The 57872-nt window shown below is 40.9% G+C and overlaps 1 protein-coding gene and 1 pseudogene across 8 annotated transcripts; both read right to left on the bottom strand.

The window, feature by feature from the left end:
- Positions 1–23104: 23104 nt before the first annotated feature.
- Positions 23105–32230, bottom strand: LOC308087991 (uncharacterized protein). 7 transcript variants are annotated; one of them, XM_080432276.1, is made up of 8 exons: positions 31599–32230; positions 29342–30065; positions 28689–29191; positions 28467–28543; positions 27888–28065; positions 27613–27689; positions 27465–27512; positions 26715–26839 (listed from the first exon to the last, which is right to left on the bottom strand). In XM_080432276.1, exons 1-7 carry the CDS (start codon positions 32223–32225, stop codon positions 27476–27478), a joined length of 2223 nt encoding a protein of 740 aa, XP_080288402.1. In that variant the 5' UTR covers positions 32226–32230; the 3' UTR covers positions 26715–26839; positions 27465–27475. The 7 variants fall into 7 exon arrangements, with proteins under 7 accessions (XP_080288406.1, XP_080288405.1, XP_080288407.1 ...); XM_080432275.1 differs by having other exon boundaries at positions 26717–26839; positions 27386–27512; XM_080432280.1 differs by lacking the exons at positions 27888–28065; positions 28467–28543; positions 28689–29191; positions 29342–30065; positions 31599–32230 and adding exons at positions 23105–24262; positions 24586–25087; positions 25206–26337 and having other exon boundaries at positions 27613–27641.
- Positions 32231–38067: 5837 nt separating this feature from the next.
- LOC308088247 (UDP-glucuronosyltransferase 2C1-like) lies at positions 38068–54951 on the bottom strand (annotated as a pseudogene). The gene is made up of 4 exons: positions 54876–54951; positions 49658–49791; positions 46515–47800; positions 38068–38130 (listed from the first exon to the last, which is right to left on the bottom strand). The product of its transcript is annotated as a UDP-glucuronosyltransferase 2C1-like (transcript).
- Positions 54952–57872: the final 2921 nt, after the last annotated feature.

Raw genomic sequence — 57872 nt, 5'->3', positions numbered from 1 at the left:
CAGATTAATTGAATGGCATATTACCTGACTTGACTTTGTTTTTAGATTTTGGAAATCTACAAGCTCACAGCACGCCGCGATCGCGGCGCGCTGTGAGCTTGTAGATCGGCCATTTCCTCCATTTTATGAACATGTTTGAAAATGCATGAAAATGTTTTCAACATGAAAACGAATTGCGACTACCTCAAACAAATTTGCGATTTTGTAACCAGAAGAGTGGGCACCCGGGAAAAGTGGGCTCTTCAATGTGTAATTGGCTATTTCTATTCCTCAAAGTAAGTAATTAAGTAACTTAAAGGGATATTTCACTTTCAAAAACAATTTTGGTCATTTTATCGTCTATTCAGGCTTTAGTGACCCCCCCAGACAGTGTTTAAGTTGCTTGATTCAGTATTTAGATATTTGATATTCATTTTATCCTTCCTTTACCTTCCTATACTAACCCATTATAACTTCAAACTAAATTTTTATCAAGTTAGATTCATTAAAAACACCCGTCCTTGGTTCTGGTGACTCACCCTGCCCTCCTAATGCGCGAGGGGCCGTGTTTTTTTGATACTTTTTTTCTTTCTTTTTTTTTGTATTACATTTCTTATTTTCCAAAATAATATAAAAAATACATGTCATTTTTTTCTCTAAAAAACACGGCCCCCTCAGGCCCTCACGTATTAGGAGGGCAGGGTGAGTCACCAGAACCAAGGATTTCTTATTAATCTAACATGTTAAAAATTGAATTTGAAGTTATAATGGGTTTGTATAGGAAAATGAAATGAATATCAAATGTCTAATTACTGAATCAAGCAACTTAAAAACGGTCTGGGGGCAGGGCTCACAAATGCCAGAGTAGACGATAAAATGACCCAAAGTTTTTTAAAAGTGAAATATCCCTTTAAGTACATGATTTGAAGATTTATGAAAATTTGACAATTGAGGCCTAATATTTCTACAGTTGCTACAAAACCTGTCTCCTACAGCCACTGTGGGCATAAAACAGTAAGTTGACGGTACGTTTAGGTCTGATAATGATGTACCGTACATGTTCACATCATGTATACTTTACATTACTTAAAGGGATAGTTCACCCAAAAACGTACTTTTTTTCTATCCATTAGTCACCCCATGGAGACTTGATTTAGGGACCGGTAGGCAGCGGTTCCGGTAGGAGACACAAAGGAGACTCTTTGTGTCTCCTACCGGAACCGCTGCCGGTCATCAAATTATTGGTTTAGGAATGAGACAAAAACATATCCATGAATTCAAGTCTCCATGGGGTGACTAATCCATAGGAAAAATAAGTCATTTGGGGGTGAACTATCCATTTAACACCATTTTGTAAATTCTTCATTTGTTTTACATTTTAGGAGAAAAATAACCAATTTAGCAAAGAGGTGCCGTCTAGTCCTGTATCAAACACCATGTTCAAGTAAAGTCTACAATGCTTATCATTTCATCAAGTTCCAGAAACAACTAAAGACAGTGGCTCTCAAAGGTTTTCATATCAAGGACCCCCAAATGAATATTCATTTGGCCAAGGATTGGGCCTCTTCTTTACTGAATTCCTTCACATGTGTTACCAATGATACTGATGAAGGCTCTGTTCCATTTAGTGTAGCACAGTGGTTCTCAAAGGACCCCCATACCTCAGTGTACAGATGGAACCAAATGGACTGTAATTTGTTTCCATTTATACACTCAGTTACACACCCGGAAGGGTCCATTTGGAACAGAGCCTTCATTAGCATCATTGGTAACACCTGTGAAGGGAAGTGAGGAAGAGTCCCAATTTATTTCCAATATGGCCGCCGATTTCCAAAACTCAGTTTGTGCCTCCCTCCTACAATGGTGCCGGTGGTGTTACAGTGAAATTGGTGACCTTCAGAAAACATGTGACCATCTCGTAGACTTCACAGAAACATCGATGTGACAGAGCAACTCTGTTCATAAACTAACAGCAGTGATTTACTTTGGATGTTTGACATGATGTGAAGTCCACAAGATGGACACATCTTTTGTCAGGTCACCAATTTCTCCAGAACACTGGAGTAGGCAGAATGTTGAGGGTTGGAATTTGAAAAACTCTAGGGGTTACTAGACCTGTCACAATGACATACATAATAATGCTCGCAATGTTTTGCACAATCGTCATAATCGTTACCATGTTCAAAATGTTCATACATTTTCAAACTTTTTTTTTTTTAATTGTGGGAATAGCAGATCTACCAGCTCCAAAACGTGTCACGTTGCGCTTGTAGATCGTCCATTTCCACTCCGCTAATTCCACTATTAATGTGTTTTTTTAAAGTATAAAAGAAACTAAATTATGTATATTATTATTTGTCATATCTGCCTTGTGCAACTTGTGTTTACGAAGCCTAAAAGCGGGGGAAAGAATTATTGCATTCACATGTTCCAATGTTCAACACCAAACACAATTAAATCATTAACCCTTTAAGACCGGGAACGCATCTGTCATTTTTAGATTTCTTTAGGCTATTCAAAAATTGCAGATCTACAAGCTCATAGCGCGGCACTCTGTGCCGCGCTATGAGCTTGTAGATCTGCATTTTTTTTCGAAAGAAATCGTGAAAATTTGTGCAAATCTTTCAATATATATATTTTTTAAAGCGAACATTTGTAACTCAAATCTTTGCTTCTGGGGGTATTCTACAAATGCAGAAATCCTCAGACCGCCGCGGACCCCGCATCTCAAAATATTTTGTTCCAGAAGCAAAGATTTTAGTTAAGAATGCTAGTTAAAAATATATATAAATTCAATGATTTGCACACATTTTCAAGATTTTTCCAAAAGATAGCAGATCTACAAGCTCATGAGCTTGTATATCTGCCATTTTTGAATAGCCAAAGAAATCTTAAAAAATGACACAGATGCGTTCCCGGTCTTAATGGTTAATCGCAATCATTTGTGTGACAATTAATAGTCAACGTACATTTTATAATGGTGACACAGCCCTATAGTTTATACTGTTCAGGTGTGATCCAGGGACATACCGTGTGGGGTCTCCCGCCGCGTGGTTGAAGATAGCTGGTATTAATAGAGCCGCGTAGGTTGTATAGCACCACGTCCCGAGCACCGTACGCCTTGTATCTCGGACGGAGAGCGTTCGTTGGCACCGTTATACGTTTCAGCTCTCAGGGCTCGTTGCTGCGTCGACTCCATCGAGGTTCCATCTTCAAGCCCCTTTTCCTGAGTTACAGACACTCTATTACCAGCTATCTCCTGATGACTCCATCCATCCAGGACCTTCACTGTAGAACTCATACAGCGAGTCAAACGCTGAGTCATAGCTAGAAGCCATGACTCAGCGTTTTTAACTCACTGTATGAAGTAGATTTAGTCCACTCTGCTGAAGGTCACCTCATGATTAACCTGCAAGACACAGATATACACCAACATTACATTTAATATATTGTATAATAATCTTCTAGTATGTCACACTAAAGTAGCAAAAATAGCTGATCTACAAGCTCAGAGCTTATAGATCTGCTATTTTTGCTATTTTGGAATTGGAATCCTGAATCATTTTTTTTTATTTTTTTATTGGAATCCTGAAAAGTATATATTTTTTTTATTTAATTTCAAATATATTTAGTTATACTTAAGTTAACTTTATGAACTTAAATACAAATACATTGGACATAGTCATTAAACTAATAATATGGACTGAAGTAATTAAAGCGGGTCATGATTGCATGTTTGGAATTGGAACAGCTGAAATCAATAATATATCAGTATTAACCTGCGGCCGCACTAAGTGAAGGTGAGGGCCGCATGTGGCCCCCGGGCCGCCAGTTGCCCATGTATTCCAAAGTGTTAACCCTTTAAGACCGGGAACGCATCAGTGTAACCACTTTAAACATTATCTTACACTTTGGCTATTTTTTGAAAAATCGTGAAAATGTGCACATTTATTTTACTAAAATTTTTGCTTCTGGGGGGTCCCTGGAACAACATATTTTGAGATGGGGGTCCAGGGCCAAATACATATCATTTTGGGTGGTCCTTGTCATGAAAAAGTTTGATTATAGCAACATAAGTTCTTTTCAAAAAACTGTTATGATTTAGAAGACATTTGTAGAATCCCCCCAGAAGCAATTAGAGTTAAAAATGTTCGCTTTAAAACATATTTAGAAAAATGTGCACACATTTTCATGATCTTTCAAAAAAATAGCATCCGCGCTATGAGCTTGTAGATCTGCTATTTTTTGAATAGCCCAAAGCATAAGATAATGGTTAAAGTGGTTCAACCTCTCATCCTACTTGATCAAACTACAGCGTCGCATAAAAGCATCAACAGTAGCAGATCTACAAGCTTGAAACGCACAAAGCAACACGTTTTGAGCTTGTAGATCTGCGACTTTTGCCATTTTTGAATCGTGAAAAGTAATAGTTTTGGACATAATTCTGAGGTTTCCTCCCGGATGTGCTTCCTGAGTGCTTATGTTACAATTTATAGCTCTGTTATCTATCCTATCCTTAGGCTTTTACATTTGTTTTGTTCTAGATATTTTATGAAAAGTATGAAATGTGAAAAGTGCTGTACAAATAAAATGTCATTATTATTATTAGGCTATTATGATCTCATCTATGACAATCTTGAACACTCTCCAAAAATAGTGTTTGTAGTTTTAGTTCCATGTTAAAGTCTCAAACATCTTGATACATGTATACAGTCTAAATATAAAGTTTATCCCAAAGCCACAGATGTTATCCCACCATACGGACTCTTTGTGTTCAGTATTATTCAATGAATAAATGTTTCAATCTGGTCTGTCTAAACATCACTGTATATGAATCATTCAATGGGTGTAAGTGGCGCTGTTACAGCAGGTGAACGCCGGTATTACACCCCATGTAATCCAGGAAATACAATGACGTTCATCCACAGACGGGATTAAAACACTTTTTATTAAACTATACTGAATATTAACTGAACACTAACACCCCGTATGTACGGATAACATCTGTGGCGTTAAGATAATCACTTTATATTTACAATGTATACATAAATGTAGACGCACGAGCCTTAAACACAGAACAAAATATTTGGTAAAGTAGTGCTGTTGCAGCAGGTGGACGCAGGTATTACACTCCATGTAAATGTGGAAATAGAAGGCGTTCAGACACACGGGATTAAAACGCGTCTTTATTCAATTTTACGTAATATTACGGAACACGACAGACCCGTATGAACGGGTAACATCCGTGGCTTTGGGTTTAAATGCTTTATGTGTTGGATTGGGTTCATTTATGGGGATTTATGAGCCGTTTAAAACTACTAACAAACACCAGACTCGATCACCATCAATAAAATCCCTGACCGTCTTGATCCAAAGCTTAAATAGATTATAAACGCACATTAATGTATATATGGCGGGGTTAGATCTAAAATAAAATAAAAACTCAGTGAGTAGTTTAAGGTGTAAACTTTAGGTGACAATTTAGTTTAGTGATCATTTGGAACAAATATGTTTGTTTGATGCTATAGCCTTGAATCAAGACTATCATAGATGAATTTAATCGATTTATACATTTGCATATTATATCTATGAAGTAAAAGTCAAGACTCGATAAAAATGACTAGTTTGATGCACCTCGGTTATAAAACAATATTTCACATATTTGTCCATGTTTGGTGTCATAATAATTCACAGTCCTACAACACCTCGAATGCTTAAATAATAATAGTGTTAAATATTAGTGGATAAAAACGTGTCATGTTGATATAAATCAAACATTAGGTTTACCTTCTACAGAGCAGCGTGGCACGTCGCAAACCAAACTTTTCAAATCAGGCAGCCGTGGTGCGCCTGCGTCCATTTAAAACCCGTATTCACATCCGGTCCAAAGCCCCGCCTACTGGATCCGGTATGTTGAACACGTTCACCTAACACGGACGCACCATTTCCGTTTCCGTTTCTGTGACCGGATCTTCAACCTGCAGAGTGAATTGATCCCCAGACTGCTTTCAGTCATCAACACTAATATAAACCATCTACAGCTGTGTGGAGTCAGACAGCTGCACATCTTATACTTTGGCTTTTCAAACATATCAGATATATAAGCTCACAGCGCGTCACTTTGTGTCGCGCTGTGAGCTTGTAGATCTGATATTTTTGAAATGTTTTGAAAAATCTCGAAAATGTTTGGAAAAGTTTGAATAATGTTGAATTTCTTTAACATATCTTCTCTTCTTGGGGTCCCTGGCACTAAACATCTTCAGATGGGGGTCCGTGGCCAAATGCATACATTCATTTGGGGGTCCTTGACATGAAACATTTTGAGAACAACTGATTTGGGACCCCAACGGAAACAAGTCCGCAAGGACTTTTTTGGTCGGACCTTTTAGACAAAAGTATTATAAATGTAACTGTGTTGTTTTACATTCTTTTGCCAAATGCAATTTTCAATCAATCAATCAATCATTTATAGATCCATAACCTCCAGACACATGTAGTGTCTGCTGATGGCCACTAGATGGCAAACAGCAGTTTTCCAAGTCTGTCCATGACAAGTCACTGTTTTTTGTTACTAAGTAAGTAACTAAGAACATTTACTCAAGTACTGTACTTAAGTACAATTTTGAGGTATTTTTACTTTGCTGGAGTATTCCAATTGTCTATGCTTTTACTTCTACTCCACTACATCTCAGAGGCAAATATTGTACTTTTACTCCACTACATACATACTCACTCCATACATACTCCACATACATTTTAGTAAGTCTATGAAGAGATCTATGAAATCTATGACAAAGATATTCTATACAATATGTAGTGGGGGGTCCAACATAGCAAGCACCATAACGTTAACCATGTAAAAAGGTCATAGTATAGATCCACAAGTTTCTGAGGGCGTTGTGGGCATCACTTCCTGTCGATTTGATTGGATTTGATTGGATCAAATCGACAGGAAGTGATGCCCACAACGCCCTAGGAAACTTGTGGATAGTAAAACTTCTAAAAACTGAAGTTTGGAAACATTATTTAGGTCAATTATTTCTCCCCTTCATTAATACCAATTGGAATTGCATTTTATATCATTGGAAATCCTGATTTACAATATACCTTTACAATATAGACACCTATATCATCATCATCATAGCCTTTATTTCAGCTTGGAGTACAGTTGAGGGGCAGGCCGTCATGTTCAATGTAGCCGAGATACAGAACACAGTAATCAACAGGAATGGACATTCATTTCACATAAAGCAACATAAAAAATATGAATAATTAATCAGAATACAGAAGCACTCAAAAAACTAAAAGAAAGAAAACTAGAACAGATATACCAAAATTAAATAATTGAATAAAGCAGTTACAATCCTGAACAAAAACATTGGAAATCATTTCCCTGAAACTACCTAAAGATGGAAGTGATTTGATTTCCAAGGACCTCTGGAGCTCCTTCCAGGCAGATGACAGAAAATGCTGTTTTGCCTAACCCTGTCTGCGCAAAAGGAACCTTGAGTGTCAGGAGGTCACTCGAGCGGGTCTGATATGTAATAGGGTTCTGAACCAACATAGAACAAATATAAGGGGGGAGCATTCCTGAGATGGCTTTAAAAATAAATATATACTAATATAAACATCACAAAACCCTGTTATTTTTTTTAAAGTCAACTTCCTGCTGATTTTGATTGATTGATTGATGTACTTTATTTAGTAGGACATGAGAACCACAGTACATGGAAGTACAAATTCACAATACAAGGTCTACTAAACTGGAAGACTCATTAAGCACTGAGCTTGTTTAAGATGAGATCCCCATGCACACAAATCATGATGACATATAAGAGACAGACAGATATACACACTGCTATACGGAATGTCATACAATCAGTTTACAGGTTACTGGTATGAAGAGTGAAAAATATGTACAAGAGAAGAAAAAGAAAGGGGGAGGTACTATTTGAAGATCTGGATCCGCTTATGTGCTAAGCTGTGCTCGTTTACGTGCTAAAAGAGTGACTTTGAGAGCTGTTTACAGTACAATGTAAGTCAATGGAGAGCATATTTTCAATTATCAATTTCTAATCACTGGAACAATTATTTTACATTTCTTGTCCATCTTTGGTGTTACATCATGGCAAGGTAACTACACAACCCAAACCTCTAACACAGTGGTCTTGCCCTTTAAGGGTTGTTCTTAATCGATGCATGGCCGTGTGTGTGGTCCTGAAAGATCTTTGCGCGGACGGACGCCTTGGTTTGATTGATTTATTGAATACTTTGTTTATCAGTTTGCAAAAAAAGCACAGAAAGTACAGTTAAATACAAATTCAATGCTAAAAGGATTGAACCCAAGTTAAAGCACTATGACTTGTTTCCATTGTGGTCCTGTGTATTCAATTCATAAAAACATTTAGTGACAGACAGATATATGATGCAAAATCATCATATAAACGAGTAATAATAAAAAAAATATATGTACAGTAAACAGTTGGGGCGTGGGGGGGCATTTGTGGTGATAAGCTTCGACTTTTTACAGGGCCAGTTACCTGTAAGTGCTCTTTTAGAGGGTTTTGAAGGAGAGTAAGGATTCACACTTCTTTGGTAGAGCATTCCACATTCTGGTGGCATATAGTAGAACAAATGTAACCAGTTGTTTTGCAGTGGTGTAAAAAGTACTGAAATGTTTTACTTAAGTAAAATTATCAATACTGCAATAAGCCAGGGGTTCCCAAAGGGACACTGACGGTGGGGTCGCGAAATTATTTTGGGTAAAAATAAACATGATGTATTTCAATCTATTTTTTTTTTACAAATAGTACATTTTACCCATCTCATTAGGTACTGTAAATGTGATTGATTGAATATAATATATTAACAAGATTATTAACAGCACAAGTAGTAGGCCTACAGTCAAAAGTCATACTAAAATACATTACAAATGCGCACCGAACGTGCAAGTTTATGTGCATAAATTACCTCCACGATTAGGTGGGGTTGCGAGTCAATGGCCACATTATTTTGGGGTCGCGGACTGAAAAGTTTGGGAACCCATGCAATAAGCGACCAGATAAACACACAGAGGGTCTCCAGTATAGTTTGGGATCCTATAGGATTTTAACGATTCCGCTTCCTTAACGGTTCCCATTAAACATTCCCATAGGCCCTAGGGCATTGGTTCTCTCAAAGTGGGGTCCGTGGGGGGGGGTCCAGGGGGTCCCTAGCCAATGGAGTCAACACAGCATCACAATCATTTTAACCACTTTATCCATTTATGTTGGCTATTCAAAAATAGAAGATCTACAAGCTCATAGCTTGGACATCTGCTATTTTTGAAAATATTTGACAAAAGTTGAAAATGTTTGAAAAAAATGAATAATTTAGGTTTTTTTTTTAAACACAAATCTTATCTTCTGGGGGTCCCTGCATTCAATATATATCAATTTGGGGGTCCTTGACACAAACACGTATGACAACTACTGCTATAGGGGGTTCTTAATGGACCCTTACAGGTCTGTAACTGTGAGAGTGTACAAATGGAACCAAATGGACCCTTACAGGTCTGTAATTCTGAGTGTACACCTGGAACCAAATGGACCCTTACAGGTCTGTAACTCTGAGAGTGTACTAATGGAACCAAATGGACCCTTACAGGTCTGTAACTCTGAGAGTGTACAAATGGAACCAAATGGACCCGTACGGTTCCATATGGTTTAATTTTACACTCTTACAGTTATGGTGGTCCATTAAATTAAAAGGTTATAGAACCACTGGTATTGTAATTCTATAGCGGACATGAAGAGTCCACATACCAGCTCTGACAGTGTGACAATATGGTCAGGGCCACTGGCCATGACAATATTCCCTCCAAATTTCTAAAAGACATGGGCAGATTTCCAAACACTTGGTATAGTCCCGGATGCTAGTGACAAATTAAAAATATGTGTTAAAGATTGGGCAATCAATGGAGCTGCAAGTTTTAACAGGCTAGGTAGGCCTACCATATTATCTTTGCCAGTGGATTTGTTTACATCAATGTGACTTAGCTCAAATAGGACCTCCGGCTATTGTCTTGAAGGACTCAGAGTCCTTCAAGACACTGAGTCGTTGAATACTGATTATTTTATTGGTATAGACTGAAAAGTGTCTTTCTCTAAAGGGTTTGTGGACTTTTATACAGAATCTTCTGTGTGAAACATGTCCTTCAGGGTTAGCCTTGAGTTCCAGATCATAAACACATCCTAACAGATCAGGAAACATCTCCATCAGGTCAACACCAGCTGCCTCTTCAGCACTGTGAACACAAAACAGTGATCACTGGAGTCACAACATCTGATGGTGAAACAGAAACACACACACACGCACGCACGCACACGCACACGCACACACACACACACACACACACACACACACACACACACACACACACACACACACACACACACACACACACACACAGACAGACACACACACACTACAGTGATACCACAGCAGTAAAACACAAAAGAAATATTGAATAATAATAATAATAATTAAAGACAAGATTCAACAATACTGATAAACAGAACAGACTTGGACCAACACTCAGGGAATTATTTTACACCTTGAGAAGTGCTCCATACATTTTGAGGTGATAACATACAGTAGTTTGTTTTAATGTTATTTTTAAATGGACAGGATTGACTTCTGTTTGTGTTGTTTTTAAATGTAATTAAACTTACTAGTGCTCATGGAGATGGTGAATGAAGCGCAGCAGTCCAAAAGAGTTCTCAGGGTACGACTTCATTTCATCCATCTTCAACTCAAGTGATAACTGGAAAACAATATAAAACTTAGAGATCAAATGAAAGGGACTTGATCTGAACGAACACACACACACACATACATACACACACACACACACACACACACACACACACACACACACACACACACACACACACACACACACACACACACACACACACACACACACACACTAGGGGTGGGACGATATATCGATATATCGATATATCGCGATACTTTCTCCCGCGATTTTTTTTTAAGTTTGTGATACGTAGTTTTTCCTACTCTGTATTTGTGTAATGATGATTTTGAACTGTTTGGTGCTATTTTATGTGTTTATGAATTGAATACAAGGACTATCGTGATATATCGTTGGTGAATTTTCATGCAATATATCGTGATATCGCAATATATCGATATTTTCAGATATCGTGATATATCGTTGGTGAAATTTCATGCAATATATCGTGATATCGCAATATATCGGCATTTTCAGATATCGTGATATATATTGTTATCGTGGGCCTAATATCGTGATACATATCGTATCGTGAGGTACCCATATCGTCCCACCCCTAACACACACACACACACACACACACACACACACACACACACACACACACACACACACACACACACACACACACACACACACACACACACACACACACACACACAGCTGTCATCACAGGGTGTTAATTGATGATACTGTTTAGAGTCTAAACAGTATAATATCAAACAAATTATACTGTTTAGACTGATTATAGGATCTTGCTTTACCTATGATCCTAGATTACTATTTCTATGCATTTGATGTATTACCTTGTGTTTTTCTTGCTTATTGTAAATCTCTCTGGATTAAGAGCGTCTGATAAATGCCTACATTGTAAATTGTAACTGTAAGTGTCAGTGTTTGGCCACTAGATGGCACTAGAGTACTGTAGATTCTACAATAGTCTACAGTTTTCTACAACATAGAATGCATTTATAAGGTAATTTAAACATATTAAATAATTCACAGTTACACAGTACACTGTTACATAAATAACAATAAACCAATACATTTTTCATGAAAATAGCTAAAATGAACAAGAGTAGAAACAAACAAAACAAAACACATAATCCTGTAAAATATTGTGAATAAAAACATACAAAACAAACCAGTAAAGACAATAATTAAAATATAAAATCAGGTGGTGAAATTAAATAGCCTAGATATATAGATCTAGGCTTTCTGAGTGTTTTCACTTACACATATAATGATCTACCTAAAGAGACACCAGGATTAATGTTTTTAAATTAACTTTAAAAAGAACCATGCAGGCTAAAACACACCTCTATACACTTCATTTCACCACCTGATTTTATATTTTAATTATTGTCTTTACTAGTTTGTTTTGTATGTTTTTAATCACTTTATTAATATTTTACAGGATTATGTGTATTGATTTGTTTGATTCATTTACGATGTACGATGGTGACACATGTTGTGAGATTGTAGATCTGCTATTTCCACTGTGTGACAGCCTGTTAGGATACAGTATAAATCAAGAGGATCTGAAAAGTTTCTCAGCAGATAAAGAAATATGTAATAATTATTATATGATCAATATTAACACCATTAATCATCTCTGAATAGAATCATGTGATTTCATGTTATAGTTTATGAGGTGATGAGTGTTGAGTGCTGCTCTGAGATCTGCTCACCTCTCTTGTTCAGAACAGAGGAGTAGGCGATCTCAGTGTTGGGTTTGCAGAATGCCTTGCGTTGTGCTCTCATATAAGCCAGTGCTCCAGGATCTTTATTGAAGCGCTCTGCGTTCTTCACACCATACTCAGTGTATCCAACATGCTGATCTACTCTACTGTCCCACCTGAGCAACTCGTCACCATCGAAATTCCATGTGTATATGTAATGTCACATCATAGGTTAAAGGTGTAAAGAAGTGGGTGAAATTATTTTTAGTGCAGCTCCATCGTTTTAGTTATTTTCAGAAAAAAGAAAGAAGGCGGGGGAGGGGCAAGGAGAGAATAAAAGATAAATTAAACAAAGATATTTACATACAGTATGTACATGAGGTTAGACATGAGGTGCATAAGGTACAGTATGTACATGAGGAGACATAAGGTGCATCAGCAGCAGCTATACTGTTCATGATATGTGCAATAATCCAGACTGTCCTCTTTCCAGAAACAGATGATGTAACATCATATCTTTAATCTGATTGGCTGATCCTTCTGAACTAAAGAACGAGTCCTCCTTCATTCTCTTTCAGACTCCAGAACTTCTCTTTCAGTAAACATCTGTTTATTCTGATCTGTTTATTCTCATCTGTTTATTCTGATCTCTATATTCTCATCTGTTTATTCCCATCTTTTAAATTCAGTTCAGTTTTGATCAGTGAAGATAAAGATTACAGCCACCCTCCTCATCCTCTCCTCTGTACTTCATGTCAAAGCGATCCCAGGAAGTAAGTACATTATATTTGTGTTATTATATAATTTATACATGTATATCTAATGTTATTATATAAAACCAAATATGAACGATGCACAATACAAACAAATGACAAGGAGAGAATAAAAGGATAATTAAACAAAGATATTTACATACAGTATGTACATGAGGTTAGACATAAGGTGCATAAGGTACAGTATGTACATGAGGTTAGACACAAGGTACAGTATGTACATGAGGAGACATAAGGTGCATAAGATACAGTAAGTACATGAGGTTAGACATAAGGTGCATAAGGTACAGTATGTACATGAGGTTAGACACAAGGTACAGTATGTACATGAGGAGACATAAGGTGCATAAGCAGCAGCTATATACTGTTCATGATATGTGCAATAATCCAGACTGTCGTCTTCTTGGAAACAGATGATGTAACAACATATCTTTAATCTGATTGGCTGATTCTTCTAAACTACAGAACATCCTCCTTCATTCTCTTTCAGACTCCAGAACTTCTCTTTCAGTAAACATCTTTTTATTCTGATCTGTTTATTCTGATCTATTAAATTCAGTTCAGTTTTGATCAGTGATGATAAAGATTACAGCCACCCTCCTCATCCTCTCCTCTGTACTTCATGTCAAAGCGATCCCAGGAAGTAAGTACATTATATTTATGTTATTATATATTATGAACAATGCACAATACAAACAAATGACACACACACACACACACACACACACACACACACACACACACACACACACACACACACACACACACACACACACACACACACACACACACACACACACACACACACACACACACACACACACACACGCACACACACACACACACACACACACGCACCTTTTACTACCTGTATGTACAGTATTGGATCTTGAATGTTGGTCCAAATACATAAACATTAAAACAGATGTTAGGAACTGTTGTGACATCATGAAATAAATCATTCCGTATGAATTACTTTCATAATAAAATACAAAAAAACAACAACATTTGAATCTGTTTCAGTGTGAATAAAACGTTTGACAGGAAGTTACTTTTAATATCCAAACTTTCACTTCATATAAGAACCAAACATGCAGTGGTGTAAAGTAACTAATTACATTTACTCAAGTACTGTACTCAAGTACAATTTTGAGGTACTTATACTTACTGGAGTATTTCCAATTTCCATTACTATTACTTCTACTTCTACTTTTACTCCACAGAAATTATTTGAAAACTTTAGTTACTAGTTACTTTGCAGATATAGATTTTAACATTATAAAAAATACATTAACCACTTTAGCCCTATTTTATACATAGGCTGTTTGAAAATAGCCGATCTACAAGCTCACAACGCATCGCATCGCGACGCGTTGTGAGCTTGTAGATCTGCGATTTTCAAACATTTTAGCACTTTTACTTTTGGTACTTAAAATATTTTTTTATAGCAATACTTTTGTACTTTTACTCATGTAAATTTTGAATTCCGGACTTTTACTTGTAACATAGTAGGCTACTTCTAAATTGCAGTCTTGATACTTTTACTTAAGTAATATATTTGAGTAATTTTTCCACCACTGCAAACATGATTGTTTAATATGATGATTATGTGTTATTGTCACTGTGAAGAAGTTTGTTGTTGAATTTAATGTCATCTTTGTTTTATTTCCAGTGTTCCATGAGCAGATTTTAGTCGTTGGCTGTTCAGACACAGTTAAAGACTCATATAAAGAGTACATGTATGCACTGGATGGTGAAGTGGTGGTGTACGCAGACTTCAACAAAAGGAAGGTGGTGGAGCCTCAGCCTCCGTTTGTAGATCATATAACCTGGCCTGCAGACACTTATGTATTTGCTTTGGGTCAGCATGCGCTCTGCAAAGCCAACCTGGACAACATTCTCACTGCCTTGAAGAAACCACCAGTGAAAGGTAAAGGTACATGAATACTATGAACACAATAGTTATTAACTAAAACGGTTGAATGTATTTAACATTAATGAAAATGTTTAAACATGTATATTAAGCATTTATGGTGAAATATTTTCTAAATAATATGTATTTCTAGTAAACATGAATATGTGCTCAAGGTGCTTTATTGCAGCCTGAGCTGTAGGTGAGGTGTAGATGGTACAACTATGTAGATGCAGTGGTGTGTTCTACCGTGTTACGCTATATACGTAGTATAGGCCTACTGTGCAGATTTTCTTTTTTTAAAAGCGTATACCATCCAAAAACTGTCTGAGGAAGCGTATCCAGTGTTGATTTGGTGAATCTATCTCTGGTGGGACACTATTTTAAAGAGGTCATGCGCACGTGGCTTAACACCTACACTACAGGTCACACAATGGACAATTGATATGCATCTAGGCTCATTCCTATGTTAATTCACCTGGTGTGACACCCGGCAGTCGGCAGCCTTTGTTGAGGTGTGAACTTAAGGGTTGTTTTAATGGATGCATGTGCGTGTGCGTGCTCCTGCTCAAAAGACTGGTGGGACGGCGTGTTACCACGGCCCATGACCAATGCACAACTGAGCGTATCTGATACACTTTCATTTCTTTATTTGGATTTTCAATTAGAAGACAAATGAATCATGTCCAAATCCAAGATAATACGATTATACAACAGTTACCATCAAAATGTTCCTGTGATTCATGAATTAAATTACAGAAGTGAATAACTAAGTACATGTACTCAAATACTGTACTTCAGTACAATTTTGAGGCATTTGTAATTTACTCGAGTATATCCAATTTCCAATACTTTTACTTCTACTCCACTACATCTCAGAGGCAAATATTGTACTTTGTAGATTTTGATTATTATTACAAAACATACAGTAACCACTTCAGCCCTATAGGCCATTTGAAAATAGCCGATCTACAAGCTCACAATGAATCACTAATCACGATTTGATGCATTGTGAGTTTGTAGATCTGCTATTTTCAAAAGATTTGTCTACATTTCAAAACTTGAAATGGGACATTTTGTATAATGAGTACTTTTACTTTTGGTACTTTAAGTACATTTTAATGCAAATACTTTTGTACTTTTACTCAGGTACATTTTGAATTCCGAACTTTTAATTGTAACAGAGAATTTCTGCAGTATTTCTGCATAGCGCGGCACCTTGGGGGGTTGGTTTGAAGCTGTGGGTGTGGCCTATCACCTGGGGGGGTGATAATTCCATTTCAACTGGATGGGACCCCCCAAAATAATCCTGTTTGAACTCGAGACCCCCCAAAATAATCCTATTTGAACTGGGGACCTCCATCAACGATGATTTATTTGATACATTTGGGGGTTATATAAAATATAGCAATTTAATTTTAAAAGCAACAGTTTAGTGTTTTCATTTAGGTTTGCAATGCAGGCTTTAATTACAGTATAAATAATGACCTTTATTTAATATAACTCAGCTGATTGTTATAATGATTGACCTGGTATCCTATAGTTTCTTTGAGGCTCTACATTGTTCTCTCTACTCTCTACTTATGTGACTATTTATCTTGTTTGCTGACTGTCAGTGGTGGGAAAAGTACTCAAATGTTTTACTTAAGTAAAAGTATCAATGCTGCAATATATAAGTACTCTGTTAAGTAAAAGTCCGGAATTCAAAATGTACTTGAATAAAAGTACAAAAGTATTGGCATCAAAATGTACTTAAAGTACCAAAAGTAAAAGTACCAAAATGTTTGAAAATAGCAGATCTACAAGCTCGTAGCGTGACACTCGGTGCCGCGCTACGGGCTTGTAGATCTGCTATTTTCAAATAGCCTATAAAATAAAGGGGTTATCCTGGAAATACATGATGGGGTCTGACTGACAGACAGACAGACAGACAGACAGACAGACAGACAGACAGACAGACAGACAGACAGACAGACAGACAGACAGACAGACAGACAGACAGACAGACAGAGTCCTTGTTTACTCAGCCACGCTAGACAACTGGACACATAGAGAGAAAAACTTAACTGGTAGCTCAATCTCATTGTATTTAGATATTCAATATACATTCAAAACATTTTAATGCCAGATTTCACATCCTGAACCTATTTTAGACTTTATGTAGTGACATATTTGGCCGATGGGGGGCAGTTAGCCTAGTGTTGATATTATACAGATGATAATAAAACTGAACATTAATGACATTTTTATTGTCTATTTCCAGATGGATATGTGTTCTATATTGCTTCCCACTGTGTGTTTAACTCCAGTGAGGTGAAGGACATACAGTACATACAGTCATTGAATTTCGATGGTGATGAGCTGCTCAGGTGGGACAGTAGAGTAGATCAGTATGTTGGACACACTGAGCTTGGTGTGAAGAACGCAGAGCGCTTCAATAAAGATCCTACACTACTGGCTGGGTTCAGAGCAAACCGAGAGATATTCTGCAAACCCAACATTGAGATCGACTACTCCAATGTTCTGAACAAGAGAGGTGAGCTGATCTCAGAGCAGCACTCAACACTCATCACCTCATAAACTATAACATGAAATCACATGATTCTATTCAGAGATGATTAATGGTGTTAATATTGATCTGATAATGATTATAAAACATTACTTAATCTGCTGACAAACATTTCAGATCCTCTTAAAACACTTAAGCCTGATTTATACTGTATCCTGCTGTCACACAGTGGAAATAGCAGATCTACAAGCTCACAACATGTGGTGTCACCAATCGTACACTGAGTATAAATGAAACAGATCTATTTCTGAGTGTTTTCACCCTCATATAATGACCTGCCTAAAACAGAGACACCAGGATTAATGTTTTTTTTTTATTCACTTTAAAAACACACCTCTATAGAGCACCGAAGTCCTGACGTCACTGCCAGTAGAGGGCGCTTCTCGCAGGTTCGTGGCTTTACTTTTTGTATTGATATCCTCATTGGGGAATCTTAGATGGCTTCATATAAGAACTGTGTTCCAAAAATAAACACATCACCCTGGCGTTCTTACTCATATGAATATGAAGCATCGACTGAAGGTGTAAATGTACACATTTACCCAAAGAGTAACTCAATATAAACACTAGAAACGAGTCAAACAACCCAAAGACTACATTTCCCATGAAATGCTGTAGGGACAGTGATTTCAGACCCGGAAGTAGTAGTTCTTAAGACTTTTAAGGCAGAATTAATTCCATTTTCGCCAGAAACAAATATGAATGAATATCATAAACGATGCAGAGCCACCCCCCTGACAAAAACGCCAGGGTGGTGTGCTTATGATTGGAACACAGTTCTTATATGAGTGTGACGTGATCTAAGATTCCCAAATGGGGATTTCAACACAAAAAATAAAGCCACAAACCCGTGAAAAAGCGCCCTCTAGTGGCAGTGACGTCAGACTTCGGTGCTCTATACACTTCATTTCACCACCTGATTTTATATTTTAATTATTGTCTATTATTTTGTTTTTTATGTTTTTAATCGCTTTAGTAATGTTTTACTAACCTGACTCTGCCAGATGGGGGCGGTATTGAGTAACTAGTTTCTCAAGACAGCATACATCTGAGATCGCTCAAGGGGTTGCGCTAACGTCGAACCGCTCCCGTTGCGAACCAATCAGCGTGAGCTAAGGGCGGGATATGTGCGAAAACGGATGTGACGCCATATAAAGGCGGCTGTTGTGTTGTAGTTTTTTCACTCGTCAACATGGCCGCTACCATAAGCAACACCGATATGACGATTGATGCTGCAATAACAACAGTTATTTCTCAACTGGACAATATTTCTTCGTTGAAAGAAGAGCAAACAATAGCATTGAAGGCTTTTCTGCGTGGAAAAGATGTATTTGCTCTCCTCCCGACTGGCTTCGGCAAGAGTTTAATTTACCAACTAGCTCCACTGGTAGTGAAAGTACTGGGGACGAAGCCGAAGCCTATATTGATAGTGGTTTCTCCTTTGAGTGCACTCGTAGCAGATCAAATCAAAGAGGCTACGAATCTGGGACTCTATGCTGGGCAACTCGTAGATAATGCAGCTCACGCCGCCATCCTCGACGGCCGATGTCAGCTGGTCTTTGGTGGCCCGGAATTGTGGTTACTGGAGGATAAATGGCGTGATATGCTTTCCTCAAAAGTGTATCGTGAAAACCTACTGGGCATTGTCGTCGATGAAGTTCACGTCGCATACAAATGGTAAGCTAAACGCCGTTAAATGGCTGTATAGTGTAATTGTTACACTACACATTACACTGTAATGTTAAACTGTAAAACAGAGCAGCGTGTTTATAAATACGGTTACAGTAGTTCCAAGACGAAGTGTTGTAACATTTGTTTTATTTAGGTCAAACATTCTATTATAAACAATAAGCTAACACACACAAACAGACCAAATGTTAAACACAGATCTTACTGTAACTGTATTGCTGTAATGCAACTATGCACGTTACTGTTGCTGCTACCTAGACTCAATGTAGGATTTCTTTTTCTTTCAACCAGGGGACTGGGAGCAAACGGGAAGCCTGCCTTCAGAGAAGCCTTTTCCAGGCTGAATGAACTAAGATCCCTAGTCAAAGAAGGTGAGTTTTGAAACACAGTAATGCTACATGATTAAATACATGATTAATTAATATCAATCCAGAAAAGGGGCATTGATTGTGTTTGGAAGGGGGGCTGCATTGTGCTGCTACCTGAGGGGGGGGGGTGATGTTGGGGGGGCTGTTTCTTTTGTGTGTGCATTGGGCTGGCAACCTGGTTGGGTTAATCCCCCTATTTTTAATGTTAGGGGGAGGGGTGTGTTGTGCTGGCAACTTGGGGAGGCGAACTCCACTCTTTAGCCAGGTTAAGTATCATTCATAGTCGGACGTAAGGATACGTAACCAGCGCCAGCGCTCCTTGCGTTGTCGTTTTTGTCTCCCCCTCCGTCACTTACGGCTCCAGGATTTCCGTCCGTGCGATCAACATTCACCGTCAGGCCGACGTACGTTCGTTTGTACGTTGCCTGTAGTACCAGTGGAAACCGTTGGCAGTATATCAGGGAAAATAAGTTTTCCTTGGGCACTCTTTCTCCACAAAAAGACCCACGTTGGTGGTGGAAGTACTTGAGTAAATGTACTTAATTACTGTGACAAAATGAACCCAGCCAGCCATTCCCTAAACACACACAAATAATATAGCACAGTGCAGTATGGGTCGAAACTCACGTTTTGTAGACAACCATTGTTTTTGTCTAGTTTGTGTCTTTTATTGCGTTGTTTTGGCGTCCATTTTAGCGCTGTTGCCAGGTTTTGTGAGAGAAATAAGCAACCAGGTCTATGAAAACAAGCCCAAAATAATCGACTAGGCCACATCACATGAAAATAGCAGATCTACAATATCTATTTGAGAATCACTGGTTTAAATAATAATTGGCCCAAATAAGCAACTACACTTTAGAAACAAGCCCAAATAAAACCGCAACCACCAATGTTTGTTTACAAGCAACTTTACAGAAAAATAAGCCCAAAGTCGCTTATAATAAGCGGACATGGCAACACTTTTCACAACATTTAAAACCTCGCAGCTGCCATCTAGTGGATTAATAGGTGTACGACGCCCAACGTTATAATTCCTACGGATTTAACGTCAGCGACTATGCATGCGTCTGTAAAGAACGGACGGAATCCCTCACCCCCTGACGCACGTTTTAGACCCATCTAGGGACTATGAACGGGCCTTTAGGGGGAGGGGTGTATACACTACAGAAGCAGGTCATAGAAGTTGGTGCTGTCCAAGTGTAGTTATTTGTCATGTAAAGAAAATGCAGTATGATATCTGGAAATGTCAGTCTTTACCTGAAGCTACCCGATAACATAAATAACCTAATTATTTTGCCTTTATAACGCTCTAGAAAGTGTAGCCTACATGAATTCTTCATTAATGCTTGTTTGCTGATACATGTGCACTTATTGTCTTTCAGGTTTACCTGTGTTAGCGTTGACAGCATCTGCTGATAACAAGAACAGAGGCCGTGTGACCAGGATGCTGAATATGGAGGAGGCAACTCTCGTGACTGTAAGCCCAAACCGGAGAAACATCAGGCTGGGACTGAGTCGGGTTCCTGCCGATAACTTGAACTGTATGGACTGGGTAGTAAAGGAGGTCAAAGATAAGGGTCTATCAATGTCTCCCATCATAATCTATTGCAGAACACTGAAGTCAGTTGGCAGAGTGTTCACCTATCTTAAAGCAGAATTGGGAGAAGATGCTTGGGTTAACAGAGACCGGGATCAGAAGTCTGAGAACCACCTTTTAGGAATCTTCCACAGAAACACACTGTCAAAGTACAAAGACAGAGTTTTGGCCTCCTTTAGTGGAGAGGGAGAGGGGAGCTGCAGAGTGGTTGTTGCAACAATAGCTCTTGGAATGGGCTTGAATTTCCCTATTTCTCATGTTGTAATGTATGGTTTGCCAGAGGATGTTGAAGACATTGTCCAACAAGCTGGAAGGGCTGGCAGAAATGGGTTACAGTCACATGCAATTTTGCTTGCTATAAAAAAAACTGAAAGGGCTGCTCCAGAAGTGAAAGAACTGATACACACTGGCACTAAGAGCTGCTTTAGAAAAGCACTGTACAGTCATTTTGAAAACCAGCCCACAAGTGTAGAGCCAGGGCATGTCTGCTGCAGCTATTGCCACTCTGTATGTTCATGTGCAGGTGAAAATTGTGACGAGCCTATCCCCAAACATGAGGTAATAGAACAAGATGTTGGCATGCAAGGGAAATGTAGAGTGGTAACACAAGAGGACAAATCTCTTATCCGGGAAATGTTAGAGGAGTATATGAGTTGTTTAGAAAAAGACACAGCACATGTCTACACTAGCAAGTCAGCATGTACTGGTTTCAGTGCTGAGCTCATAGATGCAGTAGTAGAACGCTGCACACACATATTTGACTTGTCTTACATTCTTAGAAACCTTCCAGTATTCAGAAAAAAACATGCAAGAGAAATTCTGCTAATCATCAATGAAGTCTTTGGTGACATTGAGGATGTAGAGCCTTCTTCTCAAGAGGATAGCTTCACTGAGCCAGACATCGATTATACAGGGTATTTTGATGAAGATGATGAGGACTTTGAGATGGGAACACAGCACAGCAGCTCAGAGTCGTCTGACGAATAAGCAGTTGACCATTAAAGGCCCTTATAAGACTCAGATTGGTTGTCAACTAAAGCTGTGGAATATTTAGTTGACTGAATGCTCATGATTAAAATTGTTCTGTATGTAATTTGAACATATTAAAAGTTTGTCGCTGCAAAAAAACTGTTGTTTATTTTCCAGGTATGCAAATATATCACTTTTAGATTGATAATAACCTTTTTATCACAAGACTGGTACTGTATGTCCCTGCTTTCCCCCCATGTTCAAATTGATTGTTTCAAATCATTAGGCTAGAGGCATTGATCAGTTTGCCATTTTACACATGGGATTCAACTTTGATACTGTAGAAACATGTTATGACGTAGTTTTAGAAAGTAAACATGAACAAGTGAGGCAAATGAAAATGTTTATTTATAAAAAACTAAATTCCATAGTTGCGCATATTCAGGTAGGGGAAAATCCCAACAATATATATATAACAGGATTATAAAAACACCATGCGTAGCCTATATTCAATAGGATCCCAACTACTCATATCCTTTTCAAGTACCCTTCGTTAAAAAGTGCAAATTCGATATACATATTTTCTTACATCCTGCAATGTGTGTGAAAGTAATGAGAAAAATAAAGATGCTGTGGCTGCTGGGTTGAAGGACAGCTAGAACTCTAGGCCAAGAGCATTCGGTGGCATCTGTACTGATGTGCCGTGGCAGACCTGTCACTCTTGGTTCAATAAAACCCTAAAGTCTAGTTTATAGAAGACATACACAGAAATTACCGTTCACATGCGCAAGGCATCTTTATTGACAAACAAGGGAGATTCCCTCTATACTATGTGAATAAAAGAACAGCAAATTAATATTAAAACAATACGACCTGATATATCACGATTCGCTCCACATCTAAGTCTGCATGCAAACAAGCGTTCGGTTGAGCGCCTGGAGAATTCTCAAGTTCTTATCTATTACATTCAGTATATCAACGCTGTGGCTATCAAGGCCTGTCTTCTGACTGCACTCTATAAAGTAAAGGTTGACGGCCCAAGGTTCCACAATGGACCATCAACCCCTCCTTGGGTACGAATTTAGTACCCACAACAACACAAGATTAAAATCTAAACAGTACTTTATAGCAATTATCATCTAGCATAACATATTGCATGTTTAAAAAAAAATCAGGTCCCATTTTTCCTATTTGAGTCATGTGAGCCGAGGAAAACCCTTTTCTTTGAAGGGGAAACTCTGAACTAGGCTGGGGCAGTCCCAAACCTACCATCTGGACATGAGCTCTTAATGGGGACAATCACACAACATTTGTCATTTGATTCCAATAAGTGTATTACTAAACTTAGGGTCCCTCAGTGGGGCACTCCCACTGAGTTTTCCTTTAGAAGCAAGTATTCTAACATGTGTATTATTATTTTCTCTTGTAAAATGTATGCATTTTTGTTTCTTCTTCTCCAATTCCTCTGGTTGAGGTGGTCACTTTTCCGAGCCCGGAGGAGGAGGTTCCGACAGAGCCCAAGACTAGGCCCCCCCCCTCCCCCAACCCATCCAGTGCCATTAACAAATGTACTTGGCACTGAATGAGCTAAGAGACGGAGGTCCCACTCCTGAGCCCCCGGGTCCGTACCCTCCTGGGGCCTGAGACCGGAGCCCCCCGTATTATGCACAGGGGCCCCAAGCGCCAGTCAGATCCGTACCCTCCTTGAGGTCAAAAGTCGGGGCGTAGATATCGTGCAGGGGTGTTCTTCGTCAAGTTCAGCATGGGGGCCCAGGTGGCAATAATGTTTCTGTGGTGTTGATGGGATTCCTCTGTATCTGCTCTCTTATCACTTGTCATGTGCGAAGGGCAACACAGCCTATATTTAATGTGCCTAAAGCTGCCAGGGAGGTCGCTACGATCAGATTACGTCCCCCAACAGTACTGCGGCTGCAGAGGGAGAGAAAAGGGGGGGGGGGGGAGACACAAGGGTGCAGGTGTGAGGGAAAAAGAGAAAAACCAATAAAATGGTCATGTTTGTCAATGGAAGACAAAGGCTTTATTCAAGCTGAATATGTTATTAGATGAGGGTAAGTCTATCCACTGAGGTAGTACGGGATTAGTGAATAAAGTGTAAACACGTTTTACTGTTAAGATTACATGGATGTTGACATCAAAACTGAACCTTTGATGCAAATATTGTTCAGACGGCATAGTGAAAACAAGGCAACACACGGGGCAGTATGAATAGTGTTGAAATATGAATTGCATACCCCATAGCTGAGTGGTTACTGAGCCCGCCTGGGAAGCCAGAGCCCTTGGTTGACCCAGCCGTAGAGCCGTTACTGCTGTGAAGCTGCAGAGTTGTGCTGGATTGGAGCAGACACTCTTGGGGGAACCATTATGGACGTCGCTACTGCGTATGATTCCAGGCCAGGCAATGTGTCGATGTGTGTTTCCTTGAGCAAGACTCTTAACCCCTAATTGCTCCTAGTTGTTCTAGGATGTGTAAAAAGCAGAGGATGAATTTCACCTTTGTGCATATATATACATATAATAATGTGACAAAAATAACACCCCAATGGAGTGGGGACTATACCAGTATTCAATTTTATCTATGCGTGCAAGAGGTGAAACGTTATTTTCGGGATGTTGAAGGAGACTTAGCTCTTGTGTGTTCTTGCCTTGGTAGGACAGGAGAATCATTTTTGCACAGGGCTCAGCGCAGGCCAGCTCTGGACCAGGGGGTGACGACATCGAGGTGCAGCGTGGGTCCTGTGAAGTGTCGGTTTTGAAAAGGTGGAGCAAAACATTTGGAAAATAGTTAACAAGGCTGTTTGATTCAGAATATGTACAGTATATATAAAAAGAGAACACTTTCATTTTTTTTTACCCCAACTTGTTCATGTTGGAAAACTGTTCCATGATCTCTCTGGTAGAAAGTTAGTTTTGAAAAGGTGGAGCGGGAGGGAGAGAAAATGAATTCTCCGTTCGCGGTGGTGTCTGCGTCACACACTTTATGTAATCTTAAGTAAGTCTCTGAGTCTGTGAACCTTATGCTGTCATTGTTCAAATAGGGACACCCTTCCACTCCTTCAACTTCGACCTCATCCAACCCCACACCTCGCTGTGCTTCACTTTTGAAAGCAGGTTTCTGTTGAACTTGGGGAAGGCTGTGAACTGTCTGCCTGGTTGGTTTTTGAACAGCTCGGCCTCTCTGAGAACCTCAACAAGTGCTATAATGTCGTCAGTCTGGTCACGGGCATGATGGATGCCGCTGGACTTTGAAACGTCCAGCTCAGTGTCTGTGATGTCCATCATGTCCTTCAGAACCCCAATGGACTTGCTGATCCTGTCTGCTCCTTTCTCTGTCATGTTTGGGCCTGTGCGCTTCAGGAACGATTTCAAGAAATTGTTAAGGTGTTCCAGATGCAAATCAAGAGAAATATTCTTGCCCATCCCTCCGCTCCCATTCCAGAACCTGTTCCAGGTCAGACTGTGTGCTAGGCGAGGGGAGAGAGTGGCGTTGACCTGCACGGTCAGCAGGAGTGTACTGTAGGAGTATTGGGTATGGCCATAGGCCTTGTAGAATAGCAATGCTACAGAGTACATCCTCAGTAACCTCTCTCCATCTCCCTCCTTCACTGCATCCTGCATGTTGGACAGCATGAAGCCAAAGCTGAGTCTTGCTTCTGTGTGCTGTCGTTTGTGGTCCACGGAACTAGGCATGACTGGATCTGGCACACCCACTGTAGGTACAGTTAAGCCGTGAATTTTATGCTCGTGGTTCTCCCTGGCCTTGCTGTACTTGTAGGTTTTGGGACAACTTGGCATGCGGCATTGGAGCTCCTTCCCCGGTGGAGGACGATCACTGGCACATTGTCTGATACCTTTCACAGTGTCTGAGATGTCATTAAACATGACAAACCGGTCCACAATTTGGGTCACGGCTTTATGCAACCAGGTCCTTTTCACATCTGGTGACCCAGACCTGATGTCCTTGGGGATGAAGTCCTCTGGCACATCTGTTGAGACATATTTAAAAGAACAAGAATTACTATAACGTAGTCGTGGAAGCAATAGAAAAGACAAAAGAGCCATGACATTTAAACTACAATTCCAAAAAGAAATTGAGATGCCCAGGAAATTTGCATCAGCCAAGTGCTGGTGAAATGGGTAAGTTGACGATAGATTTCAAACACAAAAATGATAAAATCTACTATTATAAAATCTACTACAGAGTGTCTGGCGAATAGGAGTTCTATCTGACATGAAAAAGACAAAAAAAGAATAGATATCCTAGGCAAACATTTTCACATTCATAATTGAAATGTTTTGAAAGAATATATAAAAATGTGGACAACTACTATGTGACCATAATTAGTGACAATCAATTGTGTACCTGTGACATTGTTCAGTCCAAAGTGCTCCATTGTGGCAGCCAGGAAAAGAGCAGCAGTGTCCTTTTGCACCATCTCTTTATATGCGTTGAACGCAGCATGTGGACCTTTTTTTGCATTGCTGCAACTGCAAAAATATGAGAAGTAAAAAAAGAGGAAGGAGGCAAAGAATAATAACTGCTGATGATGATGATGACATGTAGGGGACCACCAGACAAAATCGTGGTGGCAGGAGTTACTTAACAGGACACACATATATTAGTAAAGTATTACATAATAATACAAGAATTAGTTAATTACTTGTATACCGCTTTGCAAGAATTCAAAGCCGCTACACAGTACAAAATAAGGAGACAATGTTAGTCAAACAGTCGACAAAACATGAGACGGACAGACAGACATCAGTGGATGGGAGAGGAGTTAGACTTGGGGGTATAGAAAAGGCAAGTTTAGGTGGATCTGGGGGACTGGGAGGGTAAGATGGGTTAAAAGTTGTCAGTGAGGTAGGTGAGGGGCTTTATAGTCGATTGAAAGGTTGAAATCACATGAACACAAACACACATAAACATATACAGACAATACAAACACAAACCCGGGTCATCGCTCATCAAGTCAGAAATCATCAGTCGTCAGTTGTTAGTAGTCAGCCCCCCCCACCTCCCCCCAGCAGTACCAAGCCTGAATTCATGTTGGCTGGACTGGATTTCCCCTGGCGGTAGAACAGAGCACAGTAAGTCGTAATGATGAAGTACCAAGCCGGAATTCATGGTGGCTGGAGTTCATCAGTGACAAGAACATCGCTGCAAAAGATTTGGAAAATAGTTAACAAGGCTCTTAGAATCAGAATATGTATACGGTATATAAAAACAGAACAGAAGACTTTGAACATTTCTTTTTTACCTCAACCTGTTCATATTTGAAAACAGTGTCCCATGATCTCTGGCTGAATCCTCCTTGTAAAAGACCAGATGATAGATCTAAAATCCAAATCATTTTGTAGTACAGTAAGCAAACAATTTCAGGAAATATTATTTTCATGATAATTAGCATGATAGCATAGATAAGTCAAGTTAGTCCAAACTTTGTTTTCAGGGGAAGTGGTACAGTAATTGGCTGCTAGTCCATACTGTTGTGAATAAACAGTTTGAGGTCAAACATTGAGTGAGTTCACCCACCTCAAACAGGTTCCGGATTGCATGCCAATCCTCAAACTTGAAGACAAGGCCTTCCAGTCTGTCTTCCCTGCTCTCTCCTTCTGCAAAGGACAACTGGATGTTCCGACTGTTCCCCTCTGTCAGTCTGTCTCCACCTACAAACACACTTTCCAGTCCATGTGGGTCCTTTGGCACATACCTACATGACACATCAAATAGACTTACTAGCTTTATCAAAACCCTTCCCTTCAGATGCATATGCAAGTAAAAATATATATTTTCCTTAGTTCAAAACTAAATAAGGCCTGTGGGGCACATGCAGCATGTAATAAAGCCCCTGCACTCAACAATATTGGTGTCTATGACATGCAAAGTTGGGCAATTGTGCGATGTCAATCCGGTAATTCCATGATGTGATTGCGATGACTAGTGTTAGAAGAAAATCACTAATTTGGCAAGTTCAAGTGTCACTTTTTGATAAGCAATGGCCGCTGAAATGCACAAACACTGACTGACTCTTTTTTTTGCATGCCGTGGAATTGACAAACTGCACGAATACAAACATTGTGTTTCATACATTCCAAGACAAGCCATACTTACTCATTCTGGAGGTGCTGTAAAACGTCAACCAAGTCCCCAGTTTTGTTCTCATCTTTGAACAGAAGTCCAAGAGGATGCTATGAAGGAAGAATATATGGATTATAATAGCATAATGTTTTTAGTTTATAACCTATGCCAGTAAACAAGTTATTACTTGCTCAACTTAAAAAGTTAACTCAATGGTACAACTGACAGTTGTAGTGTACGTCATTTAATACTTACGTGAGTGGAGGCCTCTGACATTGTGTCTGAATATTGGTGAGGGATGTGACTAGCCACTACAGAAGTTAATGGCTTGAAAGCCTTCAGGTACTTGGTCAGAATGCGGCTCCCTAGGACAACAAACTCTCGTCGCATATGGGCTTGGATCTCAGGACCAGGAAGGGAGTTCCCAATGTCATAGTCCATAATTGGCTGAGTTGGCTTGTCCCTGCTGAGATGGGTTATGGACACTCTGTCTTCTACAGCCATGTGGTGAACCCAGTGGATAGATTTGTTCGCTTGGCTAGTAGACTGCTGGTGTGGGCGGATGAAGAAATCCAGATTGTCAAATATGATGGAATATGTGGATGGTGGTGTTGGTTGTGATGGTCCTAGCGGCAAGACACTGCCGGATAGATTTGTGCCATCGCCAGTCCCTTGATCAGTCTGTGAAGTGCCGCTGGGGAGTACAGCACCTCCCTGTGCATCGATGGTGTTCTCCATGGTGCTTTGGGTGGTTTCATCTGTATAACACACACACACACACACACACACACACACACACACACAGACAAAAAATGTTAACACATAAAAGGACTCATAAAATTAAAGGTTAAAACACTAATGCAGCGACAAAATAAACAACGATCAACAAAAAGAATGGCCCTTCTAACCTGACACGACAGACAGATCAAAGCTGAGTATAGCTTCATCAAGCTTCTGGATCGCTGCGTCACTCAGTGGGCTGGTTTCAGGAGTTCCATCTGCAGCCATAGCACCTCCACCTTCAGCAGTGTCTGTGAGGCTGACTTGCTCAACTCTGTCAGCAGTGTCTGGGTTCCCGAAGATTTCACTGGCTACTTTCAGTATGTGAAATTCTTCGCCGCAGGTGTTTGCCAATTCGGTAAGCTTTTTCACAGCGTTGGTGTGTGTTGTGGTTATACCCAGTTTGCTAAGCCTTTTAAAAACTGCCTTCTTTGCCCCTCCATACTGTAGAACACTGTCCACATAATAAGCAAAGGCTGATAATCGTGGTTCCCTTCCTCTCAGAGCGATTGCAGCAGCAGCACAGGTGACATGGGGAGACTGTTTGGTGAGTTGATTAAATATCGAAAATATGAATGGTGACATAGACTGGAGATCTGACAGCAACTTGGCGAATGAAAATTCCTTCAAATCATCTGCCGATGACCACCACAACATAAAACCCTGGGATGGACTACACAGTTTTTTGCTCTCATCCTCTATTAATTGTAGGACATTGTTCTTAAGTTCTCCAAACAGTTCTTGGTGTCTGACAATCAGATTGGCTGCTGTTGTCCAATTTTCCTTGGTGAGGTGTTCGACAATGCCTGCGGTGTTGTTGTCACACACTATTGTTCTACCCCTGATAGTAACCTGAAAGAAAAACAAAGGGGTTTATTATTAAATAATCATAAGTGTGACTATGCATTTTTAAATATAATGGATCATGATTATTGGCCTAATACGTGCTCACTTAAAAGGAATTATAATCCTTTTTTGTTACTCTTAATGCACTGAGACAGAAAACTGCTACAAACCATGACAACAAAGCTGAACAGAGGCAAACATAAATATTTGCTACTATGCACAGATATATAGATATATATATATACAGTACAGTATATAAAAATCCAGTATCAGTATATAAACTGTGCAAATAAGACAATATTGCAGCATGCAAAGATGCTGGAATAAATATGCAATTTATTTGTGTTCAATTAGTTTAAATTATACACAAAAGAGGTAGGTGGTAAGTTAAGGTAAGTCCCACTGTGTATTAGAATGTCGATTGGTTAGGGAGAATGGCTGTTTGGTGTTACAGGTTTATTTCACATGTATTGTTTCTGACACCATGTGACTCATTTAAGTCTGTTTATCCAACACCCTTCCCTAACATCTGCCTGTTTAACAACCACCCTCCCCCCTCTGTAGGTAAGGTTGGAGGGAGGATGGGCTGTGAGATGTTAAGGGAGATTAGACCCTGCCAGATAACAAAGATAAATGATGTCACATTATAGTAGTACCAGCCAAATATTATCTCCATGGAGAGGGAATATTAGCTAATGACAGCCTGCCTAGTCACATTTCCTTTGAAAAGTCATTAACCAGTGTAGTATATTTTAAAAGTTGTGAGTTACCAGGCCTGCTTGGAAGAGATTTGTGAAGTAAGTGAGAACAGACAGTGAAGCAGGATTTGGGGGACAGCCCCCCCAGCCTGCTGTAAAATGAGACCCTTTCTAATCTCTTGCCCTGAGCCAAGTGTGCTTATCAGATCAACAGAAGAAAGGCCCTTTGTCCCTATTGTCAAGATAGAACAGACTTCCAGCCTTCTAGAGCAGTGGTTCTCAACCTGTGGGTCGGGACCCCCAGGGCTGTCCCCACATGATTTTGGGGGGGTCCCCAAACGACAGTGCAAGTGACAATTTATAACTTTCAAGACTTTTTAATACCTATTTTTGTTTTACCATTACTGCATCAAAAGTATTCAACAAACTATACTATAAAAACTGGTCAAACATTGGCCAAATTGTCAAATTATATAAGAAAGACGCAAAACATTGAAAATAGCCGATCTACAAGATCACAAGTTATGAGCTTGTAGATCAGCTATTTTCACAATATTTATCTGGGGGGTCCCCAGTTCAAATATGATTATTTTGGGGGGTCACGGCCTGAAAAGGTTGAGAAGCACTGTTCTATAGAGTCATACATTTTAAGATGGTTCTATTTTTAAATGAACGGATACAGAATGAGATGAGAATATGAATACATGAAAACCCAGTGTATTAGTGTACACTGGATACTCAGCAGATGTATACAATTTTAACTGGCAATGCAGCTGGATTAGCGCGAGTTGGCAGCATTAGGTTAGACACAATTAGAAATAGTTTCACAATATGAACTGACCTCCAATAGGCTTCGCCGTACGGGCATCCCAGTTGTTGGTTTAGACAGCCGACGAGATGGGGTCGTTGTCGGGGAGTCAGCTGGAGCAGTCGTTGTAGGGGTGCGAGATGGGGTGACCCGAGATGGAGTGCGCGCTGGGGTGCGAGCTTTTTTACTCTTCCGTGGTGTTTTAGAAGGCGTAGGTTCCCTGTACCGTTTATCTGTCCTCGCGGATCCAGATGCCTCAGGTGACGTCGGTGTTTCTACTGTAGCGGTAGCCGTTTCTGGAGGTCTTCTGTCCTTGTCCTCTTTTTCCCAGCGCCTTAAAATGGAAAAATCGTCTTCCATTCTTTGAAGCAAGCGAATACATGACCTACACATCCGACACGATACGGAGGGGTCTTTAAACAGTGTTAAACCTAACGCTATCAGGCGTTCGTTAATACTTGTTTCGTCAGGCTTAGTAGGCCTATCAAATATCTTCCTTGTATTCGTTAAAATACCTTTTATGCGCAGATTCGTGTTACAAAAACGGCAAAAATCTCCGAGCTCCATGATAACTTTTTTTTTGCAACTTCTTGAGAGTTCTTGTTGTGGTGGGTGAAATACTGGACTACGATGTTGACTTCCTGGTGTCGCGCCTACCATACGTCACGTAGACACGTCAATATGATTGGTTGTGTTTGCACGCCCACACGGTGATAGACAGACGGTCCCATCCAATCATCTACCAAGTATCTTGAAAAAAAGGAACAGCCCCTTCATCGAATTGGCTCCCGAGAGCCCAGATCCAAATAAGCTGAGAAACAATTGTGACGAAAGCTTTTTGGATCTGGAAGCGTCAGGTTAATGTTTTACAGGATTATGTGTATTGTTTTGTTTGTTTCTACTCTAGTTCATTCCAACTATTTTCATGAAATGACATTGATTTCTTTTTTAGGAGTGGAGCCCAAAGTGAGACTGAAGTCAGAGACTCCCCCCCGTCGTGGTGAACACACTCACATGCTGAGGTGCAGCAGCTACGACTTCTATCCTAAAGTGATCCTGGTGACCTGGTGGATAGGTCAAGAACCTTTGAACTCTGGTCTCTCCTCTACTGATGAGCTGTCTGATGGAGACTGGTACTACCAGTACCACTCCTACCTGGAGTACACACCCAGGTACACACCTAACAGACACCTATACATAGAAATACACAACTAATAGTCACCTCTACTGGTAGGCTACTACCTGTGTGTGTGTGTGTGTGTGTGTGTGTGTGTGTGTGTGTGTGTGTGTGTGTGTGTGTGTGTGTGTGTGTGTGTGTGTGTGTGTGTGTGTGTGTGTGTGTGTGTCTGTCTGTCTGTCTGTCTGTCTGTCTGTCTGTCTGTCTGTCTGTCTGTCTGTCTGTCTGTCTGTCTGTCTGTCTGTCTGTCTGTCTGTCTGTCTGTCTGTTACAGATCAGGAGAGAAGATCACATGCATGGTGGAACATCCCAGCCTGACCGCGCCTATCAAGATGGACTGGGGTCAGTTACTGTAATCTAGTGTAATCTACAGTACTGTCAAAATAGCAGATATAAAAGCTCATAGCACCGAGTGCCGCGCTATGAGCTTGTAGATCTGCTATTTTGTTTTAATCATGAACATTTGTGCAAATCTTTGAATATATATATTTTAAAGCAAACATTTGTAACTGTCAAATGTCTCTCAATATATGTCTTAATTTTTCTGAAAAAATATATCAGTGGCGCTCAAACTTTTTCTTGTCAAGGACCCCCAAATGTATATGTTTTTGGCCGCTGATCCCCATCAAAATATGTTGTTCCAGAAGAAAATGTTTGAGTTAAAAATGTTGTTTAAAAAATAAAATAAATAAATTATATTCAAACATTTGCACAAATGTTCAAGATTTTTCAAAAATAGCAGATCTACAAGCTCATAGCGCGGCACTCGGTGTCGCGCTATGAGCTTATTGCTTTGATAAAAGCAGATTAAAGACCAGATTTTTTTTTATTAAAGCTGATAAAAGACCAGATTGATTTGATAAAAGCTGATAAAAGACCAGATTGATTTGATAAAAGCTGATAAAAGACCAGATTGTTTTAATAAAAGCTGATAAAAGACCAGATTGATTTGATAAAAACAGATAAAAGACCAGATTGATTTGATAAAAGCTGATAAAAGACAAGATTGATTTGATAAAAACAGATAAAAGACCAGATTGATTTGATAAAAACAGATTAAAGACCAGATTGATTTGATAAAAACAGATTAAAGACCAGATTGATTTGATAAAAGCAGATCAAAGAGTCATCATGGTTTTATCAATGTGAAAACAAGACAGATTTCTAAGACAGAACAAGCGCTGATCTGGACTACTCTGTGTGGAGTTTGCATGTTCTCCCCGTGTCTCCTAGGGTAGTTAATACCCTCACAAAAACATGTAGTAATCCTGGTCGCTATACCGCCTCCCCATGACAGCCGGGGCGCCTGATGGAGGGGAAGGGAACTGGTTGGAATAACGTGTTCCTTCCACGCGCAACGTCCTACCAGGGAAACTCCCCCCTGTCAGGTGACAAGAAGGTCAGTTGGCTCTCATGCATTGAAGGAAGCATGAGCTCGGCCCTGGCCTCCCTAGGCTGTGGGGGACTGGTGTAGCGCTGGTGTAGGGCTGGTGTAGCGCCCAGGATCACTTAGGAAATTGGCACCGGGTGAAAAAAAAAGGGGTTACAAAAATCGTGGGATAAAAAAATAAAATAAAAGAAAGAACAAGCGCTGATGTTCTTTTTTACAAACTGCCTCACAGTTCTGAGTCTATGACTCTGTCCCAAGATACTTTCTGCACATTCCACAGCCTGGTTTATAATCATCATAGTAAAAGGTTGATTCATGTCTTCTAAAATCTATCATCATATCCTTTGTTTTTGATGTATTTAGCTCTAAGAAGGACATGTGATTGATTGATGTACTTTATTTAGTAAGACATGAGAATGGCAGTACATGGAAGTACAAATTCACAATACAAGGTCTACTAAACTGGGAGTCTCATTAAGCACTGAGCTTGTTTAAGATGAGATCCCCATGTACACAAATCATGATGACATATAAGAGACAGACAGATATACACAAAACTATACAGAATGTCATACAATCAGTTTACAGGTTACTGGTATGAAGAGAAAATGTACAAGAGAAGAAAGAGAAAGGGGGGGTAGGGGGGGTAGGTTTAGGACTTGGGGTAGGTTAAGACTTGGACAGGGGCCATTTTAGAATTGCAGCCTCCTGAAGGTGTATCTTTAGGGCAGTTTTGAAAGAGAGTAGGGTTTTACACTCCTTTACTCCTTTTGGTAGGGCATTCCACATTTTTGAAGAATAGCATGAGAACGAGTTCATTCCCTTTGTTGAGCCAAATCTGGGTTGAACATGATTTGTGGAGCTGCCTCTGGTGTTATGATCATGGACTTCTTTAACATTTTGGAAGTATTTTGACAAATGTCACATCAGGTGACAAACTCCTCAAGGACTGGACCAATAGGGTTGGACTCATTATTACTGAACAGACTCACAATGACTGTGTTGTCTGTTTATTACGGGGCCAGGCTCTGCAGAGCAAGGCTCCGTTTTGTTATTGGCAATATTCTGTTTCTTCTTCTGCCGTTTTTGGCAGTTCTGGCTTAACCGTGCATACGCTTTTTACGAAACTCTGCCATATGGTAGATGGTCATGAAAAACGATCAAGAAATAATTCTCACACTCATTCGTCAAAGGGTGGCGCTATATCACTCAATTGAAAATGCCAACTTTGAACAGGTACAACTCATGCCCTGTTTGACCTACAGCCATGGAACTTGGATACACACATGCGTCTCTTCATGCCTGACAACTTTTGTGGTCTGACTTTTGACCTCTGACTTTTAGATCTCCCACCATTTTTAATTATATGAAAAACATTCATTGGCTCTTAAAAGCTTCATTCTTTCACTTATGGAAAATCAGCCACTAACGTTTTTGAGCAATTCGCGTGAAACTGTCCTCTGTCTGAGCTCATTTTTCACCAGGTCAGGTCTGTTGGTCCAATGGCTTCTATCTACAGCATATGCCTAACAACTACAAGGCCGCCGGTTCAAAGCTCACTTCATGCAGACTTATTTTAAAGTGCATTGCAAACAACATGACTGTATCAATGAATACATGTGCAATTGTTAAAGATGACATGAAATGCTTATTTGAGAGTATATATGTTTTTTCAATGTATGACATACTTCATTGTGAAAATAGACGATCTACAATCTCACAACTTTTCAGAGAGCAACGTTTTGTGAGCTTGTAGATCGGCTACTTTCACTAGTTTCTGTTCCGAGGAGACGTACAATTTCTCTATCGGTAGATGGTTAAGGAACCAGTGATCTAGAGTAGTTAGCAAAACAGAGGCTTGGTCCATCAGGGACGGAAAGACTTATATGTATCAACAGACACTACCAGGGCTATCATATCTCTAGCTCAATGAGAAGAAAGGCAGCCTATGAGTCCGGAGGTCACTGGTTGGATCCCTGTCCCCGACGATGTATTGAGTTGATCATGATTTGGCATTCTTAGGCTTACGCATAGTATTTCTTGAGGTTAGGGGTAGGCATAGTTTTACTGAGGTTAGGGTTAGTGAGGGTTTAAAATACTCATGTTAATTGCATGGTTTTCTTTCTCTCAAGTTCAGTCTTCTATATTTCTATGGCTTATTGTGCATATTACTTATCATTGCTTCTTTCTTTTTTCTCTCTGCATTCACTGGCCCCGTATTATTGCTGCTTGCAGCTATATTTGTTTATTGTGTTTGGTTGTAGCTTATTGTCAGATGACTCCATGTCATAGTCAGTGAAGAACAAGGTGTTTTAATCTACTGATATGATATGATATGATATGATATGATATGATATGATATGATATGATATGATATGATATTTGTATTGTCAGATGACTCCATGCCAGAGTCAGTGAAGAACAAGGTGGCCATGGGAACATCAGGTCTGGTTCTGGGTCTGGTCTTGTTCCTGTCTGGATTCATCTACTTCCAGTGGAAGAAACGAGGTGATTAGCATGTTTAATTAACATGTTTAATTAACATGTTTAATTAATTATTAAACTACCAGTGGTAGAAATGATGTCAGATCAACAGAGGATCACATGACATGTGGAACCCTCACAGAAATGCAAACAAACAAACAAACAAACATGTAAAGCCACAACCTAAACTGGGTTATATTGGTTTTGAACCTTAACCGTTTTAGACCAGTTTAGACAACCTAGTTAGAGGTCAAAGTGTGTTCTATGTTGTCACATGTTCAAATGTCAAATGTTCACATTAGTTCTGATGACTGAATGTTATTGTGTTATTTTGTGTACATTTATACATTTTATGGAGAAATGCACACAATACAGTACATATGATTTATTTGTGTGTCTGTTTTAACTGTCTCTCTTCTTCTTCTATCAGGTCGTATTCTGGTGCCGACAACCAATGAGAATCTTTAGACCCCTCCCACACACCCAGGTTCACTTCCCCTTTCTTTTTACTGAACTTTTTTTTATGTATAAAAGTGTATAAAACTAGAAAACATACACAAAACAGCACTTCTTACATGCTTGTGTAAGAAGTGAAACAACTAGCCTGGTAAACCATCCCGGTCACGTGAATTCACATTATCGTGTGTCTTCTGCTTAATTTCTTATAATAATGAATCTAATAATCAAATTTAATAATCAAATGATTTGTTGTATCAGACAACACTGATGACAATGTGGTCATATGGGTTGTGTGTGTTTTCATCAGTTAGATGAACCGCCCACACTAATTGGGACTCCCTCTTCCTTTGGTGTGTCGCCCAGGTGGCGCCTAAACCCTGACCTTTAACCTCACAAACACTATGTCTATAAACCTAACCTTAACCCTAAACCCTGACCTTTAACCTCACAGAAACTATGGCCCCCATTCACGGCCCAAATTGCTATTAACACTAATATCTGATTTAGGACTAGGCAAGAGGCGTTTCCCCGCAAACTTTGCTATTCTGTGGCACCCCCCTTACCCACCAAACACCTGAGCTACCCCTTACATTATGCATAGGTGTGGTCTGGGCGTTACAATGATAAAACAAATCACCGTGCCAGAAGCCATTGCCTTTAAGAGAAGACTGCGCTAGCCGTCATCCCCGATCCAATATATGCTCTCCTATCTCCCTGTCTGCACTGTTGCCTGGTCTGATTATTATAAGCCACATTGGGCTTGTTTTCCTGCCGGGTCCAACTGGTCACATATTTGTCTGGCTTTGGGTTGGGCAAGTAGGCTAGGCAACAAAATACAACTTATTTTATTTTATTTTATCCAAATGCATTTTTATATTAATTTGTAGCCTATTGTGTTCACAATAAGCAACTTGTCATATTAGTCAGATCCGGAATAGTATATGAAAGCCATTTAAAATATTAAATAATTACATCATGTTGCGACAACGCTCCTACAGGCAGCCATGGACCTCCAGCTGGTCGACCACAGGGCCGGGCGGTGGTACACAGACATACTGTAGCACATGGGTATAATAAATTGGACAGTTTTAGGAAAGGTCTATATGTACTCACGTTGGCTGTTATTGTTCTATTTACACCATTCTTTACTTCTAAATTTTTATCCCGCGATTTTTGTAACCCATTTTTTTCACCCGGTGCCAATTTCCTAAGTGATCCTGGGCACTACACCAGCCCTACACCAGTATTACACCTGTCACCCCACAGTAGGGAGGCCAGGGCCGAGCTCATGCTTCCTTCAGGCATGAGAGCCAACTGACCTTCTTGTCACCTGACAGGGGGGAGTTTCCCTGGTTGGACGTAGCGCGTGGAAGGAACACGTTATTCCAACCAGTTCCCTTCCCCTCCATCAGGCGCCCCGGCTGTCATGGGGGAGGCGGTATAGTGACCAGGATTACTACATGTTTTTGTGAGGGTATTAACTACCCTAGGAGACACGGGGAGAACATGCAAACTCCACACAGAGTAGGCCCTTTCGCCAAACCCACCTAGGGTATGGGCGCTGATGACGCGGAGGAGAAGACACGCCCCCAGTGCCCACAGCGTCCCCGGCGGGAATCGAACCCAGGACCTTCTAGCTGTGAGGCGACAGCGCTACCGACTGCGCCACCGTGCCCTATTTACACCATTCTAATGGATTCCAGGGGTGTGTAAACATCTCTGAAGTAGCTCCATAGTTTCCTCTGAAGTGACGCAGTTAACTTACATCCATATTGTCCCCGTTCTCTTTCATCATCCACCTTTGTTCAATAATCCCGAACAGAGCTACACATTCATTTTACATCAATCATAGCCTCTCAAACCCAGATACATTGCTGCGACGCATAATGTGCGCCGCCTACCTACCCAAAATAACAGACATACAAGCTATCAACGCGCTGCGTCATGTCGTGTCGACAGCTTACAGATCTGTTATTTTGGGCAGCATAAACAATGAGGCGCGATCGAGCGGCGCGTGAGGACTGGAGTAGCCTATACAGCACTAAAACCAAATAAGCTCTAACATTACATTACGTGGTCAACAACATAGACTAGACATGTAACTTTCTTGGAGCTTTTAATGCAGTGGTTCTCAACCTGTGGGTCGAGACCACCACAACAGAGCTCACAACGCCAGGCATTGTGAGCTTGTAGATCTGCTATTTTCACAATATTTATCTGTGTATCAAATATGGTTATTTTGGGGGGTCGATGGCCTGAAAAGATTGAGAACCCCTGCTTTAATGCAGTAAACATGAACATAGCGTTTACGTGGGGAATATAATAATACTGTAATATATATAATATATAATATAATATTCACCCGCAGCTGGGTTTTACTATTCTTACACAGCTGCTCCCAAATAATGAATCACCAGCGCATGCAGCGCAAAAGTAGGTCAAATCGATCAGCTGTCTTGTCAGTTGTCAGAGCCCCCTTTAAAGTTTAAACCATAACATGACATATAGAATGGATCTTCCGACAAACTATTGAGATTGAGAAGCTTTCTTCATGTCTTCCTCACCTCAAAGTAAACGTTGGATTATTTCTTCAAATGACCAGAGCAGGCAGCGGGCAGTACGAGGTAACATGGGCGATTCACATCCAGGTCTTTATATTGGATGTGATTTCTCCATCGCAACTCTTTCCCATCAAACAAAGTAATCCAAACTATTTTGTACTGCTTATTTTGCTTGTTAAAAGCATGATTTTATTAAGACATGACAGCAATATGGAAAAAACGAAAATATCTCAATTAAAATTATATTTCATAGAATAACCAAATATCATTTTTAAAATGGTTATGGGGCAGTGTACAGTGGCGTTCCCAGGAATTACGTTTAGGGCAGGCGAGATCCCCCCCCCCCCCCCTCCGAAGTGGGGGGTGGGGGGGGGGCTCGGGGGAAAATCGCGGGGTAACCAAGTTAACAACAACACTACACTGACTACAAAACTGAAAAACGCTAATAAAAACAATATGCAAGTATAATCAATGTATGTATTGCGCTGGTCCTGGCGCCGCCTGGACAGGTCCAGGACTCCTGGTCTTGACAGTGGTGGTGAAAGGTAGTATCCTCTGGATGAATCTCTTCTTCAGCGGTGGTCTCTTCATGTTGTAATTTTGTAATGAATGGCTCAAGCTGCTCTCAGAGCCCCTTTTATGCCAGGTGAGTACAGGTGATGGCCCAGACCCCCACCCCTCGCACCCCATGAAGACATTTGCATCACTATAGGCGAGGGTCGCTCTGCTGAATGGATAGTGTATTGGCTGTCTGGCGGGCTAACGGCCCGACGGCCAGTTTTCTGTTTGGATTTTTTTTCACTGCCTGTTTCTCAGTCAGTCTTTTACTTTATTTTCTAGGGGATGCGAGATTTTAGTTGGGCAGGCGGCCACCTGCCTTGCCTCTATGGTGGGTACGCCACTGGCAGTGTATGTATTTATATAGCCCTATTTGCTCCAAGCTGTTTTTTAAATAAAATATAGACTGTTGGAATAGGGTAGAATGATTCCTGTTCTTAACGAATTACCAAGATTTAATGAGAAAAAAGGCTTCTTTAGAAAAATGACTGACGGGCTGGGCTGGGCCTAATTTGTCAATTATTAGTCGAGCCAGGCTGAAATATTTAGGGGATATGAAAGCTCTAGTTTGAAGTGCTCATGTGGCCTCGCTTCTTTTTGTTTTCATAGACCTGTGGTTGCTTATTTCTTGCCAAGGCTGGCAACACGGCTCATGGTCCAACATGCGCTCTGTCGATTTAACATGGGGCCGATGTTTCGTTTCTAAGTCTAAGCTTGCCTTTCAGTAAAACCAAATTTGATATAAACATAAATACATAAATATCACCTACATATTACTGATTAGAGAGAATTTGTCAGTTAATTATGTCCTGCATAATCAATGAATAAAACTGACGTGTAAAGTGGAGTATTGCATTGCAGATGCACAACTTGTCTTATTTAAATAGACTATAATTTTATATAAATACAATTGACACAAGGAATTGACACCCTTCCTTCTGCTGATTATAGTAAAATTAGAATCACAGAGATTTGTTGACAATAATAGCCTAGTAGAGAGAGGTGCGCGCTTTGGTCCTGTCTCCACAAAGCCATTGCAGTGTCTGTGTGCACTTGGCGGGTGCTTTTAGAACCCACTGTCCCCCCTCCCAAAGCCGTACCCATGTGTGTGTGCAGAATAGCAATGTGGGGGATATAGCAACAACACGCCCACGGGCACGCCTCCACGTGCAAATAACGATGTCGGCATAATGGGTGACGGGTAGAGCAGGTGCTAGAATAACATTTTGGGACAGGGCAGCTCCATTATCCGTATTTAACAGGTTTAGGGTAGGATTTAGGCTGGAGGAGCTGGCGCTGAATAGCGCCGTATGTCTATAAACCTAGTCTTAACACTAAACCCTGACCTTTAACCTCACATGAACTATGTCTATGAACCTAACCTTCACCCTAACCTTACTAATACATTGTTCATGATCTATTAACCATTTATAGCATCGTTTTAAATCATTAAATCATTAACCATTAACACACATTTAACAAGTTATGAATAACACATTAACTAATAATTTGGGAATGATTTACTATTATAAGGGAAGGTTATTCTAAAGTGTTAACATGTTCACACAGTTAATACATTCTGATTCTTAATGGTTTATTGTCTTTTCACAGAACACCTGGGTGTGTTTTCAGAGAAGCAGAGAGTCATCGCTGCCCCCTGGTGGAGAGAGGAGGAAATACATGTGTGTCCATTCATCTTTTAAATACTCATAACAGCAGCAAAATGATGACATCATCAACCTTTTTCACTAATGTGTCCTTTAAACAATTAAAAATGCTAATTGGTTAGCTAAGGCTAACGATAATTAGATAATTAGTGTCTTTTCCCGGTGTTTCGCCCAGGTCGACGTGGTTTTGAGGTGAGGTTAAGGTTAGGGTTAAAGTTAGGTTTATAGACATAGTTTATGTGAGGTTAAAGGTCAGGGTTTAGGCACCGCCTGGGCGACACACCAAAGGAAGAGGGAGTCCCAATTAGTGTGGGTGGTTCATCAAATTACTTTGTATAGTTTATGTCGTCAGAAAACACAAACATAATATTTCAGTTCTACACTATATTGAAACATTAAATAAATGATCACAAAGACACACACACAATCAGAGTTCTTCATAAGAGTTCTTCATAACATATATAATATTAATATCCATCTGAATGGAAGTCAGTTTGTGAAAAAGGTTTTATTATTTTATAATTGACCATAAGTCATTTATTATTATGTAATCATTTATAATGTGTGATAATTAATGTGTTACGATCATCATGACATCACTATTTCCCTGTGATGGGTGGACCTGATTCCCTAGGGTGGTCTGAGGTGATGGGTGGACCTAAACCCTCTAGGGTGGTCTGAGGTGATGTGTGGACCTAAACCCTCTAGGGTGGTCTGAGGTGATTATTTATCTTTCCGTTTTTCAGCTCCACTGTTGTGTTTCTATCCGTTCCTTCCCCCCTGGGATTTGGGCCCCTGATCATGAATGGTTTGAAGTTCAGATGTTAGATTTTGGCTTTAATTTGCTTGATTTGAATGGAATGTCACAATATCAATAAAGGAATGAGAAAACATAATTGTGCCTCATGTTCTCTTAAATTTCACTGCAGGTGGGTTGCCAATTTCAGCCAATCAAGAGAGAGTGCCCATTCACAATATAGAGCTATATACTGTTACTGAACAAACACTCTATAGTAATGATTACTATCACAATATAGAGCTATTTAACACTGTTACTGAATAAATACTCTATAACAATGATTACTATCACAATATAGAGCTATTTAACACTGTTACTGAACAAACACTATAATAATGATTACTATCACAATATAGAGCTATTTAACACTGTTACTGAACAAACGCTCTATAACAATGATTACTATCACAACACAGAGCTATTTTACACTGTTACTGAATAAATACTCTATAACAAGTAAGACGCGCGAACGCTGGAAGCGAACGCAGCTCGAAAATATTGTGTATTTACGGACTTGTAATCCGTGTTATTTCACTGTGATGGGGAGAGAACATTGACACTGTGTGTGTGTGTGTGTGTGTGTGTGTGTGTGTGTGTGTGTGTGTGTGTGTGTGTGTGTGTGTGTGTGTGTGTGTGTGTGTGTGTGTGTGTGTGTGTGTGTATGTGTGTGTGTGTGTGTGTGTGTGTGTGTGTGTGTGTGTGTGTGTGTGTGTGTGTGTGTTTTGCAGGCTGTGTCTAAATTCCTGCACTCTGGCGCCCTCTGGCCCTCTACTAGGCAGTGCATGCACACAGACAGACAGACAGACACACAACCCAAGCACGGTTACATAGTAAGCTCCACTTGGTCGGAGGCGCGGCTTCGCCTTGCCTCCTTCCGCGTTCGCAACAATGATTACAACACAATATAGAGCTATTTAACACGGTTACTGCACAAACACTCTATACATGTACGGGTTGTAAATGGAGAAAGTGCCAAAATCAGAAATTCCGCCATGACGCTCGTGACAGACAAGCGTCATGTGAACCATCGCTAGCTTTTTTACATAAAGTCCCTCAGTTTGGCTGTTGCGATGTGACACTATTGTGAGCATGTACTGTATATCTGCTATTTTTGGTATTTAATTTTTTATTGTTAAGTAGTATTTATTTTCCGATAATTTGTGAAACGTTTTTGGACTTTTTTTGGGACATTTTAGCCTATAATAACATGCCATAAATAGGGACACCAAGTTGAAAACAGCTACAGTATGACACAACGGTGTCAAATCTATCTATTTAAAAATATATATATTTTTTTGAAACTTTTCACGCATGGATTGATTATTACTCATATTACTCAATACTCATATGATTAAGTGATTGTTTCATTAAATTATAGATTTTATTCCTTCTTCTTTTTTATCGATTCAGCCGATTCATTCCATTAACCTTTGACCCCTACAGACAGACAGACAGACAGACAGACAGAGAGAGAGAGAGAGTTGCAGTTAGTCAGTGTCAGACAGGCAGATATTTGCGTTCCACTGAGTGCACCTGTCTCTATAATTCCAATAATTCCACACTACAGTATGAGAGCATTTCCTGTCTTTGACAAAGGACCACGTTGTGATTATGTTACAGCTCGGACAATGTGTGTTGCATCCAACATTTACAATATTCACTTATTATTATTCAATGTGACATTTACACTACATCACAGTCACTATGTTTTACTATGAGAGAGAGAGAGAGAGAGAGAGAGAGAGAGAGAGAGAGAGAGAGAGAGAGAGAGAGAGAGAGATGGGGGGGGGGGGGGCTGGGGAGATTTGAACTTACTTCATTAGACACTATTGTAACCATTATGACAAATGAAATTCCGGGAGTAGGACGGAGGCTCTACGTCCTCCCGGTGGGGGCTCCTCACTGGCAGTTGTGTCAGTAGGAAACAACAGCAGAGACAACACACAGTGTGTGTGTGTGTGTGGGGAGGAATTCATTGGCATAACGACTAAATTGGGGAGAAAAATGGTTAAAACATAATATATATTCTTTTTTACCTGACAGTACCTAACTAAATGTACACTACATGACCCCAAAACACCAATTAAATGGTTACAGGTGACTATAGTGGCACAATTTCATGTCACCTTTTCTTAGGCCAACATAATTGCGCATAACGATATTATCGCGATAATCTAAATATGCTTAAAACTCTTAAAATGGCACTTTTGTCAGACACTCAAATCCCATTTTTACTTAATGTTACTGTCACAAGTAGAAGTCTGGAATTCAAAATTAACTTGAGTAAAAGTACAAAAGTCAAAATGTACGTAAAGTACCCACATTTAGAAGAAATATGGGTACTTTTCTCATTCTACTACTCTGCCTCCACAATGTGGAATAACCTGACATCATCCATTAAACTAAGGATGTGAATCACAGGTTTCTTTCAAAAACTGGCCTGAAAAAACATCTATCAGGAGGAGGCGACCACAAGGGGAGATGAATGCATCCTCCGTTATTATTTCCCCCTTTTGTGCCAGGGAAACAAATACCGTAAATCTTCATTATTTAGAAATAACTGTTAATAATAATCTGCAGAAATACAACATAATTGCCTCCTAACGCCTGCAACTTTAACTTAATTTTTTTGCCGATACCGATGTTGACCAATAGTGGCAAATATCGTCCAATATATGATATGTGGCCGATATATCGGTGCATCCCTATTTCTGACTAATAAATAATTGAATGGGTCAATTCAATGTGACCTGATGACGAGGACAAAGTGTGTGTTCCTCACAAGGCCAGAAACAGACCAGAAAGAAACCCTTTAACAATTATTTTAGACATGGGTTATAATTTAATTAAGATTGGGACAGCCCCACTTAATCCAAGACACAGCTTGGAACACATTAATTACAAAGATAAAGATCAGGACTTTTTTTTAACAGAGAGGGAAATAATATAGCTTATGGGTCTGAGTCTGTGGAATCATTATTAGTCTGACAGAAAAGTCACTGATATGTCTAGTGTGATTATGAGCCTTCATGTTGACCTTACCTGGGACTGCCAGCAGAGGGCATCAGAGTCATGCTCTGCTCTGCTGCACCAGTAATCAGTGACATTGGTGGAAAGTAAACAATTACATGTACCCCATTAATGTACTTAAGCACCCTTTCGAGGTTCAATACTTGTACTTTTACTCCACAAAAATCATTATTATCATAAACATACATTAACCTCTTCAGCCATATACGTAGGCTATTTGAAAATAGCCGATCTACAAGCTCACGTGTCATGGTGCGACGCATTGTGAGCTTGTAGATCTGCTATTTTCAAAAGATTTGTATACAATATATATATTTGAAAGCTTGTGAAATGGGACATTCTGCATAATGAGTACATTTACTTTTGTATATAAAAGCAATTTTGATTACCAGACTATGTTACTTGTAACAGAGTGTTTCTACAATTGCAGTATTGATACTTTTACTTAAGTAAAAAATTTGAGTACTTTTTCCACCACTTCAGTGAATATACAGCCTGGCAACAGGCAGCCTCCTCCATTCATCTCTCAGGAGACATGTGTAATCCAGACAGAGCAGATAGAAATCAAATCCTTTACTCTCTCTAGAGTTCCAGGCCCATGAGGGTCCATCTGGACACTGACCTCGTGAGCATCTTAATCCATCAAGACCGGGAACGCATCTGTGTAATTTTAAGATTTCTTGGGCTGTTCAAAAATAGTAGATCTACAAGCTCATAGCGCGGCACCAAGTGCCGCGCTATGAGCTTGTAGATCTGCTTTTTTGTTTTGTTTTTAATCGTGGAAGATTTGTGAAAATCTTTGAATATAAATATGTTTGAAGGACCTCCTTAACGCGTCCAGGAAGTTGTCTTTGTTTATTGTGCCGATATCGACTACCTTGGCTACGCCCTTTGCTTCCATCCTGTTCATGTTGTTTTCCTGGTCGCCAAGGATAGGCAGACCGACCAAAGGAACGCCATGGTAAATGGCCTCCTGGATCCCGTTGGTGCCTCCGTGGGCCACAAACACTCTGGTCTTGGGGTGGCCCAAGAGGTCCTTCTGGGGCAACCAGTCAACGACTAAGGTGTTGTTCCCCAGGGTTGACGGTCTCCCGCCGGTGTGCCTCCAGATCACCTTCTGCGGCAATCAGGCGAAGGCCGCCGCGATGGCCTCCGTAACGTCCTCTGGGACATTTCCGATGAAGGAGCCCAGAGTCATCACGACGACCCTGTGTTCTCCGGAACTCTGGACAAAGTCCTCCAGATGTGGAGGGAGAGGCTCGGAGGGCTTGCACTGCCAACCTTGCATGTAGACGACGTTAGGCATGGTGGGGCGAGGGTATTCAAAGGTAAAGTCGCTTCTCATCAGCCAGATATCCGCCGCCTGGAAGAGCTCAATATCATTTACATCAGGGCCGAAGTAACGGTGAACGAATGCCGTGTAGAGGCTGTCTGACATATATGCATATTGAATGCGCGTAAAAAGGTAGAAAAGTGCGTTTTTGATTCGTTGGGGAAATGTCATCTTGTCCGTCAGCATGGAATTGGGGACTGGGACATAGGAGAGGGGACAGGGGGCGATGAGATCGTGCGCCTCCCCTTGGACGGTCCACCTGGCACTGAGGACCAGAGGAAGACTGAGACGACGGGCCAACATCGGCCCGGGCCCCACCGGATCCGTCAGAACCATGTCATACTTAGCGTCCTGGAGACGCTTCATCATTTCACTGTCCTCAAAAACAATCTCCATTGCCTGAACTGAGGCTTTCAACATCTCACAGAAGTTGTTCACTAATTCCCATTCGCTTGCCATACGAGCCCAAACCGAGGAACCGTCCCGCCTCAGGTTCACCATCCTCGCCACGATCGTTCCGAAGAACTCCTCGTCGCCGGCGCCGTGGAAGTCGACCGTGACGGTGTCGTAGTGAGGGGAGTCCGGCTTGATGTACCAGCTGTTTGAGGGCCTTATCACCGTGACCCCGTGGCCTCTGGAGTGCAGCTCTTCAACGATGACTTTCATGTTGATCCAAAGGCTTCCCTCGCCAGAGTACACCAGGACTTTCCCGCCGTCCACGAGCGGCGTGGAACAACACAGGAGTGTAGCAAACGCTATGAGCGTTAGCTGGCCCATCTCTGAGGAGAGAGATCACAATGATGAGCGAGAAGGCACAGAAGTTAACGTTTTGTAATGGATCACTGATTAACTAATACTGCACTTTACACTAGATAACAGCATGAGTGGGATAAAACCAATATATCGCCACTGTTGAGCAGAAACCTCTTATCTCCATATTTTAACGTTTAATAATAGTTTTTTCCCCGTATATTAACAGCCTATACTTGATCATACCACAGCGTCCCACAAAAGCATCAAAAGTAGCAGTGTTTCGAGCTTGTAGATCTGCTACCGTTGTTATATATATATATTTTTTAATCCTGAAAAGTAACAGTTTTGGACAGGTTTCCACCCGACAGAGACGATATCATTTGTTAAGGACGTTATTCCACGGCTCCACTTCTATGCCCAGGATGAGTGTTCATAGGATGAGTGCTCATAGGATGAGTGCTCATAGGCGGGTAGGAGTAGGCACTGAACTCCCCAACTGCTCCTGTGGAGCTGCACAGTGGCCAACAACAGTATAAGACTATATGGTATGTGTGTGTCTGTGTGTCTGTGTGTCTGTCTGTCTGTCTGTCTGTCTGTCTGTCTGTGTGTGTGTGTGTGTGTGTGTGTGTGTGTGTGTGTGTGTGTGCGTGTGTGCGTGTGTGTGCGTGTGCGTGTATCTACCGTGTAGTGCATTGTTGAAAACGAGCATGTGTGCTCAGCTACGTTTACCCTAGGTAAATAAATAATAATAAATATATTTTCTTTTAGTTTCACATTTAAAAACAAGACATTTGTAACAGAATAATAGTGGGTTGTGCAGGTGATTTATAAAACCCTATGGGATTTATAAAGTTAATCTCACCTCATTTAACAACACACATACAATAGAAATGTGAAATTAATCAGAAAAATCTAAAGCAAACATAAATAGTTTGGCAACAATAAGGTACTGTAAATGACCCAAACAATGTAAATGCAAACTCACTCACCAATAGTAATCCACAGCCCACAGTTCCCACCTCTTTATACCAGTGTTGCCAGGTCTGCTTATTATACGCGACTTTGGGCTTGTTTTTTCTGTAAAGTTGCTTGTAAATATTGGTAGTAGTGGGTTGCGGTTTCTTTGGGGCTTGTTTCTAAAGTGTACCGGTAGACTAGATGCTTATTTGGGCGTGTTTCCAATTTTTTATGTCAAGGAGCCCCACATTTATGTGTATTTGTCCACAGACCCTCACCTGAAATTATACTTTGAGCGAGAACAGTAGGCTACTAGATTTGTGTTGTTAAAATGTTTTTTTCCTCAAGATCTTTTTGAAAATACCGTAGCCAATCTACAAGCTCACAACCAATCTACAAGCTGTGAGCTTGTAGATCGGCTATTTTCAAATAGCAGATTTATATATAGGTTTGAAGTGCTCATGTGGCCTATAGTCGCTTCTTTTAGGCTTGTTTTCATACTGGTTGCTTATGTCTCTTGCAAAATCTGGCAACACTTTTATACTTATGTACTAGTGGGTGTGACAAAGAGGCTGTGCATGGAGTTCATATGGCCATGATACTGACCATGATAATGACATGATACTGACCATGATACTGACATGATACTGACCATGATACTGACCATGATAATGACCATGATACTGACCATGATACTGACATGATACTGACCATGATACTGAACATGATACTGGCCATGATACTGACCATGATACTGACAATGATAATGACCATGATAATGACCATGATACTGACCATGATACTGATACATGATACAGTGTTTCATCACGATCTCCAAGCTTGCATACAAGAAGGCGCTGCTCACCGACAGAGTATATCAACAGCCCACGCCAGGCGGCCCCTCCCCCTCCCGTGAGCAGCTACCGGGACAAGATTGTAATGGTTGAGGGAGAAGGCCCTCTCCAGCTCGCTCAGCTGCACTTTGCTGAAGGTCGTGCGCCTTTTCCGGCGCTGGATGTCTGTGCGCCCCCCGTGGTACAACTGAGCATTAAGGGCCACTGCAGAAAGAACAACAAAAAAAAATATTAGAATATTATATAAATACCATCATTTAAGGTTTGACCTACTTTAGATACATTGATGAATTGAATACACAGGACCCCAATGGAAACAAGCCATAGTGCTTTCTTGGGTTTATTCCTTTTAGCATCCTTTTGTATAGAACTGTAGCCTACTCTCTGTGCTTTTTGCAAACTGTAAATAAAGTATTCAATCAATCAATCAAACAATGGATATATCGATGGCCAAAATGCAAAACCTCCTATCTGAAAAATTAACATTGTTGGGAAAATGAAAAAGAAAACTACAAAATGTTGTATCTTTTTTGCACAATGCTATTTTTTTATGATACCCATCACATAATTCACCGTTTCTGGATTTCTGGATTATATTACAATATTATATATTAATTACACTGATCTCATATTGCAAATGCAGATAGGAGGTTTTCCCCCACTTTTCCTGGATAATGTTATGTAATGTGATGTTAAGTGATTGCATAACTAAATAATGATAAATAGTACAGGTTGTAAATACATACATTTACAGCTGCAAACAGTTGCATCAGTGGTCTGGTCTAGGTTTGTTTTCTGAGGTATACAATAATCATTCCCTGCACGAGATGCGCGTGGTCGTGGGTATACGCTAGCGCATGTTCAATGGTTGAAATGGTTAGTAGACTGTATACGCTTTTTTCCAAAAACAACAACAATTAGGTGGACTACAAAACAACTGGCCCAGGCACCCCTCGACATAATCCCCCCTATACCCTCAACTCCACCACCTGAAATACCCCCCCACTCCCACAACCCCCATTCCCCCCAACCAGCACAACACACCCCCCAAACCCCACCCACCCAAACCCTCATGCCCTCCAACTCCCCTAACTCATACAACTGGATCACCAACCTTGTGTCCGGTGTGGATAGTGGAATAGTATGTAAGATCATTGAATGTCTTAAAGAGCCTATAAGCAAGGAGGAAAGACGGATGCCTTGACCCTAGAATCACCACAGCCAGGGAGGAGATGAGAGCAGCACACAGGGTCTTTGTCGCTGACCAAAAAGGAGAGGGTCTGAGGGAGGAATATAAGCGGAGGAAGGAGGAGCTATATCAAGTGTATGCAACTGGAGTTGACCCAAAAGATCAGGGACATTAAAGAGGTGCATGTTAACCAGAAACATGGCAAGAGCTGGAAGCTCATCAATGACATTTCTGGCAGAAGCTCTTCTCAAACTTCCAAGATCTGGGGAGAAAGCGCAGAGGAAGTTGAAACATGGTACCAGCACTTCAAAACACTCCTAGGAAATCCTCCTTCAACCGAAGAAGAGGATGATCCGAAGCTCCTGTCTTCCATGACCTTCCCAAACCAGACGGTTCACCATGGATGAGTACCAGAGGGCCAAGGCTACTATCAAGTGAGGCAAGAGCTGCGGGGAAGATGGAGTGACAGCAGAGGTTCTGATGTATGTGCCCATAGACGAGGTGGTGTTGGATTTTATCAAGCACACACATCTAGCAAGCTGCCGAAGCTGTGGAGCAAAATGATCATCGATCCAGTACCAAGTCAGGCAAACTCAACAAGGCATTAGCTTGAGCTCACAAGTTGCCAAGACGGCTAACAGGAAGATCCTCAACAGTCTTAGACCCATCTTAGACCCTGTAATGAGAAACTCGGGCAGATACTGGTGCTGAGGAGGATACTGGAAGGAGTAAGGAGCAGAATCTTTCAGTGGTGATCACCTTCATTACTTCCAAAAGGCTTTTGGCACCATCCACCTGGGGAATCTGATGAACATTCTCCGGGCCTATGGAGTTCCTGAGAAGATGGTTCAGATGATGGAGACAAGCTACTCAAGGCAGTCCAGGACTTCTAATAACCTGGGCCTGGACTGCTTCAATGGAACAGGACCTGAAGGTCCGGGGGGCACTTGACTGGAATGCCTTGCATGGGATGAGGAGAGTGTGGAAATCAGACATGGGAGAAGACCTCAAGAGGCGGCTGTTCGTATAGCTACAGTGGAGTCAGTACTGCTGTATGGGGCTGAGACATGGACTGTCACAGCACAACAGGAAAGGGCATTGGATGGAGTCTACACAAGAATGCTATGAATGGCACTAGGAGTCACATGGACGGACCACATCAGAAATGTGGTCCTCTACAGGAACCTACCATGGGTCACAGACAAAGTCAGAGAGAGAAGGATGAGGCAGGGCACTGGGTCAGGGACCCATAACTAGTGGCAAGCAAACTAACATTATGAGAGCCAACCCAGGGCAAAGCCAGGAGAGACAAGAAGTGCACCACCTACGTAGATGCACTTCGGCGTAACAGCTTAGCCAACAATACTGTAGAGCTCAAGACCCTGATGCTAGATAGGAGAGTGTGGAGGGCAGCGATTCAGGAGTCCCAAGTTGGTGTTGCTAGACCACACTCACACATCGCATTGCAAAGACCCTATTCTATATGATCCGGCCTAACTGACCCATGCCCCCCTCAACATAATCCCCCCCATACCCTCTACCCCCAACTCCACCACCTGCAATACTCCCCCACTCCCACAACCCCCCCCCCCAACTGCCAGCCCACACCTCTCCACCTCCATAACTCAAAACCCCATCCCACTTCAGGGGTCCCGAGTTGGTGTTGGCTAGACCACACTCTCGCATCGCAAAGACCCTATCCTGTGTGATCCGGCCTAACTGGCCTATGCCCCCCTCAACATAATCCCCCCCATACCCTATACCCCCCAACTCCACCTACTGCAATACTCCCCCACTCCCACAACCCCCCCCCCCAACTGCCAGCCCACACCTCTCCACCTCCCTAACTCAAAACCCCATCCCACTTCAGGAGTCCTGAGTTGGTGTTGGCTAGACCACACTTTCGCATCACAAAGACCCTATCCTGTATGATCCGGCCTAACTGGCCTATGCTCCCCTCAACATAATCCCCCCCATACCCTCTACCCCCCAACTCCACCACCTGCAATACTCCCCCACTCCCACTCCCACAAACCCCATACCCCCCAACTCCCAGCCCACACCTCACAACCCCCATAACTCAAAACCCCATACCCTCATACCCCCAAATCCCACCCAACCCATTACCCCCACTCCCAGAACCCCCGGTCCCCATGCCCCCAACCAGCACACCACAACCCCCAAACTCCACCCACCCAAACCCTCATGCACCCCCCACCCCATACCCCCCCAACCACCACCCACACCCTATAACTCCAAACCCCATCCCACCCCATACCCTCATACCCCCCAACCGACACACCACAATATTTTCACAGGGTTGTTGGCTGCCACGGTGTTCACGTGTGATTTTGATCTGCAATTAATAAAAAATCACGACAATGACGTTCACATTTAAGCAGCAATGACAACCTCTAACCACAAGTTCAAAATGTTCAATGCCAAAACCTCCTATCTATACCTAAAAATGACCTCCTATCTACATAGATGCACATAGGAGGTTTTTACCTAGAAATAGTTAGGCTTACAAACAAACATTATTTTTGTTAAATAATGCTTTTTATGCTCATTTTGAGATCAAGACATTCTACAGTACTGTATCAAGTATTACCATTATTTTTTTTTATCAACTCACACTCTTGGTGTGATAAAAGTGTCACCACCTGACACTAATCATAAGCAATCAACAAGGCAATGCAATTAACTTGACAGTTACTAACAAATACTTAAATAGTAAGGGTGGAAGACACTTTTTTATTTTGAAAATAATTGATTACTACAAACTGAAAGACATTTAGACGGTCTACATAACATAGAATTCCCAAGTTTCAGCTCTGTCTGCTGCTCAACTAGTTCTGGTGCAGATAAGAGGTTTTGCGCTTCAACATTTTAGCACTAATTGGCACTGAGCAAGATAGGAGGTTTTAGTCAAATGACTTTTTCTGACAAAATGAGGGGCGGGACTATCTTGCAGACAGACTGAGCATGTGCAGCATAGCCTATAGTCCTCATCCACAGTGAAATCTGAAAATCATGAAATTTGCACATAGGAGGTTTTGCATTTTGGCCATCGATATTTACTATACATTTTACACTACATTCAACCGACTCTTTCCAGGGCAAATTACACAAAAATGCAATTTCTTCCTTCTGACAGAAACAGAGCGAAACTAGAAAATGTGCTCCTCGGAGCACAAGTCTCCGCCAGCAGACCTGTGCTATTTTAATCAAATGCGTAATGGGAGTTAGTTTCATTGTGTGATCTCAGCTGTGATCTCTGTTTGTACTGGAAAGTACTGTTCCTGTCTAAGCTATTTATATATTTATATTACATATTGTGATGTCACGTGAAACTGACCAATGTTAGGTGTTCTCAGAGGGACACACACACGCACGGACGGGTGATTTGTACTGGAAGGTACTGTTCCAATCAAGACTGATTGATCCTGTCTTACCTCACTTAAAAAAATATAAATGGCTTTTTGAAGTGACACCTATTTATAGGATTTTATTTCGTCATGCGTCCCTCTAGCCAATCAAAAGCATTGGTGTCAACATATTGTCACGTGTCACGTGGAGCTTGACCAATGTTAGCTTGGCTGGGGGGGGGGGGGGGGACACACAGCGGGACGAAGCGAAAACATACTCTCCGCCTCCGGCGGAGACAATGAGTGCATGTTGTTCCTCCTCCCAACCTTCCAAGGAATAAAACATAACAGTAACAACAGTTTTGTTTAAATTGAGTTCTTCTTACCTTTGGGCTCTGGTAAAAAGTCATCGATGTGGTACTACACATCCAGACATGATGATCCAGTTGACCAGTGATGTCCTCCTGGTTAAAGTGCACTCATCTCTGAAACATTAGTGTAATCCAATCCAAACGCCTCCATGCCTCAGAATAATAATAAATGAAAATGTGTATACACCAAAGAAATACAGGCTTAGTAATCCACTGAGATGCTTCTCCTGGAGACTGGTAGGACTGTACTGACAAAAAATAGTGCTGTCACCCTTTTTATAGTAGCACCAGACTACCCCCACAGACAGCCATCAGGCCTACCTGCCCCTCAGCAGATATGATCACATGTCTTCTACAAACGTGTGCCTTTGAAGTGCTGTGCGCCCTGGTCTAATAGGTGTCCCCTTGATCCCTGACGACCCCTGATGGGGCCCATTAAGGCCCAGAACGACCCAATGCTTATCCCAACACGGGCAGCAGGTGACAGGTCATGTGACAAAATGACAACAGTCCTTTGACTTACACTGGAAATACTCCAGTAAAGTTGTGGTCATCATAGTGATGGAAGCTCACTTTTTAAAGTGCATAATCGTATTTATAGGTTATTAATGTCATCATGTGTCTCGCTAGCCAATCACAGTGCTGAATAGAGTCAGCCAATAGAGTCAGCAAATCACAGTACAGCTAGGGGTGTACTAATGAGCCAATCAAATACAGCTAATGAGGAGTCCCAACCCCACTTATAGGGGCGGCTACACCGCCCAAAAATCACACCCAGTGTGAAGTGAGCGGTGCTATTTATGAGTTATTAATTTCATCATGCATCTCGGTAGCCAATCACAGCACGTCCTGCGAAGTGACGTTAAGAGCGAACACCGGTTGTGCACTGAAGAATAGCCTAGAATGAGCTGGCTGTTATCAAGGACAACATAGTTTTTAGATATTGATGAGGAACCATCACTGTACCATTTCATAGCACCTGAACAAAGCCTTCGAAAGAGTTTCTCAAACGTTTTAATTTCAAGGACCCCCCCAGTTTGTTATGCATTATTAGGCCACGGACCCCTTAACAGACCTGTAAGGGGTCAGTTACTATTCTTTCTATCAATAGTTTAGCTGAGGAACCACTGGAACCCCGTCACGGACCCCATGCAGACCCCACTTTGAGAACCGAACCACTGCTCTAGAACTCCCTGAAAACTATTTGATGCCATGCGACCTGTCTTGCCATTTATGTACCACGAGGCATCGGCCAAGTTATTCATAACTTTAACACCCAATTGGTCCTTACATTGGTTGCTAAAATCTGCATCCGGTGCACAGTCAAATCAACAAGTGTCGATTTAACTCTTGAAAGTGGCGGTCCATTTTTTGTTTGACTCAGTTAAATTAATATTCCTGACCCTTCAGTGTAATAGTCGTCACTCATCAGCTATGCAAGTGCAGTTACACATTGATGCCAATAAGGATATCTTTCAAAACTACTACAATGGCAGTCAAAGTCGGTCAAACAATCATCATCATCTGTTTTTATGTCCGGAGACTCCTGTCCAGGACAGGTTTCAGACCGCCTCCTCAGGAGACTTGGCTCAGATCTTAACCCATTTGATTCCAAATGGTTAATTTGCTAACTTTAGCTAGATAGGTGAAACTAATTTAACCTTGTGTTTTGTACCTGTCTCAGGTCACCACTCAAGCCCTATACAGTTCGTTGTACGACAAATAGCAAAAATAGCCCATCTACAAACAGTTTTGATTTGTTTCAAAGTATGACAGGAAATTAAGTTCTGCGCAATGTCCACGTTCAGTATATATGAAAATAATAATTTGGTGTAACTGGCATTGAATTATGTAAGCGAGAATATGGTATCCTGTGACTATTGTGAAGCCAGAAATGTACATTGCAGTTTGTTTATATTTTTCAGTTCATAGGCCTACAGTGTTTACTAGGGATGTCTATAGCAGATGTGACATCGATTATGACATTGATTTTGGGTGGCCGTAGGTGAGTGGGTACAGAGGCCGTTGAAGTGTCCGAGAGCACGACACTTGCCCTTTAACAGCCCCCGACACCCCCCCCATCATAACCATCTGAGCAGCCATCAACTGGGTGATGCCTCAACTGATGACAAAGGTCTCCCCTTCCCTATTGTTTGTTTACCCTTTGCTGAAATCATGTTCGAGACATGCTGTCCCATCATATGACACCAATATGAAGAGACCTGATATGCACTCTGAATTGTTTATATGTGCCAAGGAACGCCAATGTTCCATGTGTATATGGTTCTTTGCATACTGACAAGTGAACTCTTGCACTCTTGTTTTATCTTCTGTACATTTGTAAAGAAAAAAGAAAAAAGCCTACTGTACAACCAGAGCATGTATTTATTGTATAAAATCAAAGTAAACTAGACGTGTGCATTTTTTTAATGTGTGAAATATGAAGAGGATTGATTTACCACTATTCTAATGTGAAATATGTTGAATATATGATGATATTTTAATTTTGTTTATAAAGTATTTATGAATCATGTCTATGGAAGTACTTTTTTCACAGGCCTTGTTACCAGACCATCCTTATAGAGCAGTGGTAACCAACCGGTCGATCACGATCGACACATCAATCTTCAAATCCGTCACGATCCCAACAGTACAAACTTAGATTTGTGTATTGTGGAATTATGACAGTTGCTGCTAGTGCTTTCTATGGTATGATTTAGGCCCCTAATGATGAAAACACAATTAATATAAACTGTTTAATACTTTCCAATAATTAGATGGGGGGGGGGGGGGGGGCGGGGGGAGTGGAATTATGACAGTTGCTGCTGTCATAATGTCTCTCCTAGGTAAAAAACACTCTGGGTTTGAAATAGACTAATGCTTTCTAGGGTATGATTTAGGGCCCTAAAGATGAAAACAATGAATATCAACTGTTTAATATTTTCCAATAATTAGATAGAAGGGGAGTGGAATTATGACAGTTGCTGCTGTCATAATGTCACTCCTCTGTAAAAAATAAATAAATAAACACTCCGGGTTTGAAATAGACTAATGCTTTCTAGGGTATGATTTAGAATTATGACAGTTGCTAAGCTGTAATCCTGGGCGCTACTCTCCCTCTGCCAGCCTGGGGAGAGCCGCCCAACTGAGCTCATGCTTCCTTCAATGCATGAGAAGTGAGCAGGCCGCTTCTTATCACCTGACAGGGGGGAGTTTCCCCGGTAGGACGTAGCGCGTGGAATGAACACGTTATTCCAACCAGTTCCTTTCCCCTCCATCAGGTGCACTGGCTGACCAGGGAGAGGCCGTATAGAGACCAGGATGTGTGACCCGTCAAAAGCTAGTAGTCTCTCGACA

The sequence above is a fragment of the Gymnoscopelus braueri genome (genome assembly GCF_963280865.1).
Source record: "Gymnoscopelus braueri genome assembly, chromosome: 7".
NCBI classification, from domain to species: domain Eukaryota; kingdom Metazoa; phylum Chordata; class Actinopteri; order Myctophiformes; family Myctophidae; genus Gymnoscopelus; species Gymnoscopelus braueri.
This window is presented reverse-complemented; position numbering and strand designations above follow the sequence as displayed.

Excerpts from the sequence above, each read along its gene's own strand:
- LOC308087991 (XM_080432276.1), bottom strand. The coding sequence starts at position 32,225 with ATGGTAGGCGCGACACCAGGAAGTCAACATCGTAGTCCAGTATTTCAC. Across the intron at positions 28,544-28,688 it reads TGTCAGAGGCCTCCACTCAC|CATCCTCTTGGACTTCTGTT; the intron begins GTAAGTATTAAA and ends CTTCCTTCATAG. Across the intron at positions 28,066-28,466 it reads TTACAGCACCTCCAGAATGA|GTATGTGCCAAAGGACCCAC; the intron begins GTAAGTATGGCT and ends TGTGTCATGTAG.